At 35.3% G+C, this 72,089-nt stretch overlaps 2 protein-coding genes across 7 annotated transcripts; both read left to right on the forward strand.

The window, feature by feature from the left end:
• The first annotated feature begins 3,356 nt into the window (after nt 1-3,356).
• Nucleotides 3,357-11,874, forward strand: LOC108983140 (PLASMODESMATA CALLOSE-BINDING PROTEIN 3-like). Of its 2 annotated transcripts, none has more exons than XM_035693759.1 (4): nt 3,357-3,519; nt 3,816-4,055; nt 4,204-4,237; nt 11,258-11,874. In XM_035693759.1, exons 1-4 carry the CDS (start codon nt 3,468-3,470, stop codon nt 11,502-11,504), a joined length of 573 nt encoding a protein of 190 aa, XP_035549652.1. In that variant the 5' UTR covers nt 3,357-3,467; the 3' UTR covers nt 11,505-11,874. The 2 variants fall into 2 exon arrangements, with proteins under 2 accessions (XP_035549652.1, XP_035549653.1); XM_035693760.1 differs by having other exon boundaries at nt 3,361-3,519; nt 11,266-11,502.
• Nucleotides 11,875-27,033: 15,159 nt separating this feature from the next.
• On the forward strand, nt 27,034-49,930 carry LOC108996497. Of its 5 annotated transcripts, none has more exons than XM_035694167.1 (10): nt 27,034-27,200; nt 30,173-30,267; nt 30,749-31,251; nt 31,532-31,693; nt 44,663-44,842; nt 45,295-45,441; nt 46,195-46,318; nt 46,656-46,883; nt 46,993-47,117; nt 49,195-49,930. In XM_035694167.1, the coding sequence occupies exons 1-10, from the start codon at nt 27,171-27,173 to the stop codon at nt 49,464-49,466; spliced, it is 1,866 nt and encodes a 621-aa protein (XP_035550060.1). In that variant the 5' UTR covers nt 27,034-27,170; the 3' UTR covers nt 49,467-49,930. The 5 variants fall into 5 exon arrangements, with proteins under 5 accessions (XP_035550060.1, XP_035550061.1, XP_035550064.1 ...); XM_035694168.1 differs by having other exon boundaries at nt 31,532-31,678; XM_035694169.1 differs by lacking the exon at nt 27,034-27,200 and adding an exon at nt 28,316-28,361.
• The last annotated feature ends 22,159 nt before the right edge of the window (nt 49,931-72,089 follow it).

The following is a 72,089-nucleotide window of genomic DNA, read 5'->3' on the forward strand; positions in this document are numbered from 1 at the left end:
GTGAAAACTAATCACAAAGAAATAAACTAACTAAGTAATTGGAAGATAAAATAGAAATGGAATGAGACTAAATTAAAATCAACTTTGTTTTATTAATCCTAAAATAATATTTTGCATCATAAAATAAAATGTTGACCTTTCATAAATATTTCTTAAGAGAAGTAAAAGCATCTAAATAAATAGATTTTTCAACATAAAATAAAATAATGAATTTTAAATAATATTCCTAAAAAAATAAAATCATTTTCAGGGCTCCAAAAATATAAAGAGACTTACTTGAAAGTTAGGTTTGGTCCAATAACACTAAAAATACCCCATTTAAAATAATTTTGAACATTTAAAATATTTCGAAGACTTTAAAACATTGTACTCCATTTAAAAATTATCTGCTAAATTTAAAACATAAATTCGAGATTTAAAACGTAAAGTCAAGACTCGTGACCAATCTAGAGAAAAATGAGTGGTTGGTCACACTTCTAATCTTGATGTCTTTTCCCTTATCTGGTCCAGTAGACATCTTCTTCCTTTCTGGACTTTCTTCAATAGCATACGGTGAAATCCTCTTTCTTTCCGAAATGATTTGGGCAGTCAAACCCTTATGCTCTACCTCTACTATGGCAGCGATGTTTACTAACTCCTGGTAGGTTTCTATTGTGTGACAAGCCACTATGCTACGAATCATAGGCTAAAGTCCTTGAAATTTCTGCGCTTGCATCCTCTCTGTAGATATCACAGTTAAACTGCCCTGAGTCAGAGACGCAAAATCCTACACCTTCAGTTGTTTGACATAATTTGGGAAGAATCTATTGTCAAACTCTTCTTTGAACCTCTTCCATGTCAAAGCAGCGAGGGTTTGTAGTTCCCTTATCAAAAGTTGTCTTCGCGTATCCCACCATATTCCAGCTTCTCCTTGGAATAAGTATCCAGCGTATAGAATCTTTTGGTCCTTAGTGCATCCGCATATCTCGTATGTCCTTCCGAGATCTATAATCTATTTTTTCCCTCAAAGGTCCTTCATTACCAAAAAAGTTCGGGTATTTGTGGATCAGAAAATTTTCATAAGAACAACCCCTAATTTCAGGTCTAGGTGCATGCACTTGCTACTGTTGTTGATGTCTAAGCGTTTCAGTCAGTAGGCGTATAGCCTCACTAAATCCTTGCCCTCCATCCATCGAGAGAATTTGATTCTCCTGATTGGTATTGAGAAGGGGAATTGTCCCCAGTAATGGGCCTAACCAAGCAAGCCCAGCCCACAGGGTACAGGAGGGCCTAGGAACAGCCCGGCGAAGCAAAGTTTGCATGAGGATGAGGTGACCCGGGCTAAGCCCAAAGAGGCAGTGACCCACGGGGTCCACACAGGGGAGCGACACACGTGAAGCGTGGGACTAGGACACGAAGTCTGAAACCTCAACTGGCCGACGAATCGTACACATAGAGTCAAGGGACACCCAAGTCCTCAGGTGCCCATGGCTGGATAAGACTGGGGAGGTGGGAGGGCCTGACCAAGGCCACACCGCATTGATGAAGAATGGAGGCGGGCATGTCACGACAGAGGCCCAAGGCTGTCAGCGGTCCCCACGATTAGGTTTGGTTGGCCTGTCACCTAGCATGGAGTTGGCAGGAGAACATCGCCTCGGTATAAATAGCCTGACAAGGGACCACCTCCAACAGGTATAAATATCCACCTTCCGCTTGGTGTTCCGCCTCCGTGACACGTTTACTAGAAGTAGTAGCCACCACCCTCTCAATGACGGCGTCCAAGCCTCCAAGCAACTCACCTGCCACTAAGCCGAGACCCCTCGAGCAAACCTTGACCTCGGCTTCAAAGGATCGACTGCCCACAGCAGAACGAGCTAAAGAAAGGGAGGAGACCCCCAGAGAACGGCGCCCCACGCAGTTAAATTTATCGAGAAACGTGCCAACAAATGTGGAAAGGGAAACGATATTAGGATAGCCAAGTGACGAGGAACCACGTCAAACTTTAGAGTCGTGTACACGTCGGCAAAGGGACTCGAGCCTTAATGACAAAACGGATTTAAGATTAATGATAATTCCCACCGTACGAGTCCGATGAGAATTAGCGGGGTAACTGTAAGGGATTGTTTCCCCCCACTATCTTAGTGGGCCTGAGAAGAGCAACTAAGGTAATGAAAAGCGAAGGCCTAGCCCATAACAAGTAGACTCTTGGGCCCGGCCCACGGGTAGACTCCCCTAGACGCAATCTCTATGGAGAAGTGTACTGCAGGGATATGAGACTCGCCGACCTGGAGATCCCTCGAACAGTGCCCAGCCCTTGAGTGCATGTCTACATAATGGGCAAAAAGTAAGGGAGACACTCAATCCTTTGACATGGAAGACATCGACAAACCACCAAGGACGCCAGCGGGCTGAGGCAAATTGGGGAACCATACCGCATTAATGGCACCACTACCCGAGCTACATACCACATTAATGACGACGTTGCAAAGCCACGCCGCATTAAAAGACTCTGACAAAATGAACAGTACGAAGGACATGAACTCAATGGGGGCAGACACAATCTGTCTCCTAGTATAAATAACAACTCCTAGGTACGAGAAAGCATCTCTGATCCCTGGACTCTCTTACTTATTTACAAACTTTCAAGAAATTTTACTGATTTTGACATTGAAGACTTTTCAGTCCCAAGGCCACCCTTTTCCAATTGTCTTCTTATCTATTTTTGCAGGCCCAATTCGAAAGACCTGAATTGCCAAAACTTGGCCCAAAAACATACAAAACACGACATTAACAACTTGTATATATAATTTCTCCACTAAGTTCTTTGAGTTTTTCCTTCTTGATTGCAGGTCATTTAAGCACGTTGCAGACATTGATGACAAGTCCTTCAACACTAGGAAAAAAAATTGAACCACCCTGCTTTAAATTTATTTGAACCGATTCCATGATATCCATCATTAATGGAGGAGATTATGAGATTTTATATTGAATGATGAATGTGTGTGGTATATGCGATCTCCCACGAGAAAATAATTTTACTTTGGGATTGTATGGATTAAAAGAATCTCTCAATTCATCCTATTTAATTATTATAACTATTCGTAACTCTCATACAAAATATGATATAAACAATTTAATTTTTTTAAATTTTAAAATAAAAATAATAATTTATTTAATTTTTTATTTTTATCTCATCACATCTCATTTCTATCTCAATTTATTATCCAAATATTCTTATAATTCTAGTTAAGACTCCAATAAAATATGATTCACTTCGGTAAAATCAGCTGGTACCCGTGAAATATGTTACTGAAAACAGCGCGACACTGTGATCCCACGCTATACGCGTCTACATCACCTTGACATGTCTTTACGACATTTTCGTCTAGATATTTCTCCTTGTCCACTGCAGGCCTTTCCTCTCAAGACTCCATAACCGGACAGGCTTTGCCTCCGCTTCTATCCGATTAACTGTTCCTTGTCGAATCATGGCTGTCGCAGCTTTTCTAGTGCTCATCTTCGCCGTCACTGGCCATTCAAGTAAGCTTCTATCCGATTACCTGTGAATGCACCTAATAAATTCAATGTTTTGATAAAAGGTGGTCCATATTCGTTGCTAGAAATGGGCGCATAACTATATCCTGTTCCACACATAATGTTGGTGATCTACACCGTTTCGTATTCGTTATATGGAGCTTTAGACTGTTTTTCTAGATAAAATTTCTCTCTTTCAGTTTGTATATCTCTCATATGGGCTAAAATCTCTTCCTAGATGGCTGATCTGCTCTTCTTTTCTTTTCTTTTTGGGGGGTGTTTGGATTTTGGTAATTAATCAGGTGCTACATGGTGTATTTGCAAGAAGGGATTGAGTGACTCAGTCCTACAGAAGTCATTGGACTATGCGTGTGGAGCTGGGGCTGACTGTAAACCTATCCATCAAAATGGGGTGTGTTATCTACCCAACACTGTCCAGGATCATTGCTCTTATGCTGTTAATAGTTACTTCCAAAGAAAGGGTCAAGCTCAAGGGTCTTGTGATTTTGCTGGCACGGCAATCATTTCTACATCTGACCCCAGTAAGCACCTCCTAATAATTTGTCTGGACTCTCTCGCTCTCTTTCTTTTTGACACCACTCACCTAAGAAATAAAAGAAGAGAACTTAATTTGAACTCGAGGGAACTCAATATAGCTCTTGTTACATGCTTTCTATTCGTGATTTACAGGCCATTCTGGTTGTGCTTACCCTTCTAGTACCAGGTATACTTTTCCTTCCTTAAAAAATCGATAAGAGTTATAATTTGTTATTCCAAAACGCCCCCCTCCAAAAAAAAAAAATTTGTTAGGATGTGGTGGTGGGTCATTTATTAGGTGGGGTTTCATAAATGTCATAAGCAATTCAGAGACGCATTAGTGACCTATGCACCATAGGTTAAAAGAAGAGTAATTCTACGTATAACTGTAAAGTGCATAAACGTTATATAATCGTTTTGAAAATGAGTGAAATTCATTATTAAAAAATTAATTTTTTCATATAGATCTCATGTTTTATTCACTTTTGTCAAAACGATTACGCGGCGGTTACACAATTCACAATTACAAAGATATTTTCAAATAATAACAACTTGGTTTCCCATTATTGCCCATATAGCTAAAGAAGACCTTTTGCACTCAAGTTAAAACTTAGGATAAACTTGTCTGCATAACATTAACCAGTCCGAATTGTCTGGATTTCTACAATTGAGTTTTGTAGTGTTAAGATCAGTTGCTTGGTTTTAATTGCACAGAAATAACCCCCTACAGTTACTTTCAAGAGGTTTGTCGACATGTTTGTACACAAACTCTGTTATTGGAATTGGCAATTTTCACAGCCTTGCAACATTCCAACATGAACAAATTACACTAGCCTCTTCACAAACAAATTTTGGCTAATTCCAATCACAGAGTTTGTGGTGTTCAGAGCCTTGGATTATTCCAGCATAAACATTTATGCAGGTTCTGGGTTTGTTGTTGGCTTCTTTATTGATTTGGAGCATTTATCTGATTTATTACATTGTATAGTTTATGCTATAAACTGAGGTAGTACTGGAGATGCTTGTCACCATTATGGTTTGTTCATGGATTTCGCCTTGGATTCTAGATTAACAGAGCTTTTCATAAACAACTTCAGACACAACTGGCATAAACTCGACTTGAATAAAATTGTAGAATGGTTTAGTAAATGAGTTTAACTTGCATAAACTATAAACCATGTGAAAATATCTATATAAACTCAATTTTCACAGAACATAAAAAATAAAAAAATAAAAAGTGAAGCCATAAATTAAGACTAGAAAGCAACACAAAATTAAAAATAAAGCCCATAAAAATTTCTTAATAAAAAAAAATATTTATAGAACTTTAAGTTACATGAAAATATGAGAAATAAAAAGAAAATAAAATAAAATAGATTTTTGGCTTTTATTTAACCTTGTGTATCATTTTTTTAATTTTTTACTTTATTTATGATTGTTGTCTTTTAAATGGTTTTTTATTTTATTTTATAAACTACTCATATTTATTTTTTATTTTTTGGCACTTCAATTTATCTTTTGAATTAGTTGTAAGAAATATGACAAAGGCACTTTGTTGATATTATTTCTAATCTGGATGCAAAATGATAAAATAAAGAATGCAAGTAGTAATAAGATAAAGGAGCCATGCTATAGCTCATCATTATCTTTTCACTATTAAATAATTAAAGACCTTGTTGTGCTAGCTTATAAATTAATTATTTAATGTCATATCATGAGATGTTGAGAGGATGATAGTAAAATAAATGATAAATATAATTTTTTATAAAAGAAATATCTAAAACTAAGTTTCTTTAATAAAAAAATCTATTTATAATCATTCTTTTCATCCTCCTCTCGATATCTTTCAATATGGCATTAAATGATAGGTGTATAAGTTGAAATATAACAAATATTTTTCTATCATTAAGTGTAACATTATGGGATGATGCAATCATTAAGTGTAACATTATGGGATGATGAAATCATTAAGCGTAACATTATGGAATAATGAAATGATGATAATAAAATTAATGATGTAAAAAAAAAGTCGAAAAATTTGTTGAACTTGATCGGATCAAACCGAGTCCGGTTTGTAGCCATTCTGGTCTGTACATGTATATATATTTTTAATATTTTATATTATATATAATGTTTTATGTTATATTATATATATTATACTCTAAATTTGTAATTAATATAATATAAAATTTTAATCATATTATCCAAATCTATTAATCTTATAACATAAAATAAATATAATATTTGATATAAGTTAGACGTGACTACTTATACCATACTAGTATAATTAAATACTAATTATACTATTTTAATCTTATTATTCAAGTCTATTAATTTCACTGATAAGTTAGACAATATTTATACTATACTAGAATGATTAGACATTAATAAATTAGTAATTGTTAATAATAAATTCTAAGAATTAAGTGTAGTGTTGAAAAAGTTATAATACTAAAGTTATGTAGTGCCACACGTGTAAACAGTAAACTGGTAAAATTGGATTGGATCGAAATCGAAAAAATTGAAAGTTCCAGTTTCAGTGATGAATCGGTCCATGTTGGTATTTAAATTTTTAAAATTGATGTATACCAGTTCAATTTTAAAATTTATCTAAATCTGAACCAAATCCAATCGGAATGGTAGGTAATATTTTATTTTTTTTACTTTTTTATTTTTTTGCTTTGCTGCCTTTTGAGATTCCCTTGTACTTTATTTTTCTTGGTGGAATAGTTTATAAACATACTCTTTTTTGGTATTTTGAATAGGAAAGTTCAAAGTTTTGCTATATATTTAAGAGTCGAGCTACTCTGCCGTCCAAAATAACTAACTCAAGTTGACCGTCCAACACATTTAAAATCACTTCATTAATCACAAAGTACAAAAAAAAAAAAAAAAAGTTGTCAAGCGATCAACTTGAGCTGTAAATTTGGGAGGTAAAGTAGTTTTTTCATCTATACGACCTGTTCGAGATTGCGTTGGGAGTTTTAAAAAATATTTATATAGTCTTAAAAACTCTTTAATTGAAAAATTATGTTGTTTGATTACATACTAAAAAAAATTTTAATGTCAAATATGCTAAAAGCTAGGATTGAGGAGAAATATCAATTTTATGATTTTTTTCAAATGTGTTTTTCTAGATAATATGGAACGTAATTCAAATTTTAAAAGATTGTCAATGGACAGAAATATCCATATAAGTTTAAAATAATTTTCATTTCTAACATAGAAAATATTTTTTTAATTTATTTTAAAATAAATGTAACATGTTTGAAAGTCCTTTAAATATATAGTTATCAAATAGTAATTAACTTTTTAGGCAAATAACATTTGAGGATAATGATCTTATTTTGAATAAAATATTATTAGAATATTATTTTTTAATATTATTTTTATTTTAAAATTTAAAAATATTGAATTGTTAGTTTGTATAACCAAATTAGACCTTAATGGCATGATGATTGTGCCCTAGATTTGACCGTTTGTGTAATTTTATTTTTTAGTAATATCTTTTTTAATAATTAAAGAAATAAATATTAATAAATTTATGTATTTTTTTCTTTTTAAAAAATATTTGAAAAAAAATATAAAAAAATATAATTACACTTCTCGTTCAAAATGACACAATCTTCGGTGCTGCATTGTCTTTCAAGATTTATGAAAAATAATACTTCGTCCACTCATTGTTATTCAGGAAAATTATTAGTTAAATATTTTAATTTTTTTTACTTTATAATTAAAAAAATTATTAATAATAATAAATTATATATTTTTAATTTTCTTTATAATTTAAGATGTTAAAAAATATATGAAAAAAAATACACTAGCAAACGCGGCCAGGCCCGCCAGCAGTGCTCAAAATTTATAGGTGCGCTGGTCAAAGACGAAAACAACTATACTATATGAGAAATGCCGGTATGCATTTTTATTTTGCTATCTCTTTCGACTGTCTATTTTTTTTTTTTAATTTTTTTTTTAATAATTAAGTAATTGATTATTAATGAATTGATATTTTTATTTTTTAAAAATATTTAAATATGTTTAAAAAATATTTGAAATTAAAAATTAAAAAAAAATACAAATTACACTGGCGGAACACGGTATGGGCATATCAGGCGGTAAGTAGATATATATTTAGGAAAATGCTAGATCTGGAGCTCCCGGATTTAGTAAGTGTATTTCTACGTGTATTTTTAAATTTTTTTTATTTAAATTTTTTTCATAATTTTAAATATTTTAAAAAATAAAAAGAAATCATAATATTATTAAAAAGATATTTTTTTAATCATAAAATAAAATAAAAAATTTTATAATTTTTTTTAATAATTTGTTTTTACTTTTTTATTAAAAAAATATTTTTTTAATAATATTTTAAATTTATTTCTTTTTTAAAATATTAAAAAATTTATATAAAAAATAACTTGAAAAAAATATATATATAAAACAATTATACACCCAGCAGCAGAGCCGGCAGGACTGTAGCATTGACCACGTATTTAAGTGAAGGAAAATACTAGAGCTCCTGTTGGGAGTTTCTGTTGGAGTTTTAGTATATTTTATTACGTGTATTTGTTAGTTCTTTTTTATATAAATTTTTTAAATATTTTTAAAAAATAAAAATATATATATAATATTATTAAATAATATTTTTTTAATAATAAAGTAAAATAAAAAATATTTTTTTATGATTTTTTATTTTATTTCGTGATTAAATAAGTATTTTTTAATAATTTTTTTTATTTTTTAATTAAGAAAATATTTTTAATGATATTTTAAATTTATTTTATTTTTTAAAAATATTAAAAAGATTTATATAAAAAATAATTTAAAAAAATATATGTAAATATATGCCACAGCTCCTACATAAAGTCTCCAGCGCGTACTTCGCTGTAGCATGATCCTTCAGTGAAAGGACAGAGCATGATGTCGAGAGAAAAGCTGCGGCCTTGGGAACAGAGGTTCAGGTGTGCAGCTAAACCTGTACGCATTAATTCTTAGAGAGGACTGTTAAAATAATTAAATAAAAAATAATATTGACTGACTATTTATTAAATTTATTTTATAATAAAAATAATTTTATAATTTTAAATTAATTTATAAAATTATTTTTATGTAATAATATTATTAAAAATTAATTTATTAATTATTTAATTAAAAAAAGTCTCGGTGGCCAAGCATTTCTCCCACTTGGATAGTGGGGCCGTGGGCCAACAACCTTGCCTGTTTACGTGTGACACGTGGACGGACAAAGTTTTTGACATTTGAGCCATTTTTTTTGGGGATTTCGATTTATTTTTCTTTTTTCTTTTCTATTGCAAAGTGCATTATTTATTTATATTAGGAGAAACTCTGACCCTATTTAGATTTTTCTTTAAAAAAAATCAAATTTCCAACAAAAGCTCTCATTTACGTTCTCACTCTCATTTACTGTCATAATATATGTGTATATATATACACACACTTCACGCATCATATGTGTTTTAATTTTTCATCAAGTTCACAAATTTCATTAGCCATGATTTGCGCAATGAAAAAAAAATGCTTCCTCATCTAAGAAAGCACATCTTCAACAAGTGTTTCTCCAAACGTATTTCTTCCGATATCATGATCTTCACACACACAAAAAATGCTCTAAAGTTTTCACAAAATCAGGAAAGTTTCTGTCGTTCAAACAAGATTGAAGATTGATATATATATATATATAAATTAATCCATAGGACAGTTTTACATACAACCTTTGTGCAAACAGTGTATCTGGGGAACATTGATATATTTATTTGAGTTACCATAAACTTTGCCAAGAGATCAAGATTTATGGATTAAAACTATATATAGGCTGTTTCTGCCATGGCCTTACTTCTATTTTAAAGGCAGTGAATGCTATTGGATACAGAACACTTCTGCATCAGCATTGGGTTGGGGTGTGTAAAAAATAGGAATTGCTTTCTATTTGAATTACCTCAATTAAATAGATCAACAAATTAATTTAATGAAAACCAGAACCTTTTATTTGGTGTTTCAATGTCTTAAGAGCAATGAGAAGAAACTAGTAATGTAGAATAACCCAATGCACCAATGTTCATCATAATTTTTTTGTAGATTATGGAAAACTCACTGCATTAGAGGATATCTCTTGAACGTTTTAAACTACATGGAGTAGTGGTTTTTGGTTGATTGAATAAAAGTTCCATATTGAACTAGAATGTCCCTTAATCGATCCACTCCAAAGGAAATTCATTTGCAAAAGGTTGAATTAATTTATCTTTTGACATCTGGTGAGTAGGGTTTTGACAAGCTGAATACTGTTCAATATTTGTTCTCATGAAATTTCTAAACGTGTGCTAGTACTTCAAGGGGTCAATATCATTGAAATGTAGTGTTCGAAATTGATCATTGGAAAGCTACACTTCATTGCATTCTTTTCTCTTTTCTATCATGTTTCCTATTTATTCATCTTGCATTCAAGAAATAGAGGTAATCAAAGCATTTTCCAACTTTAACGGAAGAATGAAGTATTTTTGCACCCAATAATTTTGTGAGAACTTGAAATCAAATTGTTTGGATTGTTATTTATTGATCACGTTGTCATATTATGCTTTTCTTCTCTCTCTCTCTCTCTCTCTCTCTCTCTCTCTCTCTCTCTCATTTTTATTTTTTATTCTGCTTTTCAAAAGTTAAAAGATTTGAGAATGAACTTATCAACAACAGAAGAAAAAAAAAAAAAGGCATGAGAATGAAAAACTTCCAAATTCTAAACTTTCCTTGTTTTTGTTTAGTAGCCTTGTGCTGATGAGAAGTCAATGCGTGTAAAGCTCATGTTTCCCACAAGGTGTAATACTTATTTTGTTGACATATAAATTGTTTAACATGGTTTTGCTTTATAAAATGAGGATAAAGTAGTTTATTCACTTTTAATGTAGAAGGCCAAGATGCATCAAGATTTTTACATTGAAACCATTTTCCATTTCAAAGTTGTTTGAAGATTAATAAAAAGGGATGGGCATTCTAATAAAATCAAGTAGACTGTTAAATTCTTGTAATATGAAAGCAGTAGAGAACTCTGAAATCCTGAACCAACTCAAGCTTCTGTATTTTACATTCTTCTATGATTTTAAAATCCACCCATGTTGCCAAAGATTCAAAGATGTAGTTGCTTATACATTTCTGGTTTTCAAGTTGGGTAAATCTTGGTTTTCTTTACTTAACTCAGCACTGCAGGCACCAGTACAACTCCAGTAACAACAACACCATCTACTACTACACCCAATTCTACCAGTACTACCACCAGTCCATACACAGCCACACCTTCCACTGGAGTGCTAGGAGGAGGGATTGGCACGAGCCCTTCTGGCATGAATACTGATTACAGCCATGGTGGGCTTAGACTGTTTGACACTTCTTTTTTCTCTTCATTTATGACCCTCTTGTTCACAGGCTTGATGTTTTGGTGGGGTTGAAGAGAAAAAGGAGCTAGCTTTGATGGTGGTGGGGCAGGATGGACTGAGATGATGCTGGATTTCAAGGTCTAGTCGTGGGTGGTATGCATGTGATTCTACTGTTGTTTTGTAGATATCGTCTGAAGACAGTTCTTCCAGGCTTTGTTTTTTTCTTCTTGCTTCTTGGTGTAAATGAGTCCTTTTGGAGGTATTGCGCTGTTGCTGATGGGACAATAGGAGTTGAGTTCTCTTTTTCTTTCTGCAACTATTCTGTTCTCCTTTTGTGCATCTAAAGGATTAGCAGTATATTAGTTTGATTAGAACTGGGCACCCCATGTTCCTAGTTAGTACTTGAGAACCCTGTTAACTATCAATATGATTGTTTAAAATACTATCTTGTTTGTTAGATCATTAGCAGTGAACTCAACAAACTTTTGTCAAAATTTGACTAGGAAATTCATTGTTATAAATTTAACTAGTTACTTTTCAACAACATCAAATAACATGTTCAACAAATCTATCATTATTCTATTAAAATATTGATTTTGAACTTTTTATTTATTTTAATTCTAATTGTAATTTGAATATTTATTCGTTATTAAAAAATTACACATTAATTTTCTAACGTTCATATTATTCCAACGGATAAAATTTTCTAACAATCTTTTTTTTTACAACAGTCATATTTTTGCAACTGATATATGGTTATATTAAAGTTTGTGGTTATATTAAGGTATCATTGCTCTTTACAGATATTCCGGATTGTTTAGCACCTAACTAAAGCAATACAAGTTGCTTTTGATCATGTTTTTTCTCATTTGTTTCTTTTGATAAGTTTTGAAAAGATTAAAAAAAAAATGGTTCATTCGGCAGACGTGACTTTTCAATGTTAATGGCAAATTGTGGACTAATCTCCTCATGTACGTAAAATAATTTTAAGCCACTGAACATACGCAGGAGAGAAGTGAGGTGAGAAGCAACGGGAAGTTAATTTTTTAATTCAAAAATAATATTTAGTCAATCCTTTGGGCTCAACAAATTTGGCAAGTAATATAATGTATGACTAAAATTATTGTTCATTTGTTGAGTCCATTATTGCACTTTATTTTGCACTTTAGATATTCTTTAGCTAAAATTTAACTTTGTTGAGCCCTCTACTAATGCTCTTATCCTGGACGCTAAGTTTTAAAGTGCATACCATTTACATATATCGAGTTTCTAAATCATCTTCTTTACACTCATCAACCCACCTCAACACTATTCTAATTACCTTAGGTTTGTACTATTTTATTGATTTTTTAATTTTATTATTCTCTTAATTATAGTACCAACATTTTTATTCACCCATTATGATCATTCACTTACCAATCACTTCTACTTATTATTTTAATGATCATTTGTAACATCCCATCCTTTTGAAGCTTGTAAAGCTAAAAGAACAGGATGATACTACCTTAAAACATTATACACTTTTACGCTATACATAAATGATTCTATAACATTTAATAAAGAAAATCATGGTTCTTGGTTAGAAATGAAATCTCTCAAATTACATTGTTTGGAAGTATTTTTAAATGAAAATAAAAATGTCATGTGTGAGAAATTCATTGAGAGTTGTAAAAATAAAATCAGAATCAAGCCTAGCCTCAACGTCGTTGTCATTTCCATAAATAGCATCTTCATCCACAACTTCCTCGTAAACATGTTCACCTTAGATCGGAAAAATATAAAAACAAAACTAAAACGAGTCAAATATTTGGTAAGTATCACATTATACAATAAACATAATAATGGTCTAGGGTTCTAGTTAACATTAACACTTGAGAAAACATTACCTTAAAGCATATATAAACATTTACCTAAAGTATTAAATAAACATTAATTCCTTAACGTCAAAGTAGTTATTATGCGATGGAAAGTGAAAGTTCAACGAGTCATGTCGTTTGAACATAGCACTAGACTCAAGACCCTCTTTTAAGGAAAGTCAGAGGACAAAGCATGTGGACCATGCTTGATAGTCTCTCTCTATCATCTTGCAGTATATGATAGGGAAGAATTAAAAAAAGTTTTTACCGTAAATCCAGAGTCAGAAACAACATCTGATAATCCCACCATATTTAAATGGTCTAGACGTGGAACGAGATCTCACTTTTGAGACTTCATTCACCAAAGAGCACTTGAAGTCAACTGTTTCAAGAAGCAAGGAGCAGAGTGGCTACGAGAGGATTTCCAAAGTAGAGAGATAGGTTAGCTTCTACGACAGTATGAAGAAATATGGGGTGAATATTGTGAGTAAGAGGCATTACATTATCTCTATAACTCCCCCCCCCAAATTTTACAAGCATGAACAAATATTTCTATTATTATGTCTATACCTATATTAACACACTGATTTCCAATGTTTTGAACATTTGAATGTGTTAACTAATTGTGACGTCCCCAACCTTCGCTTGGGATGGAACAGAGACTTGGAGTATTGGGACATACAACACAAGATTACATACCTCCATTCATTACAATTAATACGCAATGCATTCTAATATGCAACTAGGAATATGCAATAATCGCAGGAAATAAAGGTGATAAAAATAACTGATGCCAGAATAAACTAAAAATCCCAATGATTTATAAACCATAAATAGGTACTTCTTTACTTAAGAGGTCTACTTGAGTTTAACATAATGTGGGAGATAAAATCTCCATAAAACTGAATCTACATAATCAGACTAGCTCTTGGATATGCTCTATAGTATATAGAGTCATTGTTACGAAAGTTCAAATCAAGTCTAGTCTCCTTTCCAGATCGCACTCCTCCTCAACCATCTGAAACCAGCGGTTCATCATGCTCTTCGTATGTTGATCGTGACACAACTTCTACCATTCCATAGGGAACGGTAGTGGGACTACCATGGTGAGATTTCTTGAAATCTCATTAAGTTAAATAACCAACTTGCACAAAGATAAGATATGCATGATTAATGATAAACATGAGATGCATGTAATGATATGCAAAAAAAAAAAAAAATCCACATTTTGTTTCCTATCCAAATTCCTCAACATTTTTTGAAAAACTTTTATGCACATTTTCTTTCAGAGAACGTTTTTACTTCAACCATCAAAAAACATAATTTCATCATAATATTTCATCATTTTTGCAGTTCATAATTAATCATAACATTAACAACATAATGTATGGTATCGTCACAGTTTCCCATGTGCACTGTGGGTACCTACAGGTGATCATAGTACAACTCACGTTGAGATTATGTTGTCTGCAGACTCGTTCTCAATGCATTGAACATAACATCATAATATATACACTCACCAGCATTAGGTGTCATAACATTTGATTTCGTTTTGGCGTTCTTTAAAAAGAATTCATTCAAAACCCATTGATTGTTCTTCGTCAACCCAGAGGTTACCATTCTATTTTTACTCACTCTAGAATAGACATAGCAGTTTTACTAGAATAATTTTTCATCCCAGCCTTTGGGGTCATGACAAGAATTTTCAAGCTATGCTTAAAAAATATATTTTATGACATTTGCATATGTAGTGAGCTTTATGTGAAAATGACATTAATATGCAATATGCTAAAAGATGGTGAAAATTTAACATGTCATATAAGCAAGTAATCAAATACTCAATGTATCATATGATGTTTCATGCTCGAAATGGCATTTATAAAATAAATGTGGCGCTTATACAAGAATCATAAATAAATTATCTAAGAGTAAGTTAAAAGCTAAGTTACAAACTTCTCGAGTTTAGATAATCGAAATGTCTGTAATCAAAGTTATACTAGTGTTTCCAAGGCTCAGATCATTGTCTGCTCCAACAGGGAAGTCCTCCTGTTCGGTTGTCGCATGCGCCAGCTTGTCCATTTTCTTCACCCATTGTGATCATTCATCACCAATCACTTCTACTTATTATTTTAATGACCATTTGTAAGTTCCCATCTTTTTGAAGCTTGTAGAGCTAAAAGAATTAGATGATACTAACCTTAAAACATTATACTTTTACGCGACACGTAAATGATTCCATAACATTTAATAAAGAAAATCATGGCACTTTGTTAGAAATGGAATCTCTCAAATTACGTTGTTCGGAAGCATTTTTAAATGAAAATAAATTCATTGAAAGTTGTAAAAATAAAATCAGAATTACTTTCCTCGGAGCCTCAAACCTCAACGTCGTTGTCATTTCCCTAGATAGCATCTTCATCCACAACTTCCTCGTAGACATGCTCACCTTAGATGGAAAAAATATAAAAATAAAACTAAAATGGGTTGAATATTTAGTAAGAATCACATTATACAGTAAACATAATAATAGTCTAGGATTCTTGTTAACATTAACACTCTTGAGAAAACATTACCTTAAAGCATATATAAACATTTACGTCAAAGCATTAAATAAACATGCATTCCTTAACGTCAAAGTAGTTATGCGATGGAAGGTGAAAGCTCAACGAGTCATGTAGTCGAAACATAGCACTAGACTCAAGACCCTCTTTCAAGGAAAGTCAAGACCATCTTTCGAGGAAAGTCAGAGGACCAAGCATGTGGACCATGCTTGGTAGTCTCTCTCTATCATCTTGCAGTATATGACAGGGAAGGATTAAAGAAAGTTCTTACCACAGATCCAGAGTCAAAAAGAACATATGACAATCCCACCATATTTAAAGGACCTAGACGTGAAACGAGATCTCACTTTTGAGATTTTATTCACCAAAGAGCTCGTGAAGTCAACTATTTCAGGAAGCAAGGAGCAGAGTGGTTACCAGAGGATTTCCAACGTAGAGAGGTAGGTTAGCTTCTATGACAGTATTAAGAAATATGGGGTGAATGTTGTAAGTAAGAGGCATTGCATTATCTTTGTAACTACCCCCCACCCCAAAATTCTACAAGCATGAACAAATATTTCTATGATTTATGTTTATAACTAGATTAATGCACTGATTCCAATGTTTTGAACGCTTGAATGTGTTAACTGTTTGTGACGCCCTTAACCTCTGCTTGTGATAGAACGGAGACTTGAAGCATCGGGACATGCAATACAAGATTACATACCCCCATTCATTATAGTTAATACGCAATGCATCTAATATGCAACTAGCAGTATGCAATAATCGCAGCAGAAATAAAGGTGATAAAAATAACTGATGCCAGAATAAACTAAACATCCCAATGATTTATAAACCATAAATAGGTACTTCCTCACTTAAAAGGTCAACTTGAGTTCAACATAACGTGAGAGATAAAATCTCCATAAAATTGAATCTACATAGTTAGACTAGCTCTCGCATATGCTCTATAGTATATAGAGTTATTACTACGAAATTTCAAATCAAAGTCTAGTCTCCTTTCCAGATTGGGCTCCTCCTCAACCATCTAAAGCTAGTGGTTCATCATGTTCTTCGTATGCTGATCTTGACACAACTTCTACCATTTCAAAGGGAACTGTAGTGAGACTACCACGATGAGATTTCTTGAAATTGTAGTAAGTTAAACAATCAACTTGCACATAGATAAGATATGTATGATTAATGATAAATATGAGATGCATGCAATGATATGCAGAAAGAAAAATCCACATTTTGTCTCCCATCTAGATTCCTTAACATTTTCCGAAAAACTTTGATATACATTTTCTTTCAGAGAACATTTTTACTTCAACCATAAAAAAATATAATTTCATCATAACATTTCATCATTTTTAGCAGTTTATAATTAATCATAACATTAACAACATAGCGTATGATATCATCACAATTCTCTATGTGCACTGTGATTACTTGCTGGTGATCATAGTACAACTCACATTGAGACTACGTTATCTGAAAATTCATCTTCAATGCATTGAACATATACACACCCACCAGCATTAAGTGTCATAACATTTGAATTCGTTCCGACGTTCTTTAAAAAGAACCCATTCAAACTCCGTTAACTGTTCTTAATCAACTTAGAGGTTACCACTCCATTTTTACTCACTCGAGAGTGGACATAGGAGTTTTACTAGAATAATTCTCCATCCCAGCCTTTGGGGTCATGACAAGAATTTTCATGCTATACCTAAAAAATGTATTTTATGACATGTGCATATGTAGTGAGCTTTATGCGAAAATGACATTAATACGCTCATAAAAGATAGTGAAAATTTCACATGTCATGTAAGCAAGTAATCAAATACTCAATGTATCATATGATATTTCATGCTCAAGATAACATTTATAAAATGAATGCGATGCTTATACAAGAATCATAAACAAATTATCTAAGAGTAAGTTAGAAGCTAACTTACAAACTTCTCAAGTTTAGAGAATCGAAGCATCTGTAATCAAAGTTGTACTAGTACTTCCATGGTTCGGATCACTGTCTGCTTCGGCAGGGGGAGTCCTATCTAGACGCACACTCGCCAGCTTGTCTCCGCTTTCTGATTTTCTGCCATCGGCACTTGATTTACCACTAGCTGAGAGTCTTCCCATACCTCAATTTCGGTGGCGCCCAGAGACCTGGCCACCACTAGCCCTGAAAGTAGCATTTCATACTCAGTCTCATTTTTCATCATGTTGAATGTCAATTTGATGGCGTGATTGTACTCCTCTCCCTTGGGTGTAACGATGTGCACTCTCACTCCCCCTCTAACCCGGCAAGATGAGCCGTCAACGAATACTTGACAGGGCTTCATGGGATGTGCATTATCGTTCTCTGCCAGGAAATCAGTAAACTCATCAATGAAGTCTACTAGCACTTGTCCTTTTATGGTGTTCTGTGGTACATAGTCGATGTCAAATTTTCTTAGCTCCACTGCCCAATTCATAAGCCGGCCTCAAGACCCTTATTGGGTGAGCTTGGAATTACGGGTGTAGCTTGTGCGTGGTTGCTACCAACACAAAAGTTAGTTGTTCTATGTAAAGGAATCTTATTTTGGCCCCCCGATCCCCTTGGCTAGTGTAGTAGACCTGCCTCTAACTCTATTTTCTTCAAGTACTAATGTTGAGGAGGTAGCCAGGGGGGAGACTATCAAGTAACGTCTTACCACAGCGGGGTTGGCTGAGGAGCAGTGAGCTCATGAGGTACTTCTTAAGAGCTTCGAACACTAGGTCACACTCATCGTCCCATACCTGTGCCTTTCATAGGACCTTGAAGAAAGGCAAACACTTGTTGGTGGATCTTGATACTAATCTATTGAGAGCCGCCACTCGCCTAACTAGCCTTTGCATCTCGTTTATATTTCGAGGTGGGGTCATGTTAAGGATGGCCTCCACTTTCTCGGGATTGGCTTTGATTATGCATTTGATACCGTGAATCTTAAGAACTTCCCCGATTTGACATAAAATGCTCATTTTTCCGGGTTCAGCTTCATTTGGTACTGCCTTAGTATTGCGAAAGTCTCCCTTAAGTCCTTTAGGTGCTGTTCCGGGGTCCCACTCTTAACCAATAGGTCATCCACGTAGACCTTCATGTTTCTTCCTATTTGATTTTTTAACATGCGATTGACCAACCACTGGTAGGTGGCACCTGCATTCTTAAGCCCGAAAGACATCATTGTGTAACAATACAGGCCTCGATTGATGATGAATGAAGTCTTCTCTTCGTTCTTAGGGTTCACACGAATTTGGTTATACCCAAAATAGGCATCCATGAAGCTGAGCATATGGTGACCCGTCGTGGAGTTGACAATCAGGTTGATGCAGGGAAGTGAGAAGCTATCTTTCGAACAGGCTTTGTTGAGGTCGGTGAAGTCAACGCACATTCTCCATTTGCCATTTGTCTTCTTTACAAGCACCACATTGGACAACTGTTCCGATTAGTAAGCTTCTCGAATGAATCCAGCAGCTAGCAGGCGGTCCACTTCCTTAGCTATGGTGACGTTTTTTCCGACACTGACGCTTCGGCATTTCTGCCTCACTCTTTTGGCCTTGGTAGGGGTGCTACTACGGGGCGGGGGCACCCCTTCCCCGCACCCCACCCAGCATGGGGCGGGGGGTGGGGTTTTCACCCCCAACCCTGAGATGCGAGGGTGGGGTGCAGGGTGGATTCCCAATCTGCCTCTCATTCTTCTACTTAAAAAAAAAAAAACACTACATTTTATTTGATTTAAAAATTATTTCTAAGTGTAACATTAATTAAAAATACATTTTTAGACCCAAATTATAAATTTAAGTTTTGTAAATATGAATATAATTTAAAAACTATGTAATTTTTAAATTTGCTATTGTATATTTTGTGTAAATTGTAGTGTATTAGTTTTTAAACTATGTAGTTTTTAAATTTGCCAGTACTTATTTTGTGAACAAGTCTAACAAATTGTAATATATATTTATATATACACAATTGTAAAATATAAATATATATTTATGTTTATGTATATGTATATAATATATATATAATTGTAAGCGGGGGAAATGCAAGGCGGGTTTGGGCCCTCCCCACCATCCGCCCCAGCTAGGGGCCCTAGATACGGGGCTAAGGGCCCCACCCCCGCATGGGCGGAGCGGGACTACCCGCCACGCCATGAGCGGGGCAGAGTGGAAGCGTGGTGGGGCAGCAGGGGCAGGGCCCTGCTATCCACCCCTAGGCCTTTGGATCTACACTAAGGTTGTGCTGTATGATTGCGGGGCCTATTCCGAGCATGTTCTCGTGGCTCCAGGCAAATACATCTTGGTACTTTGCAAGGAGTTGTTGCATGGCGCTCCATGCCTCGGATGTCATTTCGCTGCCAATCCTCGCCATGGCTTCCGGTTGATCTAGGTTGAGTGGGACAAGTTCCAATGGCTTGTTTGGTTTTACCTTTTTGAGCCACTACTCATCTCGGACCTCATCTTTAGTCGGTGCACGGTCGAGAGGTAGCGACAAGGTGCAATCGTCCACCATGTGGTACACCGAGTTTGCCCCGCCCTTTGTAGGTATTTCTTCTTGGATTTGTGCCCTTCTTTCTTCCGTGGCGTCCTCTTCAATCCCAGGAATTCGGTTCTTTCGTTGGTCAACTCCCATGTTCACCGGCACTACTGGTAAGCTTCCAAGTTGTCAGGAATGGGTTGTCGTAGGCATACGACTTACACATAAGATCTATAAGGACCCCACAGACAGCGCAACTATTAACGTCGTGTTTCATACACCTTTGGGCTAGGTTCCGGCAATTCAGGTTTTCATAACTTAGGCTTACAAAAGATAGGAAAGGAGGCAACTGGAAGTGGGCAGCTTGGGGCCAGGGAGTCTTCGTTGCCAAAGTTAGTAAATTATCTTAGAAGTTTATAAATAAGTGAGAGAGTTTAGGGATCAGAGAGCGTTCTTGTATCTGAGACTTGCTATTTATACCATGAGTCTAAGGGTGAACAGACCGTGTCTGTCCCTACAGAATCCGTGTCTTTTATATTTTTTCTTCTATCAAAATCCTTTAATGTGGCGTGGTTCTGTGATAACACCATTAATGTGGTGTGTAGGTCAAGTAATGGTGCCATTAATGTGGTGTGGTTCCCTGGCCTTACTTTTACCGTTTGTGATCCGTCAATGTTCCCATGTTAGAGGATCGAGGGTTCTCTGTATTTCCCGCTATATTTCGTACAAGTTTCCATGTCCAAAGCATGGTTGAGCGATGTCAAGCAAATCTATCCCGTCAACCACTTGATCCATTTCCCTTGTAGGCACCTTGCTTCATAGGTGGTCTTGAGACCTTGTGGTCGTGTATTGGGCCGAGGCCCAATGGGTTTTGTGAAATAGGGATAATTCCCTTACAATTACTATCTCCAATTATCAAGTAGAATTGTCAATAATAATATTAATTAACTGATTATTAATATTGCTAGTTCTAATTATTAATTAACATATGATTAGTGTAGTTGTAAAATATGAAAAAAAATTTAAAAATATTATTATTAAAAATAATAATATTATGTTAAGGAAAATGATAGTATGACTACCAAATGTGTCCACTAATATATTTTTATTTTTTATTTTTTTTCCTTAATGATTAATGAAGTGACTATTAATAAATTTATATATTTTTTATTTTTTTTTTCTTAGTGGTTAAGGATGTTTAAAAAATACTTAAAGAAAAAGGATAAAAATAAAAAATAAAACTTATTTTTACTAGTGTGTACATTTGGTGGACATATTTGGTAGACACCCTAGCATTGTCCTTAAATTAATATTTTGATTAATATATGAATAATCTAATGTGGGGTTATATGTTGAATGGTTTTGACTTTAAGCAAAACATGTAGTTTTAGAAAAAATTTAATTTAAATTTTGACCAAACCATTACCAATGCTCTTACAATATAAAGAAAAACGGAAAAAACAAGTATAAGGTTTGTCAAAGGGGGGCCTGAGGCCTAAACCTAAGGGTAGTTATAGGGTTACTACCATCTTACTACTCATTTATTACTTATAGTGTATTTGAAGTTTTTTACTTTTTTATCATTTTCTTTTAAATATTTTTTTAACGTCCTTAATCATTGAAAAAAACATTAAAAATATATATAATTTTATTAATAGTCATTTCCTTAACCATTAAGTAAAATTAAAAATTAAAAAAAAATCAAATAAAAAAAATAGTAGATGAGTAATTGAAGGGTCATTTTCCTAAACCCAAACATAAGTGGTTGAAAGGCAGGGAAGGAGATAGCCTTCTCGGAAGACAACCCGTAGCATTTAAGTCACATCTAGGAGTGGTTTGGATTCAGAGATGAGTTGAGATAGGTTGAGATAGTTTGTAAATAGTAGAGTAAAAGTTGAATTATTTATTATATTTTGTATGGAAATTTGGGAAAGTTATTTTGATATTTGAAAAAGTTGAATTGTTTATTATATTTTGTGTATGAATTTAAGAAAGTTAGAATGATGATATGAGATGAGTTGAGATGGGTTACGAATACAAACGAGGCCCTAGTCTTGTTTGGAAGACTAATCAATATTACTATCTAAGTGTCATTTAAATAATTAATTAGTTATAAACATTAGAACTTCTTCCTTTCAAACAACAGAAGATATTATATTTTTATTTACTACTCTTAACATAAAAGAGTAAAGCTACTCTCACCGCTCTCGGTCCCGCTATATATTTTTTTAATTTTTTTAATATTTTTTTACTTAGTGATTAAGTAAGTATTTTTTAATGATATTATAATTTTTTTTAAATTTTTTAAAAAATATGTTACAGTGTTAAAAAAATACATGTATAAAAAAGTAAAATAAAAAAACACAATATTTTACACTATCGATGGCTCCCAACGGGACTGGGAGCAGTGACTGTAGAGCCACCCTAAATAAAAGTGCAGTATTACAAGAACAACTCGTTCCAAGCAGTTTTTTTTTTTTTTTTTTTTGAAAAGAAGAATCTCAATTCACATTCTCTTAAAAGCAACAAAGCTTGGATACAAGGAGAAATACCATCCAATACAATGATCTCTTCAAAGAGTTTAAGTGCATCCTTAGCTAATAAATGAGTTGCATTATTACAATTCCTAAAGATATGCTTAACCGACCACTGATGCATCATACCAAGTTTATTACGAATATCCTGAATGATCATCCCTACTGAAGTCCACTTGTCTGAGTCACTGTTGATACCATCGACTACTGTCTTGGCATCTCCTTCAAGCATGATTCTAGATAATTGTAACTGTTGACAGAAAGTAACTGCTTTGAGTGACCCTACTGCCTCTGCCATGGTTGGATCTGGGAAGAGTTTCCTTTGAGACCTGAGAGTAGCAACTACATTCCCAAACCAATATCGGATAATGACCCCAATTCCAATTCTACAGTCTACTCGATCCACTAAAGCATCTCAATTGGCCTTGTACACCTGTGAAGGAAGAGCAGTCCACTAAGGAAGAATTTGATTTGTTGTCACCCCGTCACCCATTGTTTTTTGGTTTGCAACTTGGAAGTCAGACACTTTGAGTGTAGCAGATTGTACAATTAAGGTTGGTTCCAAGAACTTTCCCTCAAAGACATAATAACTATTTCTTCTTTTCCACAACTGGTATACAATTTTTGCAAAAAAAACTGTATCAAATGCACACAGTACTGAAATTAAGTCCATAATCAATTCCTTGAAAGAGATTTCCACTACTTTTATTTTCTGCAAACTCTTTAAACTTACTCTCCACACATCTTGAGTAGAGATACAAGCCCAGAGAGCATGTGTCACTGATTCTGGTTCACATTTACATATTGGACACATAGGAGACTCAATGATTCTTTTTTTTGGCTAAATCCTGGTTAGTAGGCAGAGATTCATGACAAGCTCTCCATATTAACATGTGTGTAGCCTTAGGCACTATTAATTTCCATAAGTCTTTCCAAAAAGCCCTCTTCTGCACACTTTGAGATGACTAACCCTGTTGATTTGCTGACATCTCCCCTGCAAAATAATAAGCACTTTTGACAATGAACTTTCCTTCAGTTGTGCACCTCCATATTAGTTTGTCTTGGACATTACTCACACTAACTGAGATCCTACTAATCAAGTTCACTTCCTCTTCAACAAAAACCTCTCTCAGAATGACCATGTCCCATGTTCCTGCTTGCTTTTCAATTAGATCAACCACTTTCCTTCCAGCATAGACCTCATGTTGAGGAGATTGTACCTTGACAAACAAAATATATTTTTAAGTGGACACATTTGATAGTGTATCCAAGGCAGTATATATCTTATTTTCTTTCCCAAACTCTCAGTTACTACCATTTACTACCTTCCCATAGATGTTGGAAGTCAAGTGATCAATACAAAATAATAATAATAATAATAATAATAATAAAGACAGACAAGGCTTTGAAATTAATAACTATAGTGCCTAGACATTATCAGCTTGTCCATCCCATTAGTCAAAGTTTGCACAATATCACATATTTTTATTTTTGTCAATTTCACTCAAAATCTAATCTCATATTAGATTATCCACCTAAATTCTATATAATAATAAAATATTATTAATTTTTTATTTTTCTTATTATTTTTATCTAGTTTATTTTTGTCAAGTATTGCAGATGTCATATTTTAATTTTTAATCAAATAAAATATGCTTTATGTTAATTTTCATAATTTATAGAGTGCACTTTTCCAAAAATTTTGTTTATAATAAAATAACGATTTTTTCATTCATTTTAATTAAATTATTGTTTTTACTTATATTTTCAATAAATCGGTTGGATGAAATAATCAAATTTTCAATAGTTGGTTGGATGAAATAATTAATATTTTACTTAAATTATTCTCAACGGAGAGAGGAAAAGGTAGGGTTGTGTTAGATGAAATAATCATAAAGAATTAAATGACATTGCTACAATATTAAGAGCTAATGAAATCTACAGTTGCTTGGTGAAAAAAATAATAATAACAATAAACTATTAGTTTAGTTGATTAACAACGTTTTACATATTTGGATAAGCCCGATGGTAGAAATCAGTTTGGCTAACATTTCTATTCCAATATTACTCCATTTTCATCTTCATTAGCTAAAATATAATAATATTACTATCTAGATGTTATACCGAACGACATGTCGGTGCTCTTAGCTAGACCAATAGCCATGCACAAATATTGAGGTTTTGGTCTAATTTAGTTTTAGACCTAAGATGAGATGAGATAAATATTTAATAGGCATATTTGAGAATTATACTAATATTTTCTTATTTTTGGTCTTTTAGTTTTATTTATTATATAATCAGGGGCAAAATAGCAATCGGTGGAATAAGTAAGCGGTACAAACCACGGCGGAATAGCGTTTTCTAATTTCTAAATTATTTGAATAATGATTTTGAGTAATTCTATTTAAAAGTCTTTACTGTACACATTATATATGTGACATATTTTAATTTAGAAGATAAATTTTAAAATTTAAATCTTATAAATAAATTATATCATGTGAATAATGTATATTGTAAATATTTTCAAATAACACTAATCGTTTAAGGGAATGTTTGAGAATGAGATGAAATGAGATGAAATGAAAATTTTGTAAATAGTAGTAAGATGGTTTGTGAATAATAATAAGATAGTTTGAGTTAAATATTTATTGAATTTTGGGAGAGAAGATAGAAAAAGTTAAATAAAAAATATTAAAAAGTTAAAATATTGTTAAAATATAATTTTTTAATATAATTTTTGTTTTAAAATTTAAAAAAGTTAAATTATTTTTTATTTAAAAATTTAGAAAAGTTGTAATGATTAGTTTGAAAGTATTTAAGTTTAAATGATGTTTGAAAAGGAAATGAGAATTAATGTGATGAGATGAAAATTGTTTTCAAACATTCCTTTTAGGGAAAACGCTATATGAAATTAGAGTATGCGCATGAATAAGAGTCTACATGAAATTAATACGGTGCGTTTTTAATTTTGCCCCTTCTCATTTTCTAAAGCCCGTCTTGAACTCCCTCTCCATCTCCCTACTCCATCTTCTTTGTCATGGCCGGCATCGGAGGTTGCGTCAGTGATACCGGGTGGAGATATTGATCATTTGTTGAAGGACTTGAATGAGAAAAAATAAAGCTTCCGTCGGTGATACCATCTTGAGATTCTGGATTCTTTTTTAAGTACTGTGTTTGTGGGGTCATGATTTGGATTTGTAGTTATTCTTTTTTGACTTGAGTTGTTTTCGTGGGTATGTTTTCACATGAAGCAGATGCAAAAGCTAAGAATATGAAGAAAGAAATTGGTTAAATATTTGGATTTGGTTTAAATATTTGAATTTGGTTTATATTTTGAGCACAAATTCTAAAATCCTATTTGGGTTGAAGGAAACTCAATAGTATGGAGGAGGGGAAGGAGGTTTTTTGATTTAGATTTTTGTGTATAAAAGTAAATGGTTTACAGCGATTGAGCACTGCAGCTTCAAAAGTTCACGAGTCGAAAATTGTTTAAAATATATGTGTATAGAATTTTCTTTTTCTTTTTCATCTTTATTTGCTTTTTCCTTCTTTTATTTAATTTTTTATTTTTTTAATACATGCTAATATGATATTCCTGTGCAGCTCTCCTACACAAAGTCTCTTGTACGTAGTGGGCACTATTCCTTTAGACGTGTTTGGATAGTAGATTTGATCTCATATTACTCTATTATTATTTTTTACATATTTTTTTATTTTTTATTATTCAATAATTTTTTATTATTATTTATAGATAAATTTTATTTACAATCCTCACTCTAATATTGTATGTACAAAATTTTCATTAAATAAAAAAATATTATTTTAAAAAAATATTATTATAATTTTAAAATTTTTAAAAATAAAATAAAATAAATTTATATGAATAATTTTTAAATAAGAACCGTAAATAACATTACTCATATTTATATATTATTTGAAATAATCCACTGTCGGTAGCTTAATTGAGAGAATATTTCGCAGGTTCGGATGGGACCATGCGGGACCCAAGATGACGTTCACGTAGCACAGAAAATGTGAGAAACTTACAACAGAAGCGAATGAATTGCGGGGAATCGATCCTTAATGCCACTCCCACACTGCACGACTGTGACCGTTACTATATTTCAATTCCCACACTCCCTCTCTCTATCGCTGTCTCTTTCAGACATTTTATACGTTTTCCCTCTCTCACTCTCCTGCGGGACTCTGGAGCCTCACTGGTCACCCACTTGCCCCCACAAGAAGACCTTTCACCGTCTCCGAGAAGAAGGAACAAAAAGAGGATATAAAGAAGAATACCAGCGACAATGCAAGCGCCTGGGAAGCAGACCCACTCGGTACTACCAAGCACAAACCCTCACTACCCATCATTGTTTAATCTCTCTCTCTCTCTCGTCTCTCTTTTTGTCTTTGGTTTTACACTCACTCTCGTCGAATAGTCTACTGGGTTTAGGGGGTTTTGTGTTGTTTTTTTTCTCTCTCAACAATGTTCGGATTTTCTTTTGTTTTTGTTTTTAATATTATTATTAATATTATTATTATTATTTGGTTTTTAATATCTATATTCCTTCGCTGTTTGGCTAAATTTTTTTACTTTCCTCGTACATATTAGAAGACTATTAGAGTTCGAATGAAGCTAGCGGAAGCAAGCTCTGTTCTCTGCAAATCTTGGATTAACATTTTTTGTTGATTTGCAACGAAATCCAGTGCACTATATGAAGCAGCCATACAATCTTTTTGGGGGGTTTTTCTACATAACGAAGACGACAATAAGAACTTGAGAATTTGGGGAGACTCAAGTACATGTAAAAATCTTGATGAACTAACAAAAGATATGAAGGGCTTGTCCTCTCCATAGCATTGAATAATTCATCAGGAAGGGCCTTGGAGGACACCAACTCGGTGCAAAAGAAGAGACAAAAAAAAATTTGTCTTGACAATGTGCACCTGCTTCACACACAAAACTGAAAAAGTGTATTCTTAAAAGAAAAAAAAAAAAATCCAAACTCAGGCTGGTTTGGCTTAAGAGATAGATAAGATGAGATAATTTTAAATTAAAAATAAAAGTTAAAAAATATCGTTAGAATATTATTTTTTAATATTTTTATTATTTTAAAATTTAAAAAAATTAAATTAAAATTTGAAAAAGTTGAATTATTTATTATATTTTATATAAAAATTTAAAAAAATTATTATGATAAGATGAGATGATAGATTTTTTGAATCCAAACGGAGCTTATACTTGCACTTGAAGCAGGTTAAAATTACAACCTTGTCCTCTTTTGAATGATGTACTTCATTATTCCCAAATGGTAATACCAAATTGTCTTGATTGGGGAATGCTTATTTACGAGCGTAGTTTACATTTTTACTGCACCTTTACACTCGGAATCAATTACTGAAAAAATAACACTTCTTTATCGCTCCTTAGTTCCGACTTGGAGGCTAAGAAATAATCCAAAGTTCTTAATTTGTAATTTCCCAACGGGCGTACAAAGGTACAGGAGCTTAAATCTACTTTCAGTTAATACCAAGAATATTTATGGGAAGAAGTTTTAAAGGGTTGGGAATACATGTGTTGATGACTCCATGTAATTGTTTAACATAGCTTTTGTTCTCTTTGATTTCTAAACTTCCGTGATATATTTGTTTTGAGTTTAGTAATCTCTCTTCTTTTGAAGGTGATTTGAATGTACAATGTTTCGCATCTTGTAGATTTAAAAACGTTCTCGACTTTCTATTGAAACGTTCTCATCACTTCCATATACTAACATTTAAGGTATTAATATTGCTATAAAAGATTGTTTGATTCCATTGCCATCTGAGTGGCTAATTGGACATCCTAGTGGAAAGAGCAGAAGAGCCACTGTAGCTCTGCTTCTACGTCTTTTGATATGGAAGTCAGTTGTGTTATACTGATTCATAGAATCCTCTGTGACACTAATTTTAAGTATTAGTTACGTATAACATGTAATCTCAGAGAAGGGTTCCTCTGCTTGGTGCAATCCCTTCATGTAAACACACTAATTACAATTATATGCATATTATTGCCATTCAATTCCATTTCCCCCCCAATTAAGTATAAGATTACTTCATCATTAGGTAAATGCTTCTCATGCATATATATGAGATCGAACCATTGACTTAATCCTCTCACTCTCTCTCTTGCAAGATGGAGATGCCATATGATAAAAAAAAATACCCACTCTAGGTGTTGGGTAGTTTTTTATTTCTACTTAGCAAATTTTTTTCTTGGGTGGTTTATTCACCTAATTGTTTACAAAATGTTCTGATATTTTTTTGGGTTCTTGTTTTTGTACAATAATTTGAAAATTGTTGTTGAAACTGTTTTGGAAATTCTGTGTTTGGTTTGAGAAGCAAAGGAAGTTCTTTTGGGAGGTGATACCAAACAGAGCCTCAAGTACCCTCTCTATGAACAAAAATGCCTTGTCTTCTTGGTGTTCACACAGATCTGTAGTTGTTTACATAATCTTCATTGTTATGATCATCCATGACGGTGCTTGCACCATGATATCAATCGAGAGTTATGCCACCTTCTCAACATTGTCATTATGACTAATATCACCTTCAATTGCTTGGTCCTGTGGCAACACCATTGGTGTATGTTGCATTTTATTTTTTATGGAATTCCTATTACTTGTACCTGACATGTATTGGAGCATGTTCTTTTTAATTTTTCCATGTGGCAAATATCAGGAGACACTCAAACAAATGATCTTTGTTCATTAATGATCACTTTGTTCTTAGTTCTCAAGGCAGTAAACTAAACACCTCTGCCCACTGTGGCCTGTGCTGGGTTTGAAACCTAAGCCTACTTGGTGAAAGTAACCATACTAAAAGACCTACTATAATTGCAAATCCCTCCAGCCATACAAGCTGCATATAACAGAAAACCATTGTAATTATCCCTTGTCATTTTATACTTATAAAAAAAAAAGTTATCCCTTGTCATTTTACCTTTGTCATTATTATTTTCTCTCAAATAATATTTCATCATTTAATTTTTGACTTCATAATAGTTTCGTGCTCAAACAATTTGAATAAAAATTGCCCTGCCTTTGCAATTGGTAAATCTCCATCTGTAAATGCCTACTTAGGATTGTCTAGGACTGTGTGTACGGAGATTTTTAGATCATATGGACACCACTGCCTAATTGTGTTTACACTATTTGATTGTTGGCCAGACTAAAAGTAAATTATGTCGATTTGGCATCTATAGGTTTTGTTGATTTTGTCATCAATTGGTAAATTTTATTTGGTGTTCATTTAATACTCTTCCACCGTGCAGGGTCAACCTTGCGACACATGTGGTGGAATGGGTGGTGTTGGTTTTCAAGAATTGATAGCTATTTGCACTAGATGCTGTACAGCTCGCGAACATGTGTATGATAATACTCTTAGCCCCCACTGATTTTTCGCCCCTCCCTCTCTCTCTGTGAAGATGTTTTCAATTTATTGTGCTTTAGTTTTCTCATTCAATGCCTAAAAAAGGTCTTCTAATTATACGAGTCAATGAAAAACAACATGCGTACTTTTTTCTTAGTCTTTTTAATTTTATAAATTATCCTATTTGTAAAAAGTAAGGGGACTAAATTTGGATGGCCCGTATCCAATTACTCCAGTTCATGGCCCAATTGCAGTATGTTTGTACCAGGACTTGGTTGGATGGGTTTCCTATCTTGTTCTTTCAGCCCCTGAATCATCTTGATCATTATATCTTGTACTATCAAAATTTTGTAAGATTTCCTATAAAACATACCTGCAGGTTCAGTCTTGTCTACACCATGCTCCTATGATTATTTTTTCTATCGTGAATCTAAGAATTGTGTCCATCCTTGTTCTAAACATTTTTTCCTATTCTCAGTTATTGTATGCGGAGTCATTTATATGTGGTACCAGAAGATTGGGTTTGTGAATCATGTCTGTCAAGCGACTTGGTTTTGTCAGAAGCTAGAGGTATGGAAGACGTGGTTGGAACTGCATTGGATTCCTCTAACATAGTCTGCCAGGAAAATACCCATACGGCAGGCCCCAGCTCCTTGAACCGGGCTTATTCTAAAAGGCAAAAACCTGTTGAAACTGGCAAAGTGAAGTTCCTTCCCACGGAAGAAGTCCTTAAGCTATCATCATCAACCCCTAAAAAAGTAACTTTTGTTCGGTCTAATTCTGGTTCGAAACCTTGTCCATCCATGGCATCGTCGCGGGATACTCAAGTTGGATGCACAGCTGCCACTCCGAAGTTTCCTACTTCAAGCGTGAATGCAACTCATTGTCTTGGACCTTCAGGACTTGTGAAGCCTCCCAGGCGTGGCAGTGTGCGATCAAGGACTAATCAAGAAGCACTTCAAGCACCAAAAAACATAAAAGGTATGAACATTTTTGTTTCAAGTATTAAAGTTATAGATCAATTATTGCAAGTTAATTATATATGTATATGGAGTTAATGCCAAGTCCAGTTGGGGATGGTTCCTACTTCATAGCCCAAAAAATTGAAATAAATTTATTTGGAGGTGCATGAAAAAAAAGTTCTCTCGAACTTCTACTCTCCAAAATTTGTGAGGGTTTAATGGATTTACACCCGTCTTAATTAGATGTGCTTATTTGGAACTATTCATCTTATGGGTGTGCTCTCTGTTCCCTGTCTCAGAACCAAAAGCGGCTGTCACTTTTAGAAAGGAATATTGTCGCAATGAAGAATCGGTAAATTCCCTTCTTGCTAAAGTAAATGAAACTTACAGAACCAATGCGGAGAAGGCTACAAATAAAGCATCCTGTCTAGCTTTGTCAAAAAAAGGTCTGCCTATTACGGGTACATGCTAAACTTCCGGCACATGTTATCATTTTAAGTTAGTCTTGCTTTTAGCTTAATATTTAACCGTTCATTATTGAATGAAACGCCTAATTTCCTTTTTTCTTTTAAAGATATTGCCAAGACCCTTGAGACATTTGAGATGAATTAACTTGGAGCCACAAATAATAGGAAAAATTATGAAATCTTGACACTGTTGAAATAGCCTCACTGCAGTGCCACGAACAGTAAATCTCAGCAAGTAAAAACTTATTTGCCACTACACAGCCATCAAACCAAATTAAGGCTTGGGGTGATCAATCCTGTAACAACCCGCCTTGGGAAGGGTGGAATCGCTACTTAACCTGTTCCTTTTTTTTTTTTTTTTCTAGTAGTATGCGATCAGCATGAATATATCACACGTGTACTCTAAATTTCTGATTTAATAAAGGGGAACACCTAATAGACATTCTATTCAAACATTCATCCATAAGAGACTCTCATAGTCCATCATAAGTGCATAAAATATAACTATTTCTAATTAGGAAGGGACTCTGTCCCTACCATACATACAAAAAGGTATTAAGTCAATGTATAAGGGGTTACCATCACCCAACCATAACAGTTACACCATAGCAAAAGATACATTGTTTTAAAGTCAAACCCGACAAAACGTCCTGATAAGGGACCCATCCCAACATAAAAACAACATCCATAAACATAACCCATCATTCATGCAAGGTCAAAGAAACAGGGAAGAAATTGAGAGTCTGCCTCTCCCTCTATAGTAGTGCCCTGCTCTCCAGCCTTTTCATCATTACTTGGACATTTAAAACCTAAATACAAAGTGAATCAAATACTCAGTAAATAATACACCATGCAGTAAACATACTATGCATCTATTCTTTTTCTTTTGAAACATGCATACATAAATATTTTGAGAATTTGAAAATGCTTTCATACATAAACATTTTAAGGAATAAACAATACTTTCATGCATAAACATTTTTGAGAAATAACTATGCTTTCATGTTTCACTTTCTTTTGGGCCGGTGCACACTATTACGCCCTGTGTGCAGGGTTAGCGGCCTTCCTTTGGACCCGGATTGCTGCCCTTGACCAAGGGTTAGGAATCCCTTCTTTTGGATGGCGCCACTGGTTGCACTGCCAATGGGACCAATCCGACATTGCAATCTGCTTCTTTCTTTTCTTTCCTTGATCATTCATTCATGGTGGCCATTAGCATTTTCATTCATAAAACTATCTTTTCTTTCTTCTTTGTAATCATGCATTTTCGTCATTCATTCTTAATAAATGCATATGCAGTTTGATGAACAAGATACATTTTCATGCTATATTACATATAAGAATAATCAATAAGTTTCTTGAGAGGGCATGGATGATAAGAGTTCATGATTTTAGAATGTGAATGCGAATGTACTACTTCATACTTTACAACCAATCATAATTTATAGGATGTTTAACAGGGGCTATCATGAAAGGGTTTGCACATACTATATTCATTTACTCTTTTCTTTAGAAGAACATTTGCAATAGGAGATAGAGACATTCTTTCATAAAGAGAACTTGGTGTAAGAAGCATGGTCATAGCTACTTACCTCTATGCTTCTCGATACTTCCAACTTCACAATAGGTCATATTCCAATAAATAACATAAGCGTGTTAATATTCATTCAATATTCTTTAGCCTTTCCTTTAAAAGAGAGTCACGATACTATAATCTAACGTCTCTTCTATGCTTAGCATTAACCCAATTAACTAACTTCTCGTCTAAAGTTTACAAGAATAACATAATTAATACTAAAGCATGCTAGCCATCCATTAAAGGTAGTTGAGAACTTATAAGTTTAACAAGGTTTATTTGATGAAAGCTTATTTTGGGATTAATGGAAATAAAAGCTCAAATCTGGAAAATGCTTAACAAAGGGGCTTAGGACAGATTTGGCATCTCGGATAAGCTAATCAAGTTAGAAAAAACATGCTCTTTAGAATAGCTAGTTGTCCCTTATTAGAAAAAGGCTCACTTGTCAACAATTTGGCTCTTGGGTCGGGTGGAATTAAATTAGAAGAGGGACAAACTTCAAGGGGCTGCCTTGTCATCAAAACAGGGCATACAGAGTTTAGGTTTATTGGACAACTTACATACAATAATATGACATGCACAATTAATCATCTACTCCTACTACCAACCTATTCTATAAGGAGAGGTTTGGATTTAAAACCCACCTCAACTCATCTCATCTCATCATTACAACTTTCTCAAATTTCCACACAAAATATAATAAACAATTCAACTTTTTCAAATCCCAAAACAACTTTCTCAAATTCCCACACCAAATATAATAAACAATTCAACTTTTATTTTATTATTTACAAATCATTTCAACCCATCTCAACTCATTTCTGAATCAAAACCTCTCCTAAATCTAGTGACACAAGTATAATAATTAGCTTAGTTAACATACACTATTTAAACCAAGCTCATTAGCAAAATACCATATTCGAAACATAGGAAAGCATATAGTAAAACAACTCCATCATCATTTGGTTAGGACCAAAGGAGAGCATCTATAATATTTTGCAACATAGAGAAATAAACACAAACCAAGACACAAGCTTTCCATCACAAACGAATTCGGCTGGTTTCAAAATAATACCCAAATCAAATGGAGTCAAGTTAGGGCTTTTATCTTGAACTCTTAACTTCTTTCAAGAGGCAAGATATCGGACCAATTAGTAGTATGGCCGTGTAGATAAGGAGCAAAACGATGTCACTGTTTTAATCCCCAAAACTGAGCATCAATAGGTGAAGTAAATAGTGAGACTCGACACCCATATGGAAATCATGCTAGGAAGTGAACCAAAAGTTTATTACCTTCAAGATTTTACCCTTTGGAAGATGAAATCAAGCTTTGGGTTCCAAGCTTTGAGCAAAACTCGAAAATGGGTAGGAATATGTGGAATCCGTGCGGCTTGGAGAAGATGAAAGGGGAAAATGTTTTTCTTCCCTTGCTATGGAGTTGCACGACTTGGAGATGGAGGAGAGGAAGCTTTGATCTCTTGAAGATGGAAGGAGAAGAGGAAGGAGATGAAGGCCGGCTAGGGCTTGGAGGTTTGAGCTCATGAGAATGAACGAAAGCCGAAAGGCTCTTCGTATGAAATGGGACTTACACGATGGGGCTTTACATAAAAGGCTTAGTTCAAATGGAAATTGATGGCTAGGATCAAACAATGGGAGATATTTTGCTTACCTACCAATCCAATGGTGGATGATGATTGAGCCATTTCTTGAATAAATAAGATTAGAGAGCTTAATTACAAAGTCTTAAAATCATGCCCTTCATTTATTTTAATAAATCACATTTAAAATAAAATAATTTTATTTTAAAAAAAAATAATTAAAATCTTCATTTTAAAATGCATAAAAGAATATTTCATTTAAAAGAATTAATAAAAATGACGTAAAAGTCTATGTAGTAGGACTCAGGTATTAAATGACATTTCTATTAAAAAAGTAATATTGACTTCACATTATTTGTTCATATTTATTTTGAACAAAGGTCGTCCTCAAATAGGTTAACATGGAGAGGGAAGAGATGAAGCCTGTGGGTTGATATTTTTCATGTACTTAAGTTCTGCATTCTCCTCGAACTCATTTTAGATACTGGTCTAGGACTTGGCAGCTCAACTTCAAACTTCCAAGTTTACTTCATTTAAATGATTTTTACTTTTTCTTGGTATTGCTGAAACCAAAACATCTTTGCTTTTCTTGGTTGAATTTGAATAGACTTGCTAGCCTCAACTAAAATCATCTGCACTTGAACTGAGAGTGTTACTTTTTGCATATAATATCTTCTTAGAGCTTTAAAATCATTTTCACAGCTGAAATATGGTATTATTAGTCGTATATTTTGATTAAGTTTGCAATCAAATCCTTATTCTTTCTCATTAAATGGTAGTACTATTTTTTTGATAGGCAATCAAGAAATTTTATTCATAGGAAAAGGAGGTATAGCCCAAGTACTCATGATGTATACATGAGAGAAGCACTTAACTAGGGTTTACAACTGAAAGTAGAAAATCATGGACGAAGTCCATTAAAATCAATGAACCCCCCGGGGGCACATACAAACAAAGTTTTAATAAAGAGCTTTAAGCTCTTCCAGTGTCCTCTTGTGATCCTTGAAGCTCCTATCATTTCTCTCATGCCAAATGCACCAACACATACATATAGGGGTCATCTTCCATATTGCTGCCACTTGTGGATTGCCTTGGAGCTCTCTCCAGCTGCTAGAAAATCCACCAGTCTACGAGGCATGACCCATGGTAGTCCTATTCCTGCAAAAAAACCATCCCACAAGGTCTTGGCCACCTCACAATGTAGAAGCAGGTAATCCGTAGATTCCCCACCCTTCTTAGACATGCAACACCAATCCAACACCATTAAACGACGTTTCCTTAGATTGTCTATAGTAAGAATTTTGTCTAGGGAAGCTGTCCAAACGAAGAAAGTTGCTTTCGAAGGAGCTTTTGTCTTCCATATATTCCTCCATGGAAAAGTGGTTATGCCCTGGTTCGTTAGGTAAAATGATCTAATTGTGAGTCTACCTTTCTTGGAGGCGCTCCAACTGAACTTATCAAAGGTGCCGTCAATCACTCTAATGGAATATAGTAAGGCAAAAAACTTGGAAATAACTCCCAACTCCCAATCTTGTGCCACCTTGATGAAATCTATATCCCATTGAGGGGAACCACAAGAGAAGACCAAGAAACTAGCTATCGAAGCATCCTTCGCCCGTACAAGCTAAAAAATGTCTGGAAATGTTTCTTTGAGGCTTTGTTCACCGCACCATTTGTCATGCCTAAACTTGACTCGAGAACCATCATGATATGAACCCGTGGGAATGAAATTTATTGAACCCACAATCAATTTGAAAACTCCCCAAGAAAGCTAAAATCAAGCCAATGGATGGAGAACTTAGACCCGATTAGAACTCGTTTCAAGAACCTAGATTATATTAAAATCTAGACCCATTGAAAAACTCGTCTCAAGAACCCAGATTACAAAAAAAGAACGCCACAAAGGTTATGATTTTTACCTTTGATAAGTTCAAAAGTTCAATTAAGAACAAGAGGAGTAAAACTCAACTCACAATGAATAAATTCATCAAATTTCATAAACTGATTAAAATGAGACTACAAAGAGTATTTAAACTAAAACCTAATTAAAACCCTAGTCAAAATAATGCCCTATCTTCCAAAAGTACTCATGAGTGAACAGTGCTGCGGCTACAGTACAGTGCTACAGTAACCCTAACCCTAGTTCAATAAAATAACAAATTTCCTAACATGCTCTTGCATAGGCCCCTTAAGTGCTTCCCATAATAAACCCAATTATTCTTAACTAAAAAAAATAGGTCATTTAAATGAATTAAATAAGATGAAAGCCTTCAAGTGCTCAAAGCCTTTAAGTCATGTTGTTGCCCTCCTCCATAGCTAATCAAATGAATCAAATATTGATCTTCATGCTTCAAACCCATTTTGAATGTTTGGCTTTTGCTAAACTCGTCCCAAGTGGATTACATCAATCATTCCATTGCTTCCTTGATCTTCTTAGCTCTTGACCTTTTAACCATCTAGAACTTGTAAAGAATCTTTAAGACTAGGTCCATCTTGGTGCCCATCATTCCCCCTTTCCTCAAAAGAATTCGACCTCGAATCTCCACCTAGATCAAAGGGAAAAGGTTAATAACATTGAAAATAGCAGAAATATAATACTTACCTGGAAGATGCACTTGATATGGATTATCATTAATTTGGTTAAGAATTTGGAATAGTTCATCCAAGCTACTCCTTTTTTTGATAAGTAAGATAAGTATTATTAACAAAAAGGCAACAACTGCCAGTTACAAAAATGTATGCCTTATTTACAAAGGCACGTTAGAAACTAGGAAATCATGAAGTTCCATGCCATTAAAGTTCACAGCAATGGCCCAAGAACAAAGAGTCATAAAAAAAAAAAATTTTTAGTTCTTCCATCGATCTCTCATTGTCTTCAAACGTCCTCTCATTTCGCTCTTGCCACAGGCACCACATGATACAAATAGGAATCATCTTCCAATCTCTTTGATTTGATGCATACCTCGAATAAATGTCCAACACACCAATATATCCACCACGGATTCCGGCATAACCCAAGCGAGATCCATCCTTTGAAATACCTCATTCCAGAGCATCCTAGCTACCTCACAATGCAAGAGTAAATGATTTACCGCCTCACCTCCTCCTTTACACATACAACACCAGTCTACGATAATTATCCTTTTCTTTCTCAGATTATCTGTAGTAAGAATCTTGTCTAATGCCGCTGTCCACACAAAGAAAGAAGCTTTTGGAGGGGCCTTGTGTCGCCAGAGCCTCTTCCAGGGAAACTGTGCCCCTGGCGCTTGTGTAAGGACCTTATAATAGGAACGAACAGTGAAAACCCCTTTTCCTGCAGGAATCCACTAGAGGCTATCCTCATGCTGGGTATTAGGACTAAAAGAGTATAGATAACTATAAAATTCTGCGAAAATCTCCATCTCCCAATCCTGTGCCGCCCGGTTGAAATTGATATTCTAGTAGATACCCCTTTCTGAGATTCCCATGACCTCCGCCACTGTAGCTTCTTTGGCACTTGCTATCTAGAAGAGAATAGGAAACAACTCTTTGAGGGCACTGTTACCACACCATGTATCCTTCCAAAATCTGATCATGGCACCTGACCCCACCTGAAATCTCGTGTGTCGATAAAAAACCTCCCACCCTTTTCTAATATACTTCCATAGCCCCCTTCCATGTGCCCCTCTAACTTCTCTAGTACACCAACCTTCCCCTAAACCACTATATTTATTTTCTATCACAATTCTCCATAGGGCTTCTGGCTCCTTGGTATATCTCCACAGCCATTTACCAAGTAACGCCCGATTAAACAGCCGCATATTTCTGATACCCAAACCACCATTGGAGATAGGATGACATACCTTCTCCCATTTGACCAGATGAAATTTAAACTCGTCTCCCATTCCACCCCACAGAAAATCTCTCTATAACTTCTCAAGACGCCTCGTCACACTTGCCGGAATAGGGAATAAAGATAAGAAATAAGTAGGTAGATTAGAAATTGTGCTTTTAATCAAAGTAGTCCAACCCCCTTTTGTCAAGTACATTCTTTTCCACCCTGCCAGTTTCCAAGCTATTCCTATCATCAACTGGTAAAGACTTTTAAATCTAAAGGAGGAAATGGATCAAGTCTATAAACAATTTCAAATGGTGAAAATTTAGTAGTAGTATGAACACTCCAATTATACGTAAACTCAATGAATGACAAACAATACTCCCACAAATGTTCATGAGCTTACATCTAAAGTCTTCCTCGAACCAAAATGACCACTCCAATATGCAAATCAATGAATGATATTCCTGCAAACGTTCATGCAACAAGTCAATGAATGGCAAATGATACTCTCACAAACGTTCATGTAACACGTCTGAAATCTTATTTACACCAAAATGATCACTCCATTTATATGCAAACTCAATGAAACGCAAATGATACTCCCGCAAACGTTCATGCAACACGTCAATGTATGGCAAATGATACTCCCACAAATGTTTATGCAATACATTAATGAATGACAAATGATACTTTCAAAAACGTTCATGCAACACGTCTTTGAATGGCAAATAATATTCACATAAACATTCATGCAACACAACAAAAGTCTTCCTTACACCAACGTTACCCAACAAATCACTATGTCTATAACACAAGCAACTTACGCATAAAACTAGTAGGCATACAAAGTCTATTCTCTCTAAAGAAGTACCAATCTAGTTTATGGAACTTATCAAACGATGCTTTATCATATGTTCCATTCACACTAGCAAAGTCATCATCATTAGCATGCAATTCCTTATCATATTCAAGTCTCAACAATTTTGCATCTAAAATGAAGACAAGGACATACCTTCTTGCTAAAGCATCAACCACAAAATTTTTCATACCTTGTGTGTATTTGAATACATGAGGAAAAGTCTCAATACAATCCTCCCGCTTAGCACATATTCTAGTCAACAACTTACCTTGTCCCTTTAAGTGTGTCAATGACTCATGTTCTTCCAAGAAAGGTCGGTTAGGAATTGTTGCACCTGGCACAAAATCAATGTAGTGCTTTATCTCCCTAATAGGTGGCAATCCACTAAACACCACTTGGAAACATGACCTCATATCCCTGCAACAAAGAGACAACAATACTAGGCAAACATACGTCAAGTTCGTTAGGATTAAGACTCGCCTTAGCATAAAAACTCACTTTTCTCTTTGTTTTTCTCTCACTTTCTTCACACTCTCTTTTCTTTCCACTCTCTTTTTCTTTTTCACTCTCTTTTTTCCTTTCACACTCTTTTTTCTTTTCACTCTCTTTTTTTCTGTCACTCTCTTTTTCTTCATCTTTTTTTGTACTCTCGACCTCATAATTATTTATTTTTCAACTCATTCTCTCTTTTTCTTGAGGTCTTAGTCTCACCCTCTTCTTTTTTCTCTCTCATTTTTCTCTCTTTCTCCATTTCGGTCTCACTATTTCTTTTCTTTCTCAATCTCACATTCACTCTTGCTTTTCAGCTCAATTTCACTTTCACTCTCACCTTCACTCTTGCTTTTCAAGCTCAATCTCCTTTCACTTTTTCTTTTTTGATCACTCTCACTTTTACTCTTTTTTTTTATCACTCTCATTCTCACTCTTTCTGTTTTGAGCAACCTCACTTTTCAATTTCAATTGGTCCCCATGGACCTGTGTTGGAGTTAAAGGAGCAAGTTTGATTGTTTTTCCATCCTTTTCAAAACTGTACATGTTCCTTAACCCATCATGGATCACCTTCCTATCATACTGCCATGGCTTCCCTAACAAAATATGACTAGCATGCATAGGCACTACATCACAAAGCACCATATCCTGGTATTTTCCAATTGAAAAAGAAACTAGCACTTGCTTATTTACCCTAACCTCCCCACAATCACTCAACCACTGCAACATGTATGGTCTAGGGTGTTTCAAGGTACGTAAATTCAATTTCTCAACTAAAGTAGTGCTAGCCAAATTAATACAACTCCTCAAATCAATGATCATACTACATACCTTGTTGTTGATGTGGCATCTAGTATGAAAAATATTCTCACTCTGCTGCTCTATATCATCCATCTTAATTTTTGTATTGAGTGCATGCCTGGTAACAAGAGAATCACCATGCTCTTCATTCTCATACCTATTTGTAACACTAAATTCGGGACGCCTCCTATCTCTCATGTCAGGAAGATTTCTAATTACCGCATCTTGATGATCCATCCTATCCCTCACTTCATCCAACACCAAGTTCAACTTCTCAAACTGTTGTTGCATGGCTTGCAACAGAAATGATGAGTTATCTACCATCCCCTTTGGTGATGAGTCATTCCTATGAGTCATCATAATGTGTTGCACAAAAAGAATGTTAGTGAAAAACCTCACACTCCCTTACGTGTTTACACTCGAATAATGGCACTCCACTCGTGTTTCACTTTTAATTGGCTTTTTCCCGATAATAGTCTCACTCTCTTACCTTTTACCTCAATAGTTTTCTCGCTCAAGTTCTTTAAGAACTAGTTGAACTAAATCAAGACAATACAACCTTGTATTATTCCAATTAATAATATAGATCCAAGAAATAATGAAGGAATAAAATGACATGAGACTCAATGAATTTATACGAGAGAAAGAGTATTATAAAACAATATACCAACTAGAAAGATGTATTTAGCCCCTATGATGATAAAACTCAATCAACAAATATTTTCTTTCTCTTTGTTGTAACTATGTAGCAATCTTTGAAAATGCTACATTTTTTTTTCTTTTCTCTAATTCAATCACAAACAGTAATGCTCAATTGTAAAAATCAAATAATTGAATTCAAGCACACAATTGACAATGAAGTATAAGAGAATCAATGGAACGTCACTCCAAGCAATTGACAAACTTAGAGATGCAAGAAACCCTAACATTTTTGAAATCCTAGGAGATGCAAATTTCAGCCAAACCAAAAAACTCTAAAAATTTCGGCAGCCTACTTTTTGTTTCAATTTTTTTATAATTTTTTGCAACCCCAGAACAATGAAGCCCTAGAATTAAATTTAAGGATGCAAGAATTAAAAGATAGAATCAGACCTGATTGGAAACCTTGCTCTGATACCAAATGATATGAACTTGTGGGAATGAAATCTCTTGAACCCACAATCAATTTGAAAACTCCCCAAGAAAGCCAAAATCAAACTAATAGATGGAGAATCTAGACCTGATTAGAACTTGTTTCAAGAACCTAGATTATATTAAAATCTAGATCCATTGAAGAACCCGTCTCAAGAGCCCAGATTACAAAGGAAGAACGCCACAAAGGTTGTGATTTACTTTTGATAGGTTCAAAAGTTCAATTAAGAATAAGGTTGCGTTTGGATGTTGAAGTGAGTTGAGTTGAGTTGAGTTGAGATAATAAAATATTGTTAGAATATTATTTATTATTATTTTAGAATTTGTATTATATTTTGTGTTGGAATTTGAAAAAGTTGTAATGATGAGTTGAGATGAGTTGTGATTCCAAACGAAGCCTAAGAGTAAAACTCAACTCACAATGAATAAATTCATCAAATTTCATAAACTGATTAAAATGAGGCTACAAAGAGTATTTAAACCAAAACCTAATTAAAACCTTAGCCAAAATAATGCTTCATCTTCCAAAAGTACCCCTGAGTGAATAGTGCCTCGGCTACAGTAACCCTAACCCTAGTTCAATAAAATAATAAATTTTTCAACATGCCCTTGCATAGGCCCTTTAAGTGCTTCCCATAATAAACCCAATTATTCTAAACTAAAAAAAATAGGTCATTTAAATGAATTAAATAAGATGAAAGCCTTCAAGTGTCCAAAGCCTTTAAGTCATGTTGTTGCCCTCCTCCATAACTAATCAAATGAATCAAATATTGATCTTCATCCTTCAAGTCCATCTTGAATGTTTGGCTCTTGCTAAACTCGTCCCAAGTAGATTACATCAATCCTTCCATTTTCTCCTTGATCTTCTTAGCTCTTGACCTTTTAACCATCTGGAACTTGTAAAGAATCTTTAAGATTAGGTCCATCTTGGTGCCCATCATTGAACCATCACCTACTCAATACATGCATGGCTTGGGAAAGTCTCTCATCCTTTCTAATGTGTTTCCACAAACTCACCCCATAGGGCTCCCGTTTCTTATTGGTACTGCCACAACCATTTACCTAAAAGAGTTTGATTGAACTTCATCAAATTACGGATCCCCAATCCACCCCCAAACATTGGTGTGCAAACAGTTGGCTAGTTCACTAGATGGAATTTGAACTCGTCCCCCATCCCACTCTACAAGAAATCCCGTTGTAACTTCTCAATACGATTGGCTACCTTTGTAGGGAGCGAGAACAAGGACAAGAAAAAGGTTGGTAGATTAGAAAGGGTATTTTTTATTAAAGTAAGCGTACATCCTTTAGACAAGTATAACCTCTTCTAAGAAGCCAATCTACATTCAACCTTTTCAATCATGGCATCCCAAATCCCGTTTGATTTGAAGGAAGTACCCAACGGTAAGCCAAGATACTTCATAGGTAGAGAAGACACCTTACAACCCAGGAGTTGAGCTAGATTCCTTGCATTTGGGACAGCCCCTATTGGCAATAATTTAGACTTGAAAGATTCACTCTCAAACCAGAGACAACTTCGAAACAAAGGAGGAGAGCTCTCAAAGATTGAATGTGCCCATGATTTGCTCCACAAAAAATGAGTATCATCGGCAAAAAGCAAATGAGAAATATCAATAGAGCCATAATCACCATTCCCAACAAATGAGAAATATCATTAGCATGAAACTCTTGGAACACCCTCATGAGATCATCCTTGATCACTTCCTAACAAACTTGGAAGAAACCCATGGTAAAACCATCAGGGGCTTGGAGCCTTGCCACTAGCTATGTTACGGATAACTTTGTGCACTTCATATTCTTCAAACGGCCTCTCAAGCCACCCTGAACCCTACTAGTCTAATGATTCAAAAGTTAATCCATTCACTCTTGGTCTCCATGCTTATTGTTTTGAGAGAGGTGCTCATAGTGTACAATGTGATTCTGATGACTAACTAGTCCAAAGAAGCTGCACCATCTACCATCAGCGCCTCTTTTGCATTGTTCCTCCCTCCTATGCGAATTAACCATCCGATGGAAAAACTTTGTGCACTTGTCTCCCTCCTTAAGCCAAAGTGCCCTTGATTTTTGTCTTCAAGAGATTTCTTCCATCAATGTTACTCTTTCAAGTTTTGTGACTACCTGACTCTTGCAGATTCTCTCGGCTTTAGAGAAAATTCTTGCTTTATCCTCTCCCTCTAGAAACTGTAGCTCCTCCAAAAGAGAGCACCACCAAAAACTTATTCATTCAATCGCTTCAAATCATCCTTCAACGCTTTTAGCTTTCTTGCCATTATGAAACTCGGGGAGCCTTGGAAGTAGTGTGACAACCACCATTGTCTAATTCTGTCCACAAAACCGTCAGTTTTAAGCCATAATATGTAACGAATTGAATCTGGTCTCATTGTGAGTGTTCATGGATTATGGCATAAACTTTTGAGCCTCAAATTGTAAACTCTAAGGAGTAAACTCTAATTCTTTTTCTTTTTAATATAGAAGATAGTGGTGCACCATGCCAATATGCAAAACTAGCTATGAACAAGTCTTCTCATTACTGTTACTAGCAGGCTATGAAAAAAATTGCTGGTAGAAGCAGCTTTAAGCATGTAAAGTTTGGTGTTCTTTGATAGTTTATATGTGCTATTAGCTGTGTTTTTCATCCTTGGGTACAATCGAATGATTTTAATCTCCATGTCAGAAAAAAGGGAAAAAAGGCCTCTAGCACTTGCCTCAGAGGAGCTTGTTTGTGCGAAACCACTGATGGATGCTCTTGCTCCTACCAAAGAGCTTGAAAGTTCTCATACGAACATAGAGAAGGCTATCAAGAAAGCACGTACACATTCACCATCAAGGCGTTCCTCACCTGTTGCTAGTTCAGGTATGAAATACTGATGCTTGTGAATTTACTTGTAAGAGCTATTAGGCCCTTTCCATGCCATTATTTGGCTATATTCATTGCTGACATAGGAGTTTTTTAATAATAAAACTTAAAAGTGATGCAAGTGAACCCCTTGTTTTTGGAAAGAGTACTGCTATATCCACAAAAAAATTCCACAAACTGATGTAGCTTCATTTGATCTGTTAGATCTACTTCACAATAAAAGTAATTTTATAATCTGACGAACTATATCAAACCACATCAGTTTGTGAGATTATTTTTGTGTAATCCCTTTGTGGCTAGAGCATTTCCCTTTCGGAAAAGGGGGGTGGTTTGTTAAAGCTATGCTTTATTAAGTAGACAGAAGCTTCTTCAATTTTATGGGGAGGTGTTTGTCAGATTCAGTATTGAAGTCCTATTGATCTCTATCTCGAAAAATATGGCCCTGGTAGCTTTGGAGGTATTTTCTGGAATAGAGCCAATGGATCTCCCAATTGCTAAAGAACATGAAACTTTTACCATGAAGACAGAGGACATTATGAACAAAGCATTATGCCCATCTTCACCACCGATGCATACTTCAACAACTGTCATTTCAGGCAAGAGAATTAACTTGTTTTACTTAGAAATTTTATCGGCATTAACTGACCCATTTCCTAGCTATTATTTGATAGAATAATCCTTTATATAGGAATGGGTGAAGTGCCAAATGCTTTGGCAATTCCTCATTTTTTTTTTTTGGGGGGGGTGGGGTGGGGGAATGAATCAAGATAATTTATAATCAAAGCTCTAGATTTTTGTTCATCCCTTCCTGTTATAATATCTTGGGGTTTGTAGCTCTTGGTTTTGTATTGTAAAACTATTTAGTAGTTCTTGTTAATCTAATTCATTTAAATTCTATCAGCAAAATTGAAGAACTATATAAGAATATTGCAAATAGAGCCATTGCGATACTCATCAAAGGAGTAGTTCCCCGGCTCTTGATTCCTTCTGTTTCATGATTTTTAAATATCTAGAAGTTTTTTTTCTAATACAGATTTAACAATGAAGGGGCAGAACAAATTGTTTCCCTTTATAGTAGTTTAATTTCGTAAGTATAAACTAAAATTTGTAGGTCTTACCATGTTGATTAAATTCATTAGTTGCTGATGTTAAATTACGCATGTCATGTTATCTGGTCATGGTTGAGATTTTACTTGCCAAACAATATGCTATCACCTATCATGGCATCTTTTGATGTTGAAATCATGTTATAGTTGGGTTTGTATTTGGCAATATCATACAGTGTTATGTTTAAATGATATTCAACAATCTCGTTACTTTTACTGAATGCCATTCCTTTGTTTTGATAGACGGTAACTTTCGAGGTGTTGCTGAATGTAATAACTCTGATGTTGAAGAAAGAGATTTACATAATGTTCTACCCAAATTCAAGCTATATCATGATTATCTCCCTGCTCTGCATGCTACTTGGGGGTGGGTAACCAATCTCTTTGTGATTGTGTGTATGAAGATTCTTTCTTGATGTTAGATACCATTCATTCAATAAACGAATGCAAGGAGATTACTTCATTTTGTTTGGTGGATTTGTTTCTTTGGATGCATAGGGGCAGAGTATTTCCATAATTTTGTCTAGTGGATTGTTTGTAGATATGTGCAGGGAAGATACTTGTTATGAGGTATTAAATGAGTGCTTTGTAGGGTGCAAAAGATGTTGAGTCCTTTAGATGTTTGCTTAAGCACGTAATCTTTCCATTGAAGTTTCCATTCTTTCCCACTCTAAAAAGTTTTCATCAACATTTTCTTTCTTCAGGGGTGGCTTTGTTTTCACTGCTGCGCCATTTAAATTTTATGGCTGGTTCCAGGCTCAACCTCCATGCACCATCAATCGTAAAGCCTTCGAGTTTTCAAAAAGAATGCCTTCAGCCCTTCAGGTTATGTTTGTTCCTCGGTGCCAAGTATGGGCAGATCTATTCCAAAACAGTTGTCCCCATCTTAGTGATGTCGCTCTATATTTTTTCCCTGCTGATAATATTGAAAGGTTTGCTTTGATATCTAATTTTTGGGTGACAAATTTTTCGCTTCTTTTTGTCCATGTAAATTGGGAGGGTCATGAAGTTCTTTTATACTTATCTACTACTAACTTGTAGGTCCAAAGAAAACATGTCCTGCCTGTTTGAGCTGATGGAGGTCCATGACTCAATGATGAGAAGCTGCATTGATGGTGTGGAATTGCTGATATTTACTTCAAACCAGCTGCATTTGGGCTCACAGAGTGAGTTATTTGGCTTCACCAGCATTTGGTTTTCCTGCAGTTCCCTAGTGTGTTTTTTCCCTATAGCTTCAGTTTTTCTCCATTGAGGAGCATCATACTGAGGACAGCCTTTTAGCTTTTATGATTGTTTTTGGTAGAGATTATCCTTATCGATACTGGAGACACTTCTGATAGGATCTTCATCTTTTTTATTGGTTTTTGTGTTCAAAGTACCAAGGTTGAGAGGAAATCTAGGATATGAAGTAGTACAGTTGTCTTTTATCAACAGTATGTGTGATACCCCATATGATATGGATAAGGGTAGGTGGTGTTTGGTAGGGCTGTACAGAAACCGACAGCACCGACCGGCCGCGTCAGGAACCGGCCAGAACCGGTGGAGAACCGGTCGGCGTGCGGTGGAAATTTCAAGAAACCGATGTTCAGCGGTTCGGTCTCAGTTTGAAGCTGGACCGGACCGCTGAACCGACCGATATAATAAAATCCTTTTTTTTTTTTAATATACCCTTATCAAAACGGCGTCGTTCCACTTAAGTTTAAGTTGAACGGCGCCGTTTTAGTTAAGAAGTACTGCAACTGATACAGGAAACGATGCCGTTTGGCATTAAACCAAACGTCGTCGTTTTATTAAGGACGTAAGCAAAAAATAATAAGTCTGAAACGACGCTGTTCCACTTAAACTTAAGTGGAACGGCGTCGTTTCGTTAAGAGTATTCTTCTTCTCCCGATCTTCTTCTTCCCGAACTCGCCTCTGTAACCCTCTCTCTCTCTCTCTTCTGTAAGTCTCTCTCTCTCCTATGCATCTCTCCCTCTCTCATTCTCTCTCATAATTATCTCACTAGAACCGCCAAAGAACCGACGCCGACCGAGAACCGGCAGAGAACTGCCTCGATCGGTGTCCTCCTCGCCATCGACCGGTTACGGTCGGCACCTCATCCATTTTTCCAGACGTCGGTTTTGCCCAAAAACCGCGCCGACGACGTCGGTTTTCACCCCTAGTGTTTGGGATCCCACATTGTTTGGGAATGAGAAGTTCTTGCTCTTTATAAGGTTCCAATGAAGCTCCAATTGTATCATTGACTAGTCCTTTTGGAGTATAGGCCATATGGTGTGGGCCTTCCATTGGGGCTTTACAAATGGTATCAGAGCCTATCCCAACTAGAAATGTGGGACTTGAGTCCTACCACCTACAATGGACAGGCTCGACGAGGACGTGGGGAATTTAAGGGGGGTAGATTGTGATACCCCATATGATATGGATAAGGGTAGGTGGTTTATGGGATCCCACATTGCTTGGGAAGGAGAAGTTCTTGCTCTTTATAAGGTTCCAATGAAGCTCCAATTGTATCATTGACTAGTCCTTCCTTTTGGAGTATAGGCCATGTGGTGTGAGCCTTCCATTGGGGCGTTACAGTATGAAGGTTCTTTTTTTTTTTTTTGGGGACCAGAGATTATTCTTAAACCATTTCAGTAACTAAAAACAATCCTGGGTAAACTGGTGAAGGAATATGTGACTGAATCTTTTTGTTCTCAGGAGTGGCAGAGGGGAGGGCAGAAAACAATGCTTGCTAATTTCTAAATTTATTTACTTTTTCTCCAAATTCTCAAATTTGCAATAAGTGGGTACTAAACATCTAAGCTTATTTGATGAGATTTCTATCTCGTGCAATTGAAACAAGCATCCTTACATAATATGGACTATTGAAAAATGAGAGAAGGCATCATATTTCGGGAGTGCCATAACAAGAACTAGGTGGATTTAGGTCCTAATTTCTTAGGAAGTCTTCCATTGGTTGTGGCTGATTTTGTTTTAACCTTAATTTCTTTTCACGATTTTAAGATTAATAATTTTCCTTTTTGGTTGTATAATATATAATCTGTGCTTCCCTCTTAATCTAGCCTCGCCTTTGACATTTTTCTCATTAATAATTTAATTTTCCTGATGCGACGTGATTCTGCATTTGGGGATGCTTAATGTCATTTTGCTTCAGTCAAATAGCTGCTTTTGACTGAGTTGCCATATATATTTATTTATTTTTTATTGAGTAATGAGTTGCCTTATTTGTTTTGAATTTAGCAGAGTTTTTCTGGGCTGTCTTTCATCCTGTAAAAAATAATCACACATTTGACAAGATAGACAAGGAACAAAGTCTACCAATTGATCCTTTGGAATGTGGGACCAATGATAACATGGAGATGGATAGTTCTGAGGAAGTTAGTATGGAGATTGATATGGTTGGTGGAGAGAATGTGGGTAGAGTCGATGTGGCTATTTCAAGAGATGCATTAAGCAGACTTTCTGGAATCCACTTGCAAAGTTCAATGGAAAAGCACTTCAATGAGACAGCTTAAACGTAAAAAGTTAAGAGCTGGCAATAGTGATAAGAAACCACTTGAGACAGCAGAAAATATTGGGAAGGTATTCCATACCTTAGTTGGTGTGGTACCTGCTAGAGTTGCAGACATGCTTAGCTTTTCCCGAAGATATCAAAGTTGAAGTTCTGAAGTTCTAATGCCATTCGTTCAGATTCAGCCATATAAACTGGGTACATTTACTCCTACAGATAGCAATTTTGTTCGGGCTTTTGACTCCACAGAACGACCTTGTCAGGCCTCATCCATGCCCAAGAAATGAATGCAGTTTGTCAGGAAACGTACAGACAAGTACAGATTACAAATGTACAGTCAGACGAGCGGTCTGTTGCATTTTGTTTGCCCTTGTGTACAACTTCAGCTGTTCACAAATTGAAATGAAAACTATGTAAAGATCCAATTTCCTGTGCAGTTTTAGTAAATAATTGTTGTCAATTCTGTTACCCCCTTCCTCCCGCAGTGCCACTTTAGTGTGGAATTAGTGTGGACTTTTTTTTTTTTCCCTTAATTTTTTACGAAGTTTTATGATGCTTCTGTTGTGCGTGCTATTCCAGATGAGTGAAACAAGAACCAAAACCATGTCAGCAATTGATTGCATCGGATTACAAAGGGAAGGTTTGGATCCCTAATAAAATTCAGTTCGTGGAAGAGGAAAAACAGACCTGGTATTGAGACAAATGTAGATGTCAAAGACATGATGTTGACAAGGAAATTATGGTAGCAGGCAGGGTCTTTTCTTTGCTCGAGCATGGCCAGCGGCTCTTTCCTGTATGTGAGTTCGTCGTCATCGTGCGGAAGATGCATTTATGTTCACTTTACGTTAATTTGGGAGTAATTGTAATTTTGATGGATCACAGGGAATCGACAACGAAGAAAGAAAACTAAGCTCCACTTGGGCTTAGATAATTTTTTAAACGACTAAGCTCCGGGCAATTAAAGCAACATAAAACACGATAGTAATTTTCGAGCACTCAGTGCCCAAAGCATCTCAAATCATTTCCGTGACCCAGGTCCAAACTCATCGTGAAAACCATTGACATATGACCCCTGGGTCCATTCAATAGCATTGAATCCATATCATCAACGATTTCCAGTTATTAACATGTACGCTACGATTTCCCCTTTCTCATGCCCATACGTACACCATGGCTTTCTTGCCGCATCTCGTGTAACGATTGTGCGTATGACTTCGGAACAACTGCGCGTACGATTTTGTAACGAGTGATGCTTGGCTTCACGCCCCATTCTTTACCTCTAGCCTGTGACACCTCCAAACTTTGATTGGGATTTGATAGAGCTTGAAGCGTCGGAACATGCAATATAAGATTACTTACTCCCGTTCCTGACAATTAAAATGCAATGCACTTAATATGCTTCTAACAATATATAGTAAACACATCGAATAATTTTTTTTGAACATAAACAAAGTACCAAAATGTTAATCTCAAATTATAATTACTTCCCATTCATATTCACATAACAAAAGTCATAGCATTAGTCCAACTTGTCTGTAAACAAAATAACATAGTACTGCAGACAAAACTCTATAGTTACAGACAACAAAAAACTTAATCTAAATGCCAAGCTACTCATGCAATTTAGCTATTAGTTCCAAGATAAACTCCAAATGCTGAAGGATCAACTCCATGAGCTCCCCAAGGCTCCTCAAGGCCTATTCGACGTCGTCCAATTGGGGGTGCGTGGGTTCTTTGATCCTTGACACATCGTCTACCATTCGGGAGTGGATGGTAGTTGAGACTAACATAGTGAGATTTATAAATCTCAGCAAGTAGAACTTCTAAGTTATGAATAGTATAAATAAGCATTAATAGTAACATGACATGTATGATTGATGTACATGGTCTTGCTTATGAAAAACATGGCATGCTTACTTACCTAAGATAGACTTATACATGATTTCTTGTCTTATGAGGTTACCATGATGTATTGCCTCATAGAGTTACTATGATGTCTTGTCTCATGGGTTTACCATGATGTAAACTTACATTTTATGCTTGACTTGAAAAAATATTTCATGACATGCTTGCATGCTTTATGACATGATGGTCGTGAGATGCAGATGATCATAATTGATATACATAGCAACATGATATGGCATAACATAACTCAATCTAATAAACATAATTAAAACATGAATTTAATTGCGTGAACTTCACCACCTTACATACATAAACATACTATAGGTAAATTAGAAGCTAACTTACAAAATTCCGTGCGTAATGTAAATGTAACGTAGGCTGAAATGAGAGACGTTCTAGGATTAAAATTACCCAATTACTAACTTTGGGCTTAATTTTCAAAATTACCCCTTAACTTTTGAGAAATTGCAAATTAGCCTCTAAACTTAAAGAAATTGCAAACCGATCCCAAAACTTACCAAAATCTATATACCTCATGTAAAGTTCATCCCAAGTCCAAATATGGACTTAGAACTTACAAAAAATAAACCCTACTATAAGAACTCCTCTAGGCCAATTCGTACATGGGCCAAAAATCATGTTTTGCTTGCTACTTGGCTATTTATCACACTAACATGTTTAGCTCGAAATTAACAACTCATAAATATCACATCAGTAGTTTTAAAATCATTCCAAGACACTAAATAAAAAATTATGCAAAAACTTAAACACACCATTCAAAGAATTACCCAAAACATCAATATTAGGTCAAACCGGACCTAATCTTGGTGTTCTTGGCCTAACACTTGCATAAAGTCCACAAATATTACTTCTAACATATTCATCACCCAAACCTAGTCAATAACATGCTTGACTAACAACAAAATCACATTACTCAACAAATAAAAATTGGTTTGCATGAAAATATAGAAACCGAAACTTTGCATGCTTTTGATTTAAACATAGAGACTAATCCTTGATTTACATGCATAAAATCTTAAAACAATAAATCCATTCTAAGGACCCGATCCAATATTATTAGGGATGAAATATGGATAATTTATTAGGCTTAAAATAGGTTAATGTTGTTGGATAAGCCCACGAATTATTATTTAGTGAGGTTGGCCAGGAATTGTTATTAGGCCCATAGGCCCAAGAGTTTATTTTAAGATCCGTTAAGGTTGAGTGAAAATTTTAGAGGAAATTAATGGACTGATATTTTAGAAACCCAACTGAAATTACTGAGTTTTTTGGCCTATGAAATGAACCCAAAATCGTTAGGCCCAATGTCGTTTCTCTACAACTCTAAGCCATACACATCTCCTCTTTCCACTAGGATTCACGCCCAATAGAATTCTCTCCCAATGGGATTACAACTCTACATATATACATATACATATACATACATACATACATACATATATATATATATATATAAGCATACACATTCACTCACAACCCCTCATGCACGTATTGATCATCTTCAACCTCTAGACTAGGGTTGTTGCTGCAGCACCGTGGGGTAGTCCCACTGCCAAGCTCCTCCATGGGAGCCACCCAGTTTCTCCACACAGTAACCCCACACGACAAGCCTAGCATCCTCACAGCCTACACTCAGTCACTGTGGCTAGGAAACAACCCCGCAACTCTCCAAGCTACAAAGCCCCGTCGCATCACCACAGCAACAACCAGCATTCGTCCCATACATGATAGCCACCTCCTCCACACACAACCAACCTAGCCCCTATTTAAGCAAGGAAAAACATATCACAACCAAGGCCTAACCACCCAACGCTCACCTTAGCTTAATCTCTAAGCCCAAATCGTGAACCATGACCACCATGTTGCCCAGCTAGAGACACCATGTCGTTGCCACCTTGGAGAGCCAACAAGCCACTTGCAATCACAGGGCAAGCCTCTATTTTATCCACATGAAAACAGAGCAACCTCAATCCACAACAAGAGACGTTCAGCCACCAAAGCCAGCTACCATCTTCTCTTCCCTTCACGTCACGTTGTATGAGGCCACTGCTGTAAGCCAAGAAAGAGACAACCATGCCCAAACCAAAACCAACGTTGCACTTATACCTCGTGAAGCCAAAAAGGAGCTACTCCATCCGAGCCCATCATAAGCCATAGACATCCCTCACAACTCAAGTTGAGAGCCCACGTCGCAAGTCCTCTCCCTCTCCTTCTGTCTCTCTCTCTCTCTCTCTCTCTCCCTCGCTCTATCGGTTAATATCCGTAACACCCCACTTAAAAGAACCTTAGGCCTTGGCCATAGTAACCATGACAGCTAAGTAGAAGTTGTGATCATTGAGAAAAATTAGAATTTTGGAGTTTGAGTTGTTGGCAAAAGAAGCTTACACTATTGATATAGTTAGTATTTTTAGAAAATTCTAGTGCTATTTTCATTTTAAGAAAAAGGTGCCAAGAGGCCAATGGAAGAATGACAAGTGACATATTTGGAGGCTTGCCACCTTGGTGGGCTAGATAACTTGGTTAAAATACTAGATGGATTTGGAGAAGGCCCAAGAGTTGGTTAAATAGGGGCCCTAGCTTATTAAGATGAGATGGCTAAGGATAGACTTAAGACTATAGGCCCAACTTAGTAAGATCCAAGACTATAGGCACAACTCAGTAAAATCCAAGACTAGGATCCAACCTAGTGAACTATTGAGGCCAAGGAAAGGCTCAATAAAAATATGGACATGGGGCTGAAGGAAAGGTTCACTTTTAAGCCCACACAAAAGGATTTAATAATTGGCCCAATGAGAATTACTTGGACCCAAAGCATAGTATTCCTATCACTATTCCAATCGGACCTCACATACACCACACCATTAGTTTCATTTCTTCCAAAGCCTATTCCACATGCCCCTAGAGTCACAATACTAACCATGGTTAGCCCTCCCATAACCTCAAGCTTCCATTCCCAAAAATCCATCATTAGGCCAATAATAGTCTTGTTGACAACCTTGATTGCTGATTTCATCAAACTTCAAAAAACCTATCATATTTATGAAATATTTATTTTTCTCACTTGCATTAGATCACTTTTTTATGACTCTTGAATAGTGGATAAATCACAGCCCTCGTCAGGTAGCAAAAGGCATGTCAAATACCAAACAAACCCACCAATCGGCACACACAAGTGCAAACCGTAGGACCCAAAACAAGCCATTGAAACCATGACTCTTCAACAAGTTTTCAAAAGGGTTTTATGCATCATTCAACCCTCATCATGTCACCTAAATTTAGACCTAAAATAAGGCAAATAACAGTTCCAAGAATCAAGCCAAAAGCTTAACTATTTCACCTAGGAATTGAGAAATTGACCAAACTGAATACCCATGCTTCTTCAAAATTTTTCTGCACCAAAATCAGCCACCTCCACATGCCACCATCTTTGCCATTGAGTGATTGGCGAAGCACTCAATTACATGCTTGGACAATCACCTCCCATGAGCAATGAACCGATTGGCAAAAAGAATGGTGAACTTAGATCACTCGGCTGAAACCTATGCTCAAGCAAAGCCTTCCTTCATTTTTTGCTCAAATCAAATCACATGGAAATCATTGAAACCTTATTAACCACCTTGGAAATCTACTCAATAGTGGTTACTATGCTAGCAAAATAGATCACAAGGATGGGACAAAAGATGCTAAAAACCTGGACAGCTTTGAAGCCAAAACTGTCGGCCATCAATTTGATTTCCCATGAATTTTTGTTTCTAACTTTTGAAGTCTTTTAGCCTTCATCTGGTTCTTGTCCATGAGGTAATCAAGTAATTTAGGCAACTACTCAACTGAGCAAAGAAATGACACATCTGAAATTTGCAATCAAACCCTCCACTGTCCACACCCACCACTCACATTTCATACCCTTCAGCCAAGCCGAGCACTCCCTTACCCCTCACGCCTCCATTGAGTCCTATAAATACCTCATTCACCCCTCACTTTCTCACATAACTTTCTCAGGCATTCTCTTAGTGTTCTTGAGAGCAAAATACTCTTAGAGTGAGGATAGAGTGAAACCGAGTGGTGTGAGAGGAAGTCCTTGGAGTGAGTTGTTTTTGGAGCACCATAAGTTGCAGTTTGGTGAGTATCTCTACCCTATATTTTTGTTGGGTGATTTATTTACATGTTAGGCTTTAAATTATGCTATGAGAAAGAGGATTTGAATGAGTTATTTGAGGTTGGACTTGGGAATGCACATACGGGTCAGATTTGGAGCCTTGCATGTGTAAATTGTTTTAGTATGAAGTTTTAGCCATGACATGTCTCGATATGTTATCCTAAGCTTAGCTAACATATTGAATAATTGATTTAAGGTTTAAGTTTGAGCAAAACAGCATGTCATGATAGGTTTATAAGTCCATATCTTGTGTTGATCATCTAAACACATTCAATTTCCACTTGCATGAAGGTGATCCTGTGATATCATGATTAATTTTTCCAAAGTTTGTGTTGTAAAACTTAAGAAACCAATTATCATCATGTTAAAGAGTTTAAATGCATGATTTACATTTGCTTTAAGAGTTCACATGTAAAAAAGAAGCTAGAAGCATCATTGCTTATACCCGGTTTGAAGGTTTTGTGATATTTTGGTTCTAATCAATGCATGAATAATAACAAGAACTCATGTGACCTGAATCTAAGTTGTTAGCATGTCCATTAGGAACTGATTTATTGTTTGCTACTTAATAAAATTCGGTCACACATGCATCCATAGAAGTTATAGGCTTGAAATCACAAAATGGTCACAATGCATGCCACGAGTTGGATGGAATTGGCATAGTAGTTGTTTGATTCTTGCAATTCTAAGGTCTTATACTGATTTAGAACTTGAAAAATATGAGGTTTGTGAAATTTGGGGCCAAATGCAAATAGTAAAAGTTTAGGGCTGAAGTGTCAATTTCGGGAAATATAGGGCTGTTTTGTAAATATTATTTTGGACACTTTTGATTATGAACATCTTCCTTAGTTTCTCAATTCCTAACTTAGAATAACTCATATTACAGCCGCACAAAATTTCTAATAACCTGAGAAGTTTGTAAGTTAGCTTCTGACTTATTTGTAGATAAATGTTTTATGATTCTTGTATAAACACTGCATTTATATTATAAATTTCATTTTGAGCATGAAATATCATATGATACATCATTGAGAATCTGATTACTTGCTTACATGACATGTGAAGTTTTCACCATTTGATCATGTTACATGAAAATGTCATTTTTACATGAAGCATACTGCATAAGCACATATCATGAAATACATTTTGAGCATAACATGTAAATAAATTTTTGTCACACCCCAAATGTTAGGATGAGGAATTATCCTTATGAAATTCCTCTATCCACTCTAAAGTGAGTAAAAATGGAGTGGTAATCCCTAGGTTGACAAAGAATCGTCAACGGGTTTCGAATGGATTCTTTTTAAAGAATACTAGAGCGAAGTCATATCTGGCACCTAAGGTTGGTGTATGTATATGTTATGATGATATGTTATGACGATGAAATGTTACGTTAGCAATGCATTGAGGTATCTGTAGACAACGTAGTTTCAACATGAGTTGTATTACGGTCACCGGCAAGTACTTACAGTGCAAAATTGGGAGCTGTGATGATACCATATGTTATGTCCTATTAATGATGGCCCTAATAAATAAGGAATGAGATGTTTTTTTTAAAGACGAAGAACAAAATGTTCTCTGTAAGAAAATATGTACCAAAGTTTTTCTTAAAAATGTTGAGGAATATCGATGGGAGACAAATACGGGTTTTCTTCATATCTAGCATGCATCTCATGTTTATCATTAATCATGCATATTTTATCTTTGTGCAAGTTGGTTATTTAACTTACTGAGATTTTAAGGAATCTCACTGTTGTAATTCCACTACCATTCCCACTGGAATGGTAGAAGTTATGTCTTGGGATCGGCCTACGACGAACAAGATGGTAATGAACCCTAACTCTTGGCTTTAGATGGTTGAGAATGAGCTGAACCTGACCGAAAGTTGGATTTGATATTGATGTTTAAAGTGATGGCTTTGTACACCATAGAGTGGATGAGAGAAATGATTTGACTTGATTTATTTACGAAACCTTGATGCAGTGTCTGTAATAAGGAGATTCTATCTCCCACTTTATGTCTGAACTTATGCCTTACTATTTGGACCTCTTTAAGTAAGGTAATATCTATTTATGGTTAATTTGATCTATTGGTATGTTTAGTTCATTCTAGCATGAAAGTCTTATAAATCATCCTTTTTTTGCTGCGATTTTTATATACTGCTAGTTGCATATTGGATGCATTACATTTTAACTTTCATGAATGGGGGTATGTAACTATGTGTTGCATGTCTCGACACTACAATTCTCCATTACATCCCAAGCAGATGTTGGGGCTTCACATGGTTTAATAAGCTAGGGCCACTATATAACCAACTCTTGGTAGAGGTGTCAAATCGTGTTAACGGGTCATGTTCGTGTCGTGTCAAGACATGTATATTATACTATATGGGTCAACCCGAACACGACCCATTAAGCTTATCATGTCAAAATCTTAAATCCTAACACGACCCATTAACATAACAGGTCATGTCGTGTCAGCCTGTTTTAACCTGTTAGTGAATACTACGAATTAGGTTAACCCGACCCGATCCGAACCGTTTATGTAAAGGGGTTGAACAAAGCCGAAATTAACCTGTTTGGCTTGATTAAGTTTAGCATAATTTTATATAAATGTTAAAATCACAATATCTATAAAAAATAGAAAACTAACTACAAGTCCAAAATTATAATCCAAACAATAAAAATATCGAAATTAAAATCTCAACAATTTTAGTTTTAGGTATAACGGTATAATTGTAACTTTAACTTTCTTAACGGGTCAAAATGGGTTGACCCGTTATCAACCCGTTAAGCAATCATGTCTTAACGGCTCAACCCGTTTTGACCCGAACCCATTAAGACTAAACTCAAACCGGTTATTATTGTGTCGTGTCGTGTTCGTGTTGGGTTAATGAGTCGTGTCATATATTGCCACCCCTAACTCTTGCACCTTCTTGAAACCCATCTAATATTTTAACCAAGTTACCATGCCTACCAAGGTGGCAAGCCTCCAATATGCCATTTGTCATTCTTCTATTGACCTCTTAGCACATTTTTCTTAAAATGCAAATAGCACTAGAATTCTCTAAAAAATACTAACTAAATCAATAGTGTAAGTTGCTTTTCCAACTCAAACTTCAAAAAGCTGATTTTCCAACTCAAACTCCAAAATTTTCCTTTTTTCTCAAGGTACTTAGCTAGGGTGATGGTTACTAGGGCCAAGGCCTATGGTGCTTTTAATTGGGGTATTACAATATCTCTCTCACCCACACACACACGTTATTCTCTCCCTCTTTAGTCTCTCGGTGTAAGACATCTATTCTTCAAGTGATTATAAAAATACCAACCTTCTAATTCAAAATTAGGAAGCTCTAGACACGTACATATAAACCATGAGACTCTAGTCAAATTATGTATGCGTCTTGATTTTAGGTCATTTGTAGTCATAGATTATGGGGGGTTACTAAATATAACCGTGTGTAGAGAAATTTAACTAGGGTTATAAATTTTAGTGTGGATATTGTGGAGAAATCATTTTAGCACTTATTATTTTATAGTGACATGTTTGATGATGAAATTCAAGAGAAGCTAGATGTTTAGGTGTGATAATATTTTGGAGGTTAATCAAATGATTATTTGGAGAAATTACAAGAAATCAAAATATTTGGGGAGTGCCAATATTTTAGAGTCATGAGAAATTTAGGTTTGAGGAAATACAGGTTAATTAAGGATTTATGGATTTTAAATATAAAGTACATGATTAATTAGAAATTCATAGAAATTACTTGTGTATTTTATAGGTAATTAGTAGTGCTATGATGACCTGAGTTTTTCTAAACATGGCCCATAGAATTCACTCTTGGTTGCCATGGCATTTTAAGAGCCTTAGTTACTTTGGAAGGTTTTAGAGTCTTTGATTTAGTGATTTGAGCCCAAGAGGGGAGTGACCCTAGATTTGCCTTGTAATTTTTGGCCCTATTTAGAAACCCAGGCCCAATGGCTTTAGGCCCATGACCCAAATCTTAGTCACTAGTGCCATGTGTCATGTAAGTGTTACATTGTGAATTTAGACTTGATAGTGGGATAAGGGGGAGAGAGAAGTGTAGGAAAGCACCAAGAAGTGGCTTGCATGCCTACCCTAGAGGAATTGCCACTTGTCAATATGCTAGAAACCTTATAGAAGAATCAAGGGACAAAAGGAACCTAGGAAGACTAAGGGATTTTCGGCCAGCCCATCTTCCCACAAGCCTAGACCCTTGTCTTGGCCCAAATTTGAGTTCCAAGGTAGATTTCTTGGGAATGGAAGCCTAGGGTAGAGAAATAGAGATTTTCTAGAAAATCTGCACTGAAAACGGAAGGGGGGCACAAAGGATTTCGAATTTAGTCAGTTTTCGCCAAGTGTCAAGCATGCACTAAGCTTCTAGAAGATTAGATGAAGGGACTCTTGTATCAAAGGACAAATATGCGCTTAGGGTTTCGGCTAACACACTCCCAATCACCCCATTCACTTGCCATTTGTCACTTAGACTATCCTTAGACCAATGACACATGAGAAGTCACCTAGGGAAGGAGTACTAGGAAGATGAAGCATCAACTTGGGAAATGGAAGAAGAAGTGGACGGCTAGGGCAATGGCACACGCCCAATGCCACTTGTCACCCATGCCAAAGGTTGCTTGTTGGGAAAAGGAAGAGGCATGAGGGGTTTTACAAAAGTAGCCTTGAAGATATATTCACTTGCTTAAGAAAAGGGAGGGCATAAAAGGAAAAAATGGAGGGTTTCGGCCAAGGGAAGAAGAACCCACACGCCACCCAAGCTTTTTGTCTTCCCAATGAAATCCAATGATGGAAAACACCAATGGGCATTTCGGCTAAAGAGAAAAAGGAAGAGGGAAGGGCCACTTGTCTTGCATGCAATGGACTTCAAAACAACCAATGAGGGATTAAGGAAAATTCTATAAAAAGGGAGAGGAGTCACATACCCAAAGGCTTTCCTCTCTTGCCATTTTTGGATTTTTACATGCTCTCATTCTCTCCACACTCTCTTACACAACCACTTCGAGATTTCCTCCACTTTCTCACACTTTCTCTCGGTTTCTTTCCAACCAAGCAAGAGGACTCATTTTCAAGAGAAGTATTCGCCACCCTCAAGACTAGGAAAGGTAAGGATCGGTTTTTATCTTAGTTCCACACACACAAGTCACTTTCTCAATCCAAAAGTGAGATTAAAATCTCATAAGATTTGGAAATGATAGAACACACACACTTTCTACCCGATTTCTTGGAAAATGACTTCAGGTTTTTAAGAAACCCTTGGAGCCAAATAGTTGGGGGGGGGGGAGTTCATCCTCTATGTTTTCGACCACCACATGTATTTTTGTTTCACTATATGGAATAAAGGGGCTTTTGAGCTAAGAACTCCAAAGGCTGAGTGGTTTAAGATCAAGTGATGCCGTAGAAATCCTCACACACTCAAGACCACGAAATAGGATTTTTAGATACTCTTTCTAATATAGTATATTCGGATTTATTGCTTGCTAGTATTTCTTTGTGCTGATTTTTGTAAGTATACATTCAACTTACTCTTGGTTAATATTTGTTATGATTGTGTAAATCCTTTCATTGTTATGTTTGCTATTTCTTGTTTGTTGGTTTGAATATGCTTATATGATCTTGGAATATGAATATTACATGAATGGTATGATTTGGTTTTAAGATGAAAATGGCAAGAATGTCCTACACATGTTTCAGTTTTAAGGAAAACATTGTGGTTGATTTTTGTTACTTGATGATTCGGCTATATCATGTCTTAAACGTTTCGGATCTTGGCCAAATACCATGATTTTATTTTTGTTTCGTTATGCTTTGATTTCTAAGCAAATATGTTCGAAGAAGAAGCATGTTTAAGTGATGAAACTTCATATTTTGCATCTATATGTTTCGGCCAAGGCCCTTTTTCATGGGTTCATGTATATGTTTTGATATCTCATGTGGTTTATGTTATCATGCTAAGAAATTAACATGTTATGCTTGGTTATTTCTTGCACGGCATTTCACATGTCATATGTCAAGTGTAAGTAAGCATGTTATAAGTCTCATTTCAAATGCATTTGGGGGAAAAGTGCTTTAAAAGAAAGTGTTTTCAAAGAAAGTGTTTTCAGAGGAAAATGTTTAAAAGTTTTATCACGACCCCAAGTGATAGGCACGGGGAAATGTCCTAGTGGAACTCCTCTGTCTACTCTACAGTGCTTAAGAATAGAGTGGTAACCCTTGGTTCAACAAAGTATCATCATGAGCCTCGAATGGATTATTTTCAAAGAATACCGGAGCGAGGAAGCGCCTAACGCTAGTGGGTGCATAAGGCATGTAACTCGACTAAGTAAGGTTGAGTTAATATGAATATCTATTTATGATGTATTCATCATGGTGCACGGTCTGTGGATGGTGCGGTAACTAGCAGGAGCATACGGTGCTAAGGGGAATCGTGTTGTGTCCACCCTCTGAACAAGAATAAGAGCTTATGTGATAAGGATCACTCGATGCAAATATTGTGATATGTTATGATAAGACAAGTTCTGATTAAGATCACGTGAATAAGAAAAATTAAGAAGTTTTTTTGAAAAGTTAATTTTTGTTATAAGTCAAGTTCTGGTTAAATGCATAAGTTAAGTACATGTCCATGCACGCATTTCATGATATACCTCTTGTATGCTTGTATTAACTGTGGTATGTTGTGTGATTATTTGCTGAGATTTTTTGAAATCTAATTGTGGTAGTTTCCACTACCGTTTCCCAATCGGAATGGTAGAAGTTGTTATAGGTACCCCGGATACCCAAGAAACATGAACCTAGACAGTTCCTTGATAAAGGACAAGTATACTGTTCAGGCTCGTCATGACTATACTGTCGACGCATTAAAACACACTACTAAGCTTCTCAGGAAGATCCTAACTAGTATTTGTGAGACCGAGATCAATGCTACGATCTATTAACCATCGAAGAATCTGAAGTTTTGGTTGAATATGGGCCAGTTGTCTAGTTATCTGGAGCGAGCCTCGAAGGACTCGGGTAACGCAAAGGCAACGACAAAGGACTTAGGTTTGATATCGCCCGAGACTTAGCAATCCCGTGGGGTCTTCTGGTGTCTGTCTCCTGATGGGACAATAGTTATGAAGAGAATGGGAACCTAAGTATTTTGTGGAAAAAAAAAAAAGAGATGAAACTTGTGGTTTTAGGCCTCAACTTTTGTGGAACTATGTTTTGAGGAGGTTCTGTGTTTTGGAAAATTTAAACTATACTCTATGAGTTTTGGATGCTATATCTTTATGATACATGTTTATGTTTTGGGCAATGTTGGGATATGATATTAGTATGGTGCCATGTGATTTGCAATTGCTTATAGCATTGCTTAGATTATCCGACCTTTACTATTTTTCTGCTGCTACGTTATTGTATATTGCTAGTGTACTTAAGTGTATAACATATTATCTGTCATATACGAGGGGTGTGTATAGCCTTGTGTTACATGTCCCGGCATTTCAGTCACCACCCAATCCCAAGCGGGGGGGCTGGAGGCGCTGCAAGCGCCCCAAAAATTTTGGATTTGCTCTATGAGGTAAGTAATATGATCATATCCTTACATGTATGTAAGGTAAACGACATATCTTTTACAAAAGTATTATGTATGTACGCCTCCATTAGAAGCCCCTTTTTATGTACCCAAGTTAGGGGTGGGCTATGACTCCAACGGAGTCTGAATTCCCACCTCCGACCTTCGACTCTGACGAAGGTTGGAGGTCAAAACTTGCTTCGACTTTGACTTTGATTGGAGTCAGAGTTTGACTCCAATCGAAGTTCGAATTTGGAGCTCAGAGTTTCAATCGGAGTACAAGTGGGCTTGCCCAGCAACTGGGCCCTAGTTGCCCTACTCAGATTGGGCTTGGGCCCACGACCCAATATCCATGGCCCAATCTGAAATTCAGTTTGGCCCACCCTTGTTTAAAAATAATGTAAAAAATAATTAAAAAAATCTAAAATACCATTAAAAAAAAAGTTAAAAAGCTAAAATTTAAATACAATGACTAAATCAAATTACAAATTGCAAACAATAAATTTAAATTTAAAACTACAAATCGCTATAAATTTAAATTTACAGCACCAAAATATTAATAATGTCATAGATTTCATTCAAAGATGAAATAACCACAATCCCCTGCATCAGTCTTGACAGTTCATGCATTTGAGTCGATGACTCAATAGTGATTTTTGATTTTCGTGCATGAAGTTTTATTGATTAGATGCACTATCTTTTCTTTAGTGATTTAACTATAGATTTCTAAACTATTAGCAGAGTGATATATGATATAAAATAGGACACATTATAAACTCACAATTACGTATCTAACTTTGATGAGTTTTGCATGATGATAATCATGATATTGAGTTTCTAACCAATAAAAAGGTCATCCCACGGTGCGTCTGCCTAAGTCATTCACAATTAGCCTGGGGTTCACAATTAGGTCTACAAAATCATATAAATTATAAATTAAATAATGACAATATTAAAATTATGTAAATAACCATTTAAAATCATAAACTTACCTGATTCAAACCTATAGCTCTCGGCATCAACGGTATCTACTCCAATGGGCATTGAACTTCACCAGTTCTATGTGCAAATGAGGGTCTCAATGGTGGTCGGAGATAATGAACTTCGGTAAGTATCCAAGACACGACCTCTGGTGCTAAATGCCGACTCAGAGGCAACCGTAGTGATAGGAATGGCTAGTACATCCTTGGCTATTTGGGAAATGACTGGAAATGTGACGCCCCCAAATTTCGCTTGGGATTTGATGGAATTTGAAGTGTCAGGACATACAACGCAAGATTACCTGCACTCGTTCATGATAATTAAGAATGCAATGCACCTAGCATGCATATAGCAATTTGCTATATCTGCAGCGGATAATTTTTTTTTTTCTTTTAGCAATACTATGTACCAGAAGTAATATATCTCAATTCATAAATATGCTTCATGAAATTCACATGATAGCTAGTATCCAAAAGGTCACAATACTTATCCAACATGCTTGTAACATAAAAAGTATTGGAGATAGCGCTCCATAACTACAGTCTGGAAATAAAAACTATAGTACTAATTCGGTGAGCCATTCACATAGCTCAATTATGATATGCCCCTAGCTCAATTATGAGATTTGACCTCGTCCAATCTCCTATGCGTGGGTTCTCCAGATCCTGACACATCGTCAACCATTCCAGAGGGAATACCAAGTGAGATTTGATTACAAATGTTAGAAAGTTAACAGATAACTTAACATACATGTTAAAGATGCATGCATGACAGTAAAAATATGAGTGCATACATGATCATAAATAACCTTGACGTGACTTGACATTTAACAATATGTATACTGACATGACTTGAGCTGACATGAGAAGAACTAAACTGGCGTGAACTAAATATGACATAATGTTGGACGTGAAACTGAACATGATTTGAACTTAAACTAAATGTGAACTAAACTGAAACTGAACTGAACTAAATGTGGACTGGACTGAACTGAACTGGAAATGCTAGCTCATGTAACTGAAATTATGCATTGTGATTAAGAAAATGGGAGCACTTAGGTAGCTCCTACACCTTCTCCCTAAGTATCCTTTGTATCACAACATATTATACTCCTTCACCGTAGTACCAGGTAGCACATATGCCTTAACTGCAGTACCATGCAGATCATATATTCCTTGATCATAGTATAAATTTATTGATAACATGAACTTGAATTGAACGTGTCATAACTTTGCATGAAACTGGAATTTGAATTGACTTGACTGACGTAAAAATATTATTTTCGAGACACACTTTGTACTCGAGACATGATGTGATAGGAAGCGAAAGGACAGATGACCTGACATAAGGTAACTTGAAATGTACGTGAGATGAATGATATGGCATGACATGAAATAGACAAACATTTTGTGACATGGCATAACATGTAAGAGATAAATGTTTCGTGATATGCATAACATATAACAGACAAACATTTCGTGACATGGTATAATATGTAAAAATATTTCATGACATGGCATAACGTGTAACAAATAACATTACGTGACAAGTTGTGCTAACTCGAACTTAGCTAGATTTCATTTATAATTATTTTTCATTGCCTTAATATTATTTTAGGGCGATGAGATTAGGTTTAGTTGGATAGAGAGCTTGGACTTATAGTTAGCGTCCAAAGCCCAAGAGAAAAGGGCCACTCAAACCCCTAGAATTATGCCAACTAAGTGGGCTTGAGCCCAAAAACCCTAGAAGAATCATAGGGACACACCTAAGCCATGAGGCTTGTGCCACTTGTTGCGCATGTAAGGCCCATGAATTTAGACATGTAAGTGGGCTAAAGGGGGAGAGATAAGAGTGTTTGGGAAGCCAAGGGAGGCATGCACGCCAACCCTAGTGACATGCCCTTCGGTTTGCCACTTGTCCTTCATGCAAGATGGCTTCTAGAAGAAGGAATGATGGGATGACCTAGAGAATAGGGCTGAGCAAAAATTTGACAATTTGACTCCGATCCGGGTCCACTCCGACTCCGACTTGTTGGAGTCGGAGTTGGAGTCGGAGTTGGAGTCGGAGTCGGAGTCATTGACGAACCGACTCCGCCTCCGCCTCCGCCTCCGCCTCCGCCTCCGCCTCCGATTTTATACATATTTTATAAAAAGATATGTATTTTTCTATATATTAATCATTTAAATTTTATACAACTATATCTTATATAGTTAGTTAAACTCAATAATATACTAGTTAAATAATATATTTATACTATAATATATAGACTAAATTGACTAATAAATAATAATAGTTTAGTATATGACTATATGTAAATATCATACTATTACAAATTTACAATATTACTACCATGTTACATGTAAGTTGTAATACTAAATTACTAATATATAAATATAATAACATGTAATATTAATGTATATATAATATACTATAAACACTAAGATGCATAATAACATCAACATGTAATACTAATGGATAAACACTAATCTATAAATTTATAATAACATATAATACTAATGTATAATAACTAAAATTCATATAAATGTTATATAACAATATCTTGTATTAGTTATATTTCTTGACTTAATAAATTCTCAACATATTCATTTTGATAAATATATTAGTAATACTAATATACATTAGTATATTAATTAGATTTATGGTCTAATACTAATACTATTAGTAATCCACTTTAAGTCTATATATAAATTATTATATAAATTACTATAGTATTAATTACTAATACTATATTACTATATGATACTATTAACTATAGTGATATACTAGTATTTGTATACTAATACTATCAGTGATATAGTTAGTATAGTGATTTATACTAATAATATTTTATAGTTATACTAAATTAAAATCACTATAGCAAATACTAATATATAGTTATGCTAATCACTATAACTAATACTAATGTAGTTATACTAATCATTATACTATAACTAATACTAATGTAGTTATACTATATATAGTATTAATATCACTATTCGTATAATATATAGTATTAATAATAACTTATACTAATATAACTATTAGTATAACTAATAGTAATACTAATATACTAATACTATTAGTGTATTACTAATATTTATATATATTAATATATATATCAAGTATAAGAGATTAGAGATTTAATATATATATAATATTAAATCACTAACATACTAATATTCTGATACCATAGTATTAGTAATTATACTATAAGATATAGTAATAGACTAATAGTATATTATAGTAATACTATATTATATATAAAATAGTAATACTATTTTTTGAATCTTCATTTCGTATACGGTGCTTTTTTTTTTTTTTTAATATTCATATATAATAATATATATCATATATATTTTATGAATATTCATATATATATATATAAAATTAAAAATAGATTCATAGTAATTATAATAGTATACTATAGTAACTATACGTAGGGTGCCTTTTTTTTTTTTTAATTTTTATTTCGTATACGGTGCCTTTGTTTATTGTAGGGATTAGTTGGATGTGGATATGGAATCATGGATGATGGGAGTACATGTAAAAATAGGACTTTCTTTTTATTTTTAATTTTTGAATGCATGTTAGTATGTTACTTGTTTTATTTAGTTGTATTTTTTGTTATAATCAAAAGTTTAATAAGTTTAGATTGTAATTTTGAGAATATTGAAATTTGAAAGCCCACAAATTTTTTTTTTTTAAAAAAAGTGGGTCAAATATGAAGTTGAAAAATACAAAAAAAAAAAAAGGTCCAAAAATCTGACTCTACTCCGACAAGTTGGAGTTAGAGGCGGAGCGGATTCTGTACATCTCGGAGTCGGAGTCGGAGGTCGGATTTGACCTCCGACAAAGTCAGAGTCGGAGGTTGGGCCCTCTGACTCTGAATTGGTCGGTGCTCAGCCCTACTAGAGAAGGTCAAAGGCCACTCGACCAACTCACCTACACGCACACCCAATGCCATTTGGCAATTGCTTGTAGCTCCAAGAAGATTGCCATGGGAATTGACGGCTAGGGAAGACAAAAGGAGATCCTTTCCAAGGGACAAAGGGGATTTTCGGATTTCCCCCACCCACATGCCCACTCATGTGATTTTCTGACATCTCGCCACTTGTCAACCATGCACTAGTAGAGGAGTATTTCTAGAAGGAAGAAGAAGGGACTTGTGAGTACAATGACTATCTTAACCCTAGACTTTCGGCCACTACACTCAAGGGCACACACACATGCGCCACTTGTCACTTTAAGATACCCTTGGGTATTCGAAAGGGCCACCAGGGAAGGAGCCTTGGGCATACACACACGCCTATGTCATGTCACACACACTTGTGGTTATTTTACTCTTTTGCACCCAGACAAGAGAAGAATGGGTTTGGAAGACCAAGAGGTTTGGCTAGGGGGGGGGGGGGGTTTACATGCCACATCCATGTGCCTTTTAGCCTTCCCAAAGCAATCCAATAATGAAGAAGATGAGGGAAATTCGGCTAAGGGAAAGGCCACACGCCACTTGTCCTTCATGCAATGGATCACTAGCAACCAATAGGATTTTGTGGAGAGTTCTATATAAAGTGGGAGGAGCCACATGCCCAAGGGTTTTTCTCTTTTGACATTTTTGGATTTTACATGCTCTTACCCTCTCCACACTCTCTCACACTACCACTTGGTGTTTTCATCACTTTCTTACATTTTCTTTCCAAACAAACACGAAAACAAGTCTTCTCTACATACAAGGAAGGACCACGACACTAAGCATGAAGGAATCCAAGGTGAAGACCTCGTTTTCTTATCTTTTCTTCACACTACTCACACCTCACTCGAGGAGATGATAGAATCTCCAAAGAGCTTGAGATTCTCGAGGGATCACACATGATTTCAAGGTTATTTCATCTTGGAATAACCAAGGTTTTTTCCACGGGGAGGAGAATCTGAAACTTTGAGGACTTGCATCATCTATTCAATCGGCCAAACACACACACACTACTCATATGTTTATAACCTAGCCATGGTTACGTTAACTCTTTTCAAGTTCAAAAACCCTAGAGCCGAAAGGTTGAGGTATTTCCAACAACAAGTGATGAACCCTAGAAACTTCACACACACTCATGCACATGGATTAGGGTTCAAAACCCTTGTTCTAACAAGTTGTACTTCCGTTTACAACTTGCTAGTGCTTCCTTGAAGGATTTTTGTAAGTAAATACTCAACTTAGTTTGGTTAACATGTGTATATATTTGTGTAAATTCTTTCTTTGTTATTGTACTTTTGATTGTATTCTATGCTTTACTTGGTTGAATACTCTATTGTGATTTTTTATAAGATCATGATAAAGGTTATATATTTCGGATCTATAGAAAATGCCATGATTCACATGCACATGTTTCGGTTTTGCTTGAGGTTATGTTAATATTTCATGTGTCATGAAGATTCGGTTATTGCAAGGTTAAGAGTTTCAGATTCATGTGATGTTATGATTTTATGCTTTAATTCACCCTTGCCATGACTTTCATCTATTATGCTTCAAGTTTGGCACATGTTAAAATGAAATTTCTCCATGTGAATATGCCTTTGATGTTCCGCCAAGTCATGTTCTTCTATGTCTATGAAGTTGTTTTGATATTTCATGTATCCTATGTTATCATGCCATGATTTGAATATGTTACGTTTGATGATTTCATGCATGGCATTTCATGTGTCACATGTTAAGTGTAAGATGGAGTACATCTTAAGTCTCATGTCATATGCATTTGGGTAAATGATATTTTTTAAAGGAAAAAGAAAAGTGTCCAAAAATATTTTATCACGACCCCAAATGCTAGGAAGGGAGAATGTTCTGGTGGAACTCCTTTGTCCACTTTGGAATATTTAAGAATAGAGTGGTAACTCCTGGGTCGACAAAGAACCGTCGGAGTGCCTCGAATGGATCTTTTTGGAATGAATGTCGAAGCAAGGTAGCACCTAACGCCAGTGGGTGCCATGACTAAAGCTAATAACTTGATGAAGTACTGTCATGTTATAATGATTATGAATAAGACGTATTCACCACGATGTATGGATCGTTGGTGGTGCGGTAACTAGTAGGAACACGTGGTGCTTAAGGGAGTTGTGCTGTGTCCAACATGTGTTATAAGAACAAGGCAATGAGCTCACATGATACAGATCATGTGATATGAATCACGTGATATGATATGATACGTTATGAAATGGATTACGTGATATGATAAGATATGGAATGATGTCAAAGAATGTTTTTCCGAAAAGTTCAAAGATTCTGTTACATGTCTTTTGAAGACGGTCAAGTGCATAAGTCAGGTTTTGGTCACGTCATATGTCAAGTACATGTTCATGCATGCATTCCATGATTTGCCACTTGTATGCTTATGTTAATCATTGTATGGTGTATGTTTACTTGCTGAGATTTCTCGAAATCTTATTGTAGTAGTTTCCACTACCATTCTCCACCCAGAATGATAAAAGTTGTGATAGGTCTAGAAGATCACCTCATGGTGAAACGCAAGAGGACTACGGTACCTCCGACTAGTGAGGAGGTACCGAGTAACAATGAGAGCTCGTCGGAGCCCTCCTTGTTGGATAGGATACAGAATGCCGTCCAACTCATTTTCAAGGCACTACAGCTCATTGACTAGCTGAAGAGATTAAGGAACTGGGACAAGGATCAATTTTTAGAGAAAAGGAAGAAATCCAACTAGTTGCAACAAATAAAAGAAGAAGAGAGGGACCGTTTTCCTGTGCCAGGAAACATGTTTTGGATTTTCTAGTGACTTAAGCCCTTTTGTGATCGATCCCTTTGTTTTGGGGAAAAAAGTTTTGTTGGTTACCTATGTTTTGGGAGACAATGAACATATCTTTCATTGGGTACTTTTGATATGAATGTTATGTTAAAGGCAATGTTTGGGTTATGCTTAGTCTTACGGTACCATGTGCTAAGACGATTACTTTAGGCGTTGCCTAGTTTTATATGAACTTTACATTTTCTATTGCATTAATTATTGCATACTGCTAGTATACATAGGAGCATTACATCTTATCTGTCATGCACGAGGGATATGTAGACATGTGTTGCATGTCTCGGTGTTTCAGTTACCATCAAATCCCAAGCGGGGGCTGGGGGCGCCACACAAGTACATTGTATAACAGATAAATATTGCATGATAGAATATATTATGTAATAGATACATATGTCGTGATAGAATATAACATGCGTAATTGATATACATGATGTAGAATGACATATAAGATAATATAAGTACATAAATAGTAGTTCTCTTACCAACATACATACACAGTAATTCGACAGTAAGTTAGAAGCTATCTTATAATGATTATCGCATTTTACGAAGAAAAATACGAAACACGAGAAACTGTAAGTAGGAGTTCTAAATGTTAATAATTTTATCACTAATAACTTAGTAACATGAAAAATGCTAACTTAGAGTAAAATTATCATTTTACCCTCTACATGTAAGACAAAGACCATATTACCTCTAACTTAAGGATTTCACATCCTAACTCTAAAAATCACCAAAATTTACATTCCTCATGTAAATTTTGTCCAAAACTCAAATATCAATTTAGAAAAATTTAAAACGAAACACAACTATGAAAAATACCATAGGGTTGAAACTTCCAAAGGTCATTTCTCTTTGATTTTTGTTGCAATTTTATCCAACTTCAACGCTCATACTTAAACCAAAATATTGCAAAATAGATCATCACATCCTATCTTAGGAGTATGCTTAACACAACAAACAAAAATCCACTTCACATAATCACAAAAATTCTAAGTAAAAAGATCTAAACTTTTTAACTTAAATACAAACCCTTGAATCTTAAGGTTTTGACCTTTTTCAAAACATCTCCAAGAACTTCCAAAAACTCAAACCTTTCTTCTAACATGCTCATAATACATTCCTAAGAACTAACATGCTTTGAATCAACATATAAAAGTCACAAAAAAT

This window comes from Juglans regia, chromosome 9 (genome assembly GCF_001411555.2).
Source record: "Juglans regia cultivar Chandler chromosome 9, Walnut 2.0, whole genome shotgun sequence".
Taxonomy (NCBI): domain Eukaryota; kingdom Viridiplantae; phylum Streptophyta; class Magnoliopsida; order Fagales; family Juglandaceae; genus Juglans; species Juglans regia.

What these genes read in the sequence shown, in the direction of transcription:
- LOC108983140 (XM_035693759.1), top strand. Translation starts at nt 3,468, where the DNA reads ATGGCTGTCGCAGCTTTTCTAGTGCTCATCTTCGCCGTCACTGGCCAT. An exon ending in CGCCGTCACTGGCCATTCAA is followed by an intron (nt 3,520 to 3,815) that starts GTAAGCTTCTAT and finishes GTAATTAATCAG; the next exon opens with GTGCTACATGGTGTATTTGC. An exon ending in GCTTACCCTTCTAGTACCAG is followed by an intron (nt 4,238 to 11,257) that starts GTATACTTTTCC and finishes TACTTAACTCAG; the next exon opens with CACTGCAGGCACCAGTACAA.
- LOC108996497 (XM_035694167.1), top strand. Translation starts at nt 27,171, where the DNA reads ATGCAAGCGCCTGGGAAGCAGACCCACTCG. An exon ending in GCTCTGCATGCTACTTGGGG is followed by an intron (nt 46,319 to 46,655) that starts GTGGGTAACCAA and finishes TTCTTTCTTCAG; the next exon opens with GGGTGGCTTTGTTTTCACTG. An exon ending in CCTGCTGATAATATTGAAAG is followed by an intron (nt 46,884 to 46,992) that starts GTTTGCTTTGAT and finishes ACTAACTTGTAG; the next exon opens with GTCCAAAGAAAACATGTCCT.